The sequence below is a fragment of the Pinus tabuliformis genome, chromosome 9 (assembly GCF_031772625.1).
Source record: "Pinus tabuliformis cultivar Carrire ecotype Pingquan chromosome 9, CPIR1, whole genome shotgun sequence".
Taxonomy (NCBI): domain Eukaryota; kingdom Viridiplantae; phylum Streptophyta; class Pinopsida; order Pinales; family Pinaceae; genus Pinus; species Pinus tabuliformis.
The window spans coordinates 1,385,405,373-1,385,477,461 of record NC_142307.1 but is presented as its reverse complement, the minus strand read 5'-3'; the positions used below and the strand labels follow the sequence as shown (position 1 = coordinate 1,385,477,461).

The 72,089-nt window shown below is 37.1% G+C and overlaps 3 protein-coding genes and 1 pseudogene across 3 annotated transcripts; 3 read left to right on the top strand and 1 right to left on the bottom strand.

Annotated features, from left to right (window-relative positions):
- Window positions 1-7,965: 7,965 nt before the first annotated feature.
- Window positions 7,966-9,118, bottom strand: LOC149153662 (zeatin O-glucosyltransferase-like). Its single transcript, XM_089445129.1, has one exon. The coding sequence runs from the start codon at window positions 8,952-8,954 to the stop codon at window positions 7,998-8,000; it is 957 nt and encodes a 318-aa protein (XP_089301255.1). The 5' UTR covers window positions 8,955-9,118; the 3' UTR covers window positions 7,966-7,997.
- A 2,605-nt stretch (window positions 9,119-11,723) lies between these two features.
- On the top strand, window positions 11,724-63,979 carry LOC149153659 (putative linoleate 9S-lipoxygenase 5; annotated as a pseudogene).
- LOC149153661 (histone chaperone ASF1B-like) lies at window positions 13,561-14,380 on the top strand. Its single transcript, XM_089446091.1, has 3 exons — window positions 13,561-13,705; window positions 13,797-13,912; window positions 14,012-14,380. Exons 1-2 carry the CDS (start codon window positions 13,594-13,596, stop codon window positions 13,850-13,852), a joined length of 168 nt encoding a protein of 55 aa, XP_089302217.1. The 5' UTR covers window positions 13,561-13,593; the 3' UTR covers window positions 13,853-13,912; window positions 14,012-14,380.
- Window positions 13,930-15,680, top strand: LOC149153660 (uncharacterized). Its single transcript, XM_089439335.1, has 5 exons — window positions 13,930-13,946; window positions 14,092-14,329; window positions 14,557-14,680; window positions 15,085-15,200; window positions 15,300-15,680. The coding sequence occupies exons 1-5, from the start codon at window positions 13,930-13,932 to the stop codon at window positions 15,645-15,647; spliced, it is 843 nt and encodes a 280-aa protein (XP_089295461.1). The 3' UTR covers window positions 15,648-15,680.
- Window positions 63,980-72,089: the final 8,110 nt, after the last annotated feature.

Genomic DNA, 72,089 nt, shown 5'->3' with positions numbered 1-72,089 from the left:
ATTTATAATAAAATATTGAGTTATTCTCGAATAATGAGCAATAATAAAAAATTATTAACCCCATTCTTAGAATAACCACTTGAAATACTTTATTATATTTGGTTAGGAGGGAAAAAGTGTTTAAACTTTTATTTAGAAATAATAAATAAATAAATAATTTATTTATCATCTCGAGGAATCAGTTGAGGAATAATAAACAAATAAGGATTTATTTAATTATTCCTAAGGGTTTTAGTTAAATTTGACAAAGAATAATAATTAATTAGTGATTAATTAATTATTCTTAGAGAAAAATAAGATAATTTATGATTTATCTATTAATTTTTCATGATTGGGTCAAGTATGACAACGAATAATAATTGAAAAATGGTTTAATTAACTATTCCTAGAATAAAATCAAATAAGTAGTAATTTATTTAATTATTCTTCATTAGTTTAACTATAAATTACTTAACAAATGAGGTTTATTAAGTAATTTCTCACAGTGAAAGCAATTTTACTATGGTAAAATTGGCTTTACATGGTGTACTTCGATCCATCTAGTAAATTAGGCTAGATGATCAATTTTTTGGTGATAACACTCCATTTGTTGTGTTGATGCTAACTATGAAACAATAATTCTGATGACCTTATAGATATAGTTAATAAAAATCTTTGGCAACAAGAATAAGGGGATTATAATTGTGTATATTATATATATATTTCATATCACAATCTAAATCCACACTTTTCATGACTATTTGTGAGCGGAAATGCAAGTAGAAATCATTGAGGAAAGCCATGAATCGGATTGTTTGAGCTTTTTCAACTTGAACATTCTCTATAAGAAAATTTATCTTCTTTGTTACAACTATATTTTGCATTTATGTGGGATGGAATTACTAATCATATGATTCCTAGTATGTGCATTGAGCAATATTTACTCTTATCACCATATTAAGCATCTTCAATATAATATGATACTGAGTTATTTGTCCTCGTTACTGATGGTCATCTTAAAACCTCTTATCCATTAAAGTTAAGTGCAATTGGTCATACACAAACAAAATTTGAAAAAAGTAGGAAAAGGACCCCATATAGCATGAGCTACTCTTTTTCCCTCAAGATTTAGAGGCAAGGATCTATTAGGAGAGTGATGTATAAAAGTAAGTTTATGATTAGATATTTTGTATATCGATTCATATTTTCAACAATAATATTTATTTTTAATCATTTGATATTTCTTATAAATAAATTTTTATTACATAAGACCTCAAATAGATCATTGCCATGTTTAGTATTTTAATTAGTGTAATAAATCCTCACTACCCATTGAATCAATTTGGAGTACAAGCTACGGATTTAGTATCCCTGTTTCATCTAAATCGATAGGGTGTTCCCCTTAACTCGTATCATCCTTCTATTAGTAAAAATAAAATATAATTACACATTTAAATACCGTTTTGAACATGGATTTGTCCACTTTTTTAAGACTTTTAAGTCATTCCTACTTGTGGAGCAAGTTCTTCAAACCATTTTTTTTTTCTTTCTTATATTTTTTATTATTAGTATTTGGTGTAACGGTATTTCTCACATGTGATACACTTCTTCTTATTGGTGTTATTTAATGACAACAATGTTGGTGAAATCTAGTTGTGTCATCTACTCTCATAATCATGTTACAGTTATTAATGGTAAACAAAAATACATCCACACCTTATCATAGAATAAGTATTTGACGTAATGCATTAAAAGTATATTTTTATACATAATGGACTAAAAGTATTTTTTTTATATGGTATCATCATGATAATTTCATTGAAGTGATCCACAACTAAGATAAGATAGTCATTATCCCTATTAATGGTCAACAAACATCCAATAAATATATTAAAATTAATTCCCATGGTTTTCTCATTAATAAATCTCTAACCTGTTCAATGCAATCCGGTAATGGCAGCCAGAAAGTTCAATTTATGACTTGGAAAAACGGAGAATATTGTAAATGGAGCCATTGGAAAACAGATTATAGAGTGCAGAGTTAACGATATATTTATCGTCCTACAAAGATAGATATCCTATAGAATATTTTTATCAGACACCCTCATAAAACCAAATTCTGAAGTACAGAAGTGTAACAGTACTAGCATGCATGGTGGTAGAGCGTTACCGGTTTCCAACGGCTGCAGGGGATCACCAATCTCTGTTCGCCGCTGCTCTGCCGTGCTCTTCTTCGATGGTTGCAGGGTCTGAATCCGATAGCGTATTGCCTTCAGTCCGGTTGGTGTATGGAGTTTATGGATCCCGACAGAGTTTACGAACATTAATGCGTGGGTTGGTAAACTACGGAGGCGGGTAAACTATGGATCCCGGCAGAGTTTATGAACATTAATGCGTAGGTTGGTGAACCTCATTAAGTCCTCAAACCGGAGGCGGGCAGGGACACCGGCGCCGGACGCGGGCAGGAACATGCATTGCCGGAGCTGAGTGATGAGATGTGGATGCATGGATGCATCCCCATGATCGGCTCTCCGGGTGACGTCAATCTGGTGTCAGGTAGGTGCATTAATGATGCTATAGGGTATGAAATAGGACTTGCCCAAAGTTAAACGGTCATTGATACGTGTCCCTCCTCGAGATTGCCACCAATTGAACCTTTGTTCAAAAATTTAATAGCAACGTTTAATATATACATACATATATCCTAATAATAAAAGAGGAAATCCATAGTTTTCATGTACATACAACCTAACATTCCGTATTTTTGAAAAATTGCCTCTGCTTTCTAGTGAGCCACCTTAGAGGTTTAAATCATTGCATTAACTATAGACCTATCGATTGGTGAGTGATATGATGGAACAACTTTGAAGATGCATAGATTATGCTTCAATTTATAAAGTTGGCATCTTTAAAATGGATTATGTTTTTTTCCAAGGCTATCATTTACTTAGACGAAGCTTTCTTTAAAGTCCAAAAAGGCATTCTAACCAATGTTCAAATTAATTTTTAGATCTGCAATTATAGTTTATTTCTATGAGATGTCTCAAAATTTGAATTCTCTAAATTATACTTCATTAATATTGGACTAAAATCTTCTCAATGTGTTCAATCAGATACACTCCAAACTATCTAAATTTTGAATGTTCCGATGTGTTTTATGGAGGACCCCATGCAAATATGTTGGCTCAAATTTTGTAGAGTTGCTGCTACATATCTTAATAGGAAAGCTATATGACTAGAAGTAGAGTGTGTTGGTTTTAATAGCCTATAAAAAACATATGCAAACACATAAAAGAGGTATGAAGCAAGGGACATAAGATCAATAAAGAAACATTTATGAAATTATATTATTCCACCCATATTGCATTCATAGTACAAATGATCCATTATACAATTATAGGTGACCATAATAACTTATTTAGTTCAACCAAATCCATATCTCCATAACTTCCCTCATTTCCCACATAATTTTAGAATTGGTCTACATTATTAAAACACATTACAAATCCATCATATTGATTTATTAAACAGCACATGTAGGAGTGATCTCTTTATATTCCCCTTTAATGAGTGCTTATGATATCAATATGTATTCTTCAAGTATTTTTGAAGTGATCCTTTATTCATCTTCATATTTTATGCTCTTTTTTTCATCTTAAGTATTCTATGATATTTGGTCTTTTTCATTATTCAGCCTTGATATTCTTCAATTTTCATCTTGTACCTGCAAAAATATAAACAATTTCAGTTTACCTACATCATGACCAATTATCATCTTGGGTTTTCTTTAGATTACTAGTAACTGCATCTTGAGTTTTATTTGGCTAACCTATATCTATTACACCTATGGGATTTTGTGGATGACCCTCAACCATCACATCTCAAGGTTTTACATTGGCTTACCCTTAACTATTACAACCCTCAAGTGGTTTTTTCTTACCACAAATAATACATGACATCAAATGGATTTTTTTTTACGAAAAACATTAGTGGTTTTGGATGACCACAAACCATCAAATGGTTTCATATTACCACAAAACATTGCATTGTCATGACAAGTGGTTTTAGATTACTACAAACCTTTCCCTAAAAAATGGTTTTTAGAGCACTACAAATTTTTCAATATGGATGGACTTGCCTCATTAGATTTAGATTAACATTGACTCATGTACATTCAATTGAATTTTTTATTTAGGTCATCTATCACTTATACAAACATTGGATCAAGATAATTTTCTTTCCATGATCCAAAAACATTAGGAACCATTAAGCTTTTTAGAGATTAAATTTTCATGGATACACTTCTTTTCATGAACATACAGCTTCACTAGTTTCTTCTTCATTCACACATGTTCACCATCTTTCTTTCTTCTTTATGTCTTGATCATTCATTTTCCCATGACATTCCTTTTGTTACTACATCATTATATTTGTCATCATCTTCTTTCATCCTATCATTACTTTTTCTACTACACTTCATCATTCATTTTCTTTATTTAACTATCATCTTATTTTGTCATGTCATCTGCTTCTTCATGTCTCTTCATTAGTCTTCTTTGGCTATCATCTTCTATTTTCATGGATTCATCCATTTTTTCATCATTCTTCGTTGGATACTTCATTCATGAAGTCTTCTTCTTTCATTTACACTTGTAACAAATTTTTCATTCATTTGGAATTGCATCTTCTTCTTAATTCTTCATCTATATGTTTCACTACAATCATTACATTAAATTGATTATTACATGAGCTTTCTGCTTCTTCCCGCAAACAATTGATCATTGATGTCAATAAAAAAGAATTCAATCTACTAAGATACATGAGTGACATCTAATGTACTCACCAATTCTCTAAGAATCCTTTTCACCCACATGGCTCATCAACATGTTAAAATTTCTTAATCATAATTTGATCCCAACCTTCTCACATTATAATATTACTCCATCTGACATTCATTCCTTAGTCAAGACTCAAGTTCTTTTATTGCACATAAAGATAGCATACAAGTACACTTTCCACCTTCATAACTACTTAGTGGTTCATTCCACAACTTGATGTTGCATCCTCTCTATGCATAAGAGCATACATGCTACATAATTACATGTGCTACCACAATAATGCATGTAGGCTTGAATCAACGGTTCTTACGAAATACCTAGGGAAATCCACTTTATTATGGCTAGACTTTTACAGCTTGGACCAACTCTTTGGAATGTTGGGTATAATCAATCATGCAACCCTCTTCTTTTCTCTTTTCAATAAAATAAATCAATAACTTTAATTTTCACTTGACTTTAATTCAGTCTAAATTTGATTGGACTTGTCAACTTTAACTCTACTTTATGAGGACTCCTTATTTAAACCACTCTTAGAAAATAATTTAAAACAAATTATATATTATAAAATATCCATAAGAGGAATCCACATAAACCATGAAAAAACTCTGCATTTCACTACAAGTCTTGAAATGTATAATACATTACTCTCTTCGATATAGAGTCCCATAATTTTTTTCAACAACATTTAAAACATTACCAAATTCTAAAAATGACTTGTGAAAATTGCTTATTTCATTCTTCTTTTGTTTCTTTTTCTTTCATTCTTTCCAATTTTTCTCTCATCTAACTTCTCCATTGCTATTTTCTTTAGCGTGAAGGAGAGAGTAATGGCTCCCTTATCTGTGATTGCCTCCTCTTTTTTATGAGTTCCTTTCCATTTAATTTAAGAATAATGGCTTCTTTATTTGTGAGTGCCTCCTCTTTTTTATGAGTTCCTTCCCATTTAATTTACAAATTTGCTTTTAACAAACTAACAATTTTTTAATCAAAGAGAATGAAATAACACTCAAATACGACTATTGCTACAACTACAAAGAAATACAAAACAATAAATATGAATTGCAAAACTAATGCCAAGTCCATTGAATGGTTTTGCATTTATCATTTAAATCTTTATCAAAATCATTGTTGAATTCATACTTAAAGGTGTTGGAGAAGATCAGTTTGTTTTCAAAAAAATTTCTCACTCCTCTTTTCGAATTGTAGAGGCACCAATTGTGTTGAATGTTATCTACGTTTTGAATGCCGATGGTGAGTCTTGCATATTTCCTGGAAACAAGTATATAATTTGGGACAATTGATCATAGTTCCACATAGTGGATACTCGTCCAATATGATTGTTCCTGGTTAGGGCTATTAAGCTCATAATATTAGGATCTTCAGTATTAACTATGGTGACTACATCTCCTTAATCCACTCGCATTCATAGTTGAATGCCAAAGAAAGTTTACAACTACTTCCAAACAACTCTTGCACACTGCCCAAATGTTGGACAATGGTTTTCCATGTTCTTGCATTCACGACCTTCCTTGCGGGTAGTGATGACTTCTTATTTATTTTTTCGAAGGTTTTGTGCAAAATATGTTGTTCTCTTTCTACAAACCCTCAATCCACAACACCCTTGGTTCATAGCAATCTTTCGAGTCTTTCACCAACTTCCTCTATTACTCCTTACCAATGCTCTAATACCATTGTTGGCTTTAATAGCCCACAACAAAAACATGAAAAAGATTACACAAAAAAATATGAAGGAACAAAGGGATCAAGAAAACCCTCTAAGGGGAAAATCTATTAAATTATATCATTCCCCTAATATTAATTTAGTCTACAAATAGTCCCTTATATAACTATAGGTGATCATTTCAACCAACTCTATAAATATCTCCATAACTTCCCTCATTTAGTAGAAAATCTATTAAATTATGTCATTCCCCAATATTAATTTAGTGTACAAATAGTTCTTTATATAACTATAAGTGACCATAAAACTTATTAATTTAGTGTACCAATAGTACCTTATATAACTATAAGTGACCATAAAAACTTATTTAAATCAACTAAGTCCATAACTATTTCCACAACTTCCCTCATTTCATGTAAACTTGTAAAATTAGCAAATAGTATAGCACATTACAAATTCATCATATTAATTTATCAAACATCACACCTATAAACTGTTGCTTCAACATAAATGTTTTTTCTTTGTTTTTTTTAATAATTCAGGCAATAGCATTAGCATTACTTTACTGAAAAAATATTTACAAGATTAGCTATGCTTACCGACCTACTTCATGAGAAATCAGACCAATAACATAATAATAATACTTTCTTCCCTATAAACAATTTAAACTTTAAATAAAAACTTAAAAAATAAGAAACTTTTTTTTATGGTTTAACTGATAATCAGACCAATAACATAATAATAATACTTTCTTCCCTATAAACAATTTAAACTTAAATTAAAAACTTGAAAAATAAGAAACTTCTTTTTATGGTTTAACTGATTGCTATCATACCTATTGCTATTTTTATTTACAATTGGAGTAGAGGACAAAAACAGCTAAAGAAAACATTTATTTATATAGAAATTCAAATTGAATGGCATTAGGGAAAGCGTCTTCCTCTTCAGAAGACGTGAACACTTGAGAGGTTTAGAGAAATAATAGATAACTAAATTCAATTTAAGTGTTTTTGAGAGGTTTAGAGAAATAAATCGATTTGAATAATTCAAATCAATCCTTGTACTAGTGAAACTAATACAATTCATTTTCACCGCATATTTAATCAAAATCTATAGGATTGAATGAAACCATATTGCTGGGTACGTCGAGGAAGAGATATGCCTTCGAAAAATAGAATTGTGTAGAGGTTAAACGTCAAGAATGATGCACAATAAAATCACATCGTTCTGTAGAATAATGAAATTGAGAAACATAATATCACATTCTTCGGTCATATAATGAAATTGTAAAGCCTCTTTAAGTTGAATTCGCAACCAAAACTTCATTGCAAAATCATCTGGGCATTATGATGCAGGTCCCACATCACAACCTTTACATCAGTAAAATGGGTGAACAATATATGGCCTCCTCCCATTTCATTGTTTTCCCAATTTCTGCACCTGCACGTTGGGCATTTTATTCTAGGGCCTTCGCTCATTTCATTGTGATAACTTCAGCACTACACAATTATGTTCCTTTCAAGAACTTCAGACTGATTCGATAAAAGGTGATTAACAAACGTGTCTAATACTGCTTCAGAAGATGAGGGGCAGCTAGAGCCCAACTTGAGTTTAAGAGACGTTGCTCTTTCTCTCATTTGGACTCCATGCTCGCTATCCATCAACAACGTCACTCCATTGCCAATTTCCTTCCTGCTCATCCGTCCATCCTGGGTTGGCCGGTCGATCATGGCAGCAACCTGGAGGTGATTAACCTGCATTTTGGCATTGTAATGCTGATCTCCTCTGGTGGGCCATGCCAAGATAGGAACGCCCTGGATGATGCTTTCGACAGTGGAATTCCATCCACAGTGCGAGAGAAATCCTCCCGTGGAGGGATGAGAGAGTATGAGCAGCTGAGGCGCCCAACCACGGATTATCAAACCCAATCCCTCGATTCGACCTTCGAAGCCCTCTAGAAGCACGTACTCTCCTCCTCCGCCATTACTAACCTGATGATCATGAGGACGATGATCAGGATGAGGAGGAGGAGGACGGCGATGGTTCTGTAAAACCCAAATGAATGGCTTCTGGGCAGCTTCCAATCCAAGAGCGAGCTCTGTCATCTCTTCATCGGAGGGACAGACTATGCGGCCGAAAGAAACGTAGAGAACTGATACAAGCGCCTTGGAATTCAACCATTCCAGACATCGGTCTTCATCGATACTGCTCTTCCTGTTGCGGATGGCGCTATCATGCGTTATAGCAGTACATGGTTCTGACTGATTCCAGAAAGAGGAGAAGGGCAGAAAAGGCCCTGCTGCCCAGATGGGCTTCTCTATCTCCTTTTCTGTGTATTCGATGAACGGAAACTCCAGCTCCCAGCGTGTGTTGACCAAAATTTCCACGCAGTCCTCGACCCCGTTCATCCACGGCGGGGATTGGGACCTCAAACCAGGAGGAGGAGGCGGAGGCATTCGTTCAGAAACGTTTTGATACTTTCACCACAAACTTCATGAAACGTCAGCGCTGGGCGAATGTAACACAAAAACCATGGTGGAAACCCAACAATGGTTCTGTCATCAGTTCATTCCAAAAATTTGAGCGCGCATTGAAATTCAAATTTCAAAGTTTGGAGGGTTTTCAAAATTCAATCGTATATGTATCGTATACAAAGGTGCATCCGCCAACAAATATCCAGGCGATGTGCATTAATGGGAGTCAGAGCTACGGAGCTGCCCGGGAACAGGGGCGTCGATGGGCAGCCGGAGAGGGATGCCGGAGACGGATACAGTTAATGATGCATCGTCGATGGGCCATGGTCGATGATGCTGTATGGGGCTATCAGAGGGGTACCTCCATAGCATTAACTTTGCTATGGAGGTGGAAATAGGACTTGCCATATATCTATACACACGTGACTTAAACGAAGTTTCAGTTTCAGGAATGCACGCACCTTTGCACACTAGAAAATTAACTATGGCTTCTTCTTCTTTTCATGTATTCCGGTTGAATTTGCCTGGAGGACAGACGAAGAGTTTGCGCACCAGATTTAACGGATTTGTGGTTGGAAAAATAGATTCGGATGGTAAGAGATAAATGTTTAGTTGCTTTAAAATTGGTGAAAGTATTTGGAAGATGATAGCTTTAAAATTGGTGAAAGTATTTGGAGAAACTTTGAGTTTGGAAAATGAATAGCAACTATTGATTCTCCAAGGCAAAGACAGATTTGTGGTTGGAAAAATAGATTGGCCACAAATGATCATTTAATGGGGATGGTAAGCAATAAATGTTTAGTTGAGAAATGCAAGAAACCATTATTGATCATTTTATGTTAATAATAGGGATGGTAAGAGATAAATGTTTAATTGAGAAATAGAAGGAACCATTATTGATCCTTTAATGTCAATAGATAAAGAATTATTGATCATTTAATGCTAATAGATAAACAAGTATTGTGTTGGAAATACGGTGGGGACAAAGTAATCTTTGGCCGAGAAATACAAGCAATGGTTGTTGATCATTTAATGTTAAAAGATATAGAAAGTATTATTGTCTGGTTGGAAAGATGGTGGGGCAAAGTTATAGAAAACAATGTGGGAAAACGATAGTGGCGAAGTTATAGAAAATACTCCTGTAAAGGATATTTTATAGGCGTATGAGTTTATTTTTTAAAAGTTAAGTTTAATTTATAAATAAATGTTTTGTTTTTTATTAATTTGTTCTAAATAAATGTTTTGCTTTTTATTAGTTTGTTTATTGTAATTTTTTATAATTTAAGATGTTTTTAAATATATAAATAAATTTAGTGTCTTAAAAAATTATTGAGTTGAGAGGTTTATTTTATAATTTAATATAAGTGGAGGTGTAAGGGTGTTTATCTGGTCTGTTCTTCTTTAAAATAAAAATAGAAATTAAAAATTATGTTCTAAATTGAAAAACAATGTAAGTTATAATAAACAAATGAAAATATAGTAAAAAAATTAGAAGTAAAAAAATGTGTAAGTAAGATGTTTAAATCTTATACTTTTCAAAAATATTCAAATAAACTATTTAAAGATCTATGTTAACTAATTTATGTTCATAGAATCTTCAAATAATTTATATATATAAAAAAAAAAAAAAAATTGTTAATATATATATATATATATATATATTTTGGTAAATTAAGTTTTATTGTTAAAACATTTATTTGTTCCTCTATATACTCTATTTGGTATTCAAAAATACAATTTAAATAATGAAAAATAACATATTGTATTTTGCACTCTAAATAAATTTACAAGTGAAGAAATTTGATCCCTCTCAGGGCATGTTAGATCCATACTTAAGATGGATCTATGATGGTTATACATTTAAATTTTGTTGAATAAATAGGCTTAAATTTATTCTTAAAAATTATTACTAAATTTTGAACAAAATAAAATATAGTTTTGAGGCTTCTGCAATCAGCATTTTGTGTAGTGATGTCTTCTGGAGTCGTCACAATCATGTTTTATTGTATGGACGTTTCGAACCAATCTCTATGGTTCATCATCAGGATCAAATGTGATGAACCACAAAGGTTGGTTCGAAACGTCGATACAATAAAACATGATTGCAATGACCCCTAAAGACATCACTACACAAAATAAAATAATAAAAAAAAAACATGCACTAACAAAAAGTCAATTGTAATAAATAATGTGTAGTGTTAAACGGCAAAGTTTTTGGAAATCTAGATTACAGCCGTAAAGTTTTGAGTATCTTCAAACACTCCAAAATTTCTTAAATGAAAATCTAAATCACAATTGTAAAGCTTCAGAATTTTAACTATCCCTGGCTGAATCTATTTCTACTGCACTTAAAAAAAATAAAATATTAAATAATTCGGACACTCAAAAATTTCTTGCCAAATATTTTTTTTGCCTAAATCATGGAACCCTGCCCTTACGTGACTGATCCCAACATCTATTACTGCACTACGAGGAGTAACCCTTCGAACTTGTCACTTTTAACCCTTTGAACTTGTCATGCAGATGGCATAAAAGTCCTAAACCGTTAAACTGTCCTAAATCACATCGGAGTAGGTACTAGGTGGGTGTCCAAGATATGTCGCAGAGCGTCAGCATCCCGCGTACAATAGAGTATAAAATGGATCATATCTTTCTGTTGCATCGCTTCCTCGGCAGAAACTATCTTACATCCCCCCTTGACATTCTTCCAGTTAGGGTACTTGCTGCAATATTTCAATTCATTCATCCATCATGGATAAACTTGCAGAGGACTTTACGTCTGCACAGCAAAAGAAAATTGAAGGGTCTGTGGTGCTACAAAAGAAAAATGTTTTAGATTTTAGCGATTTCAGTGCAGACATCCTAGACGATCTTAGCGAGCTGATTCGGAAGGGAGTTTCATTCCAGCTCGTCAGCGCATCTCAAATCGATTCCAGTGGGTGCTGCTTTCCCTTCATATAGATTCAATCCTCAAGCTGCTTTTTCCTTTTGATTCACCCAATTTTCTATAATTTAATATGTAAGCTGTTCGAAAATTCATCTGGAGGCAGTGGAAATGGAAAGTTTGGCGAGAAAGCGCTTCTCCGAAACTGGAATTCTACCCCTGAAAGACTGGCCGTTACAGGCCAGACTACGTATAGTATCGATTTTGATTGGGACTCCGACTTCGGATCCCCTGGAGCTGTCCTCATCACTAATTCGAATCATGATGAGTTCTTCCTCAACTCACTCACGCTTAAAGCTCCCCATCTTGGCAACGTTCATTTCGACTGCAACTCGTGGGTGTATCCCGCCTCCGCAGAGAATACATGCCGTATCTTTTTCTCTAATCGGGCATGTAGTGTTATGTGTAGATTAGATATGTAGTGTTATGTGTAATTCCTGATTGATTGTTAGAGTGGTTTAGGTAAATTTGATGGGTGAAGTTATCAACAGTTTTAGAAGTCTAAGTGTATGTCCAGATCAAGGTGTATAAGAATTCATGGTTTTGCCAATGTCTTTCATCTAGATTGAGGTGTATAAGAATTCATGGTTTTGCCAGGTAACAGGTAACCGATTTAAAACCACTCACAAAATTAACCTGAAATCATTTTACCTACTTATAAAACATGGCATCCTTTTACCTTTAAATAAAAAACATGGCATCCTTTTACCTTTAAATAAAATACATTAGAGCCAAATAGCCTGAACAAAAGCATGAGTTGTGTAAGCAAACTACCCTTACATTGTTCACATCTCTGAGATCGAGTACAATGTTTTGAATGGAACTGACGAATTATGTGCCACTAACCGTGTTTTACTGTAATCTGCAGAGCTATCTCCCTTCGAATTGTCCTCCGGCGCTCATAAAACTGAGGAATGATGAACTGAGAAAGCTGAGAGGCGAATACGATGAAATGGCAGAGCCTGGGAGGAAGCAGAGGGACAGACTGTATGCCTACGATTTCTACAATGATCTCGAAAACCCAGACAAGAGTGTGGAGCTCAGCCGACCAGTGCTGGGAGGGTCTCAACAGTTTCCATACCCGCAGAGCGGCAGAACGTGCAGCCACTATTACACCAAGGGCAATTTTGAGACTTTTTAATTTATTTTTATTTTTATTTTTTCGAGAAAAAATCATTTTTACCAAGGGCAATTTCGAGATATTTTTTTGAGAAAAAATCATTTTTTATTTTAGTTATTTTATATTAAAAATTAATATCAATTGATTTGTGTCAAATATAAATTTTAAGACAAAAATAGGTTGAGACAAAAATATTTTAAGACAAAAGTAATTTGAGACAAAAATATTTTAAGACAAAATTTTATATTTAAAACAAAAATAATTTAAAACGAAAATATTTCGAGACAAAACTTTATATTTACGCCGTAAGGCGTTCCCTCTGAGAGGAACTCCTCTCCGTGCCGCGGTGTCTCGTTATGGACCCTTAGATCGATTGTTAGACGATGGAATAAACTCCAACCATTAGATCATCGGCCTTTTTAGAAACCAAGCGTCAGCGAAGAGAGGCCAAGCGTCTGTGGATGGATGAATTAGCGAGGCCTCTGCCAAAGTGGAGATATTATTAGCAAGATCCTTGCCAAACCAGAGAAGCAAGCAGTTGCAGCTCAGAGAGAAAGATGGCGAGCTGCGTGAGCATAACTAATGTGACCGTGCTGGACAATCCTGCCATGTTTCCCAATCCATTTCAGCTCGAGATCTCCTACGAGAGCCTTCTTCCCCTCAATTATGGTCAGTTTTTCTTCAAATTGCTGGTATGTCTATAACCATTTTTTAGGGATTTTTGTGTAAAATTTAATCCCATTGGCTTCTGCTGTTATAGATCTGGAATGGAACCTCATATATGTGGGATGCGCAGAGGACGAAAGCTATGATTAGGTCCTTCAGACTGTGCACGTCGGACCTGTGAAAGTCGGGAATTATCGATTTGTCCTGCAGGTATTGATCAATAATCAATGCAGTTTCTGATGGGGTTTGAGTTTATTTATTTGTAGTTCTGGGGTTTTGAGATTTTCTTCAATTTTAATTCTTTTCCAGGCGGATCCTCCAGAGGTTGAGTTGATTCGATCCGAGGACTTATTGGGTGTGGCGGCCATTGTTCTGAGCTGCTCTTACAGAGGGCGGGAGTTTACACGTGTGGGTTATTATGTGAGCAACCAGTACGTGCAGCAGGAGCTTATTGAGGAGCCTCCTTCAATTGTGGCCATTGACAAGGTTCAAAGATTTGTTTTGGCATCCATGCCTAGGGTTAGCAGGTTTCCCATTTCTTTTCAAACCTGTTCTACTATTCAATGTGATTCCAATTCTAGTGATGATTATGGGGATGAGGATGAGGATGATGATGATTGTGGTGATGTAGTTGATTTGCTGGAGTTATTGGGGTAGTTTTCAGTTTTTAATCCCAAAAGGGTGTTTTTGTAATTTTAAAAATGTCCCATTTGGGGAAGACTGTATAATATGCATGGGCTTTTGGTGGGTTGGGTATGGAGATACATCATATCTAGCTTAAGTTTGATTATATACCTGCGTATGCAGTTTCTGCATATGCACCCGACTTGATAATGCCCATGTGATCTGCCCAGGGCAAGAAATGGAAGGGTTGCTTTAAGAAAGGCATCGGTTTGGAGTCTGGACTACTCCATTTCTGCACAGAGGGTTGGTGTGGATTTTTAGAACAGGGGGAGGGGCAGGCGGAGGGGAATGCAGGCAGGGCAAAGTTACATTCAAGTGTCTGTTGCTTGTTCTGATCATTGGTGGTGTCAGTTATGGAATGCTTGTCATGAGAAGACACGGTTTTGAATCTCCCATATATACTTTGTTTTTGAATGTCCTATATGTTCCTTGCTGGTCATAACCAATTTATCTGAAATGAAATCACTCTACTCATGTAAAATATTGCTGTGTTCCTGCTTTGAACTCTAATTGTCTTTAATTTCTTTCTGAGTAATGAGTATGATGAACATCAGAATGGTTCAAAGAAAACTTCTAAATTAGGAGATCCTTCTTCCCCTCAATTATGGTCAGTTTTGCTTCAAATTGATGGTATGTCTATAGCCATTTTTTAGGGATTTTTGTGTAAAATTTAATCCCATTGGCTTCTACTGTTATAGATCTGGAATGGAACCTCATATATGTGGGATGCGCAGAGGACGAAAGCTATGATCAGGTCCTTCAGACTGTGCACGTCGAACCTGTGAAAGTCGGGAATTATCGATTTGTCCTGCAGGTATTGATCAATAATCAATGCAGTTTCTGATGGGATTTGAGTTTATTTATTTGTAGTTCTGGGGTTTTGAGATTTTCTTCAATTTTAATTCTTTTCCAGGCGGATTCTCCAGAGGTTGAGTTGATTCGATCCGAGGACTTATTGGGTGTGGCGGCCATTGTTCTGAGCTGCTCTTACAGAGGGCGGGAGTTTACACGTGTGGGTTATTATGTGAGCAACCAGTACGTGCAGCAGGAGCTTATTGAGGAGCCTCCTTCAATTGTGGCCATTGACAAGGTTCAGAGATTTGTTTTGGCATCCATGCCTAGGGTTAGCAGGTTTCCCATTTCTTTTCAAACCTGTTCTACTATTCAATGTGATTCCAATTCTAGTGATGATTATGGGGATGAGGATGAGGATGATGATGATTGTGGTGATGTAGTTGATTTGCTGGAGTTATTGGGGTAGTTTTCAGTTTTTAATCCCAAAAGGGTGTTTTTGTAATTTAAAAATGTCCCAGTTGGGGAAGACTGTATAATATGCATGGGCTTTTGGTGGGTTGGGTATGGAGATACATCATATCTGGCTTAAGTTTGATTATATACCTGCGTATGCAGTTTCTGCATATGCACCCGACTTGATAATGCCCATGTGATCTGCCCAGGGCAAGAAATGGAAGGGTTGCTTTAAGAAAGGCATGGGTTTGGAGTCTGGACTACTCCATTTCTGCACAAAGGGTTGGTGTGGATTTTTAGAACAGGGGGAGGGGCAGGCAGAGGGGAATGCAGGCAGGGCAAAGTTACATTCAAGTGTCTGTTGCTTGTTCTGATCATTGGTGGTGTCAGTTATGGAATGCTTGTCATGAGAAGACACGGTTTTGAATCTCCCATATATACTCTGTTTTTGAATGTCCTATATGTTGCTTGCTGGTCATAACCAATTTATCTGAAATGAAATCACTCTACTCATGTAAAATATTGTTGTGTTCCTGCTTTGAACTCTAATTGTCTTTAATTTCTTTCTGAGTAATGAGTATGATGAACATCAGAACGGTTCAAAGCAAACTTCTAAATGCAAGATTATATATGAAGTCAAATCATGCATAAAAACCTAATTTACATGAAAATCATCATATATATTCCTATATTTAAGGTTCAGAGATAATTTAAAAGCTTTAGCTGTATTGGGCGGATGTATATGAATTTTCATAATTGTAGCATAAGATTTATAACTATTCACAGAGGTCATATAGATCTTATAGACACTTATAAATTGGGTTTAGAAGTTTTGGCTTTTCATCACTGAAACATAACATTTGTAATGGTTTACAGAGGGGTCATATTGTAGATGTATTTATAAATTTTGAACTTAGTTAGCTAAAGCAATCTTGAGTTAATTGTAAAATTTTTATTTTATAATATTAAAATTTGATATTTTGTATTATTTTATTTGTGAAAAGAATTGGAATCTTATTCTGCAATGATGGTTGAGTAAGAAGTAAATGTGAAACACAGAAGTAAGATGAAAAAAAAATAATTAAAAATAATAACATTGAATTAAAAAAATGAATTAAAAATAATAACATTGAATTAAAAAATATACAGTAAAATTTTTAATTTTATAATATTAAAATTTGATATTTTGTATTATTTTATTTGTGAAAAGAATTGAAATCTTATTCTGCAATGATGGTTGAGGAATAAGTTGTAAATGTGAAACATGGAAATAAGAAGGAAAAAAAATGAATTAAAAACAATAAAATTGAATTAAAAAATATACAGTAAAATATTGAGAAAATAGAAATAATAATAATAATTTAATATTTAATTAATTATAAAACATATTTTTACGCCGTAAGGCGTTCCCTCTGAGAGGAACTCCCCTTCGTGCCGCGGTGTCTCGTTATGGGCCCTTAGATTGATTGTTAGACGATGGAATAAACTCCAATCATTAGATCATCAGCCTTTTTAGAAACCAAGCGTCAACGAAGAGAGGCCAAGCGTCTGTGGATGGATGAGAGAGGACAGCAATCTGAGGCGCCTCGATCCCCTTCGATCTGAACATCGGGGAGCTCTATGAAGCGGATCATGTCCCTTGACGAAGATGGCAGGGTGTGGTGAGGAGAGCCGTCCATCCATTCGATGGTGAAGAAGGTGACAGAAAAGCCATGGTACATAGTCAGCCGAATATTCACACCAGTTCTTCACTTGATCGCTCTACTTTGTGGTCACTCATTTCATGGCTCCTCGGCATTCTCGTTCTCTGTTGGCGAAAGCTTTCTTATTCTTTATTCTTATTCTTTCCCCCGTTGCAATTTCCACAGGGCTTTGCATTGCAATCAGCCATGCAATTCAAAGAAAAACCAAATATTCTTGCAGCAGATGTCTTCCCTGTACCTCTGGGCCCATGAAAAAGATAAAAGGGTGCAATCTTAAATTTGTTAATTGCACTGGAAAGAGCTTGAGCAATAATGCTCTGCCCAACCAGTTCCTCGAAAGACTTGGGACTGTACTTTTGACTGAAGCTTCTATTCACTAACATGTTTTCGTTAGTCCTCATCTGTAAGGATTCCTCCTCTCTCTCATATTCACTAATCCCTGACTTTCTGGTCCTGTGATGAGTTTTGATGAGAGGATGGAGATCTAGCTCACTGAAACGTCTGTTGTTTACATGGGGAGAATCACCATAATCATCCAGAGGCGAGTCCAAGGTTAAAACATTCGTGTGGGGGGGGATCTGACCAATGGGGTTTCATCCTTTGAATAGGAGCAATTCGAGGAAGAAAAATCTGTAACATATTCAAATTGAATAGGTTCTTGATAGTGCAGAGTACTAGTAGAATCATAGAGTGATTTTCTCCTATTGGCAACCAGCACACCACATGAAAACCTCTTCCCTCTGATGCCCTTCAATTTTTTACCTTTACCATTTCGCCTTCCAGACCAGGACCAAGGAAGTCTGCATCCATTTCTTGAAATTGTTTGACAACCCCCAAACTCTTCAACATTTCTTTGTATATCGATGTTGTTTTGCAGATTTTCCTCCCTTAAAGTTTTATGATCATAAGGCCCAATGTAAGGGTCTATAGTATAAGCCCCATTGTCATCTAAAACAAGTTCGAAGCTTTCTTCTTTGCAAGTATTAGCAAGAGAACTAATCAATGAAAAAGCATCTTCATCTACAGGCAGTGTAAACTCATGGAAGGAATTCAGAGCTACAGGATGGTTTTCATCGGTAAATCCCTGGTATATTTTGAATGATCTTGAAGATGTAGATTTGCTCTTTCTAGCAACAAGTTTTCTTTTCTGAAAGTACTTGGGATTTTTTCGGTTGCTTTTCCTTCTATGATATTTGAGTGCACCTTCAGCATCGAGATCCTCTACCAGAGTACTTCCACCAACAAATTCTCTTTTTGAACTCTTAATATTTTGTATGATTTTCTGTACTGTATCATGTATGCTGTTTTTATCAGAAGTTGTCAAGTTGGTATCAGACACTTTTCCTTCTTGTAAGGCCATGGAACTCATTTATATTGAAGCAGTTAAAGATAATTTTGCATAGGTTATTCACATTAAGGACTGTAGCCTTTCAATTGTTCATCGCAGACCAACATTATCAGAATTCAGTCACAAGTCTGGTGTCGAGATAAATTTGCCACGTCACCTGATTTTTCAAATACAAAAACAGATATCTTAGAATACCCAAAATAGGAAAGCTTATTTCCATTCCAAAATCTACTGTGCTTTTTGGCTTCTCTAAGCTCAGGTTTCTACTTTATGCCTGCAAGTTTCCTCATTCACTCAGTTTTATCTACATTAAGATACCCATGAGTTCATGGACTCTCATTATGATGTTTTGATCTATTAATTCATCGCAGAAATCCATCTTGTTTTATCTTACTTAGTGGTACAATTCCATCTTTACTTCGTAAAATTCCTGGATGTACCAGTTTCAGAATTCCAAGTCATATAATACGCACACCTAAACAGTTTAAAAGCATTAAAGTTTTATCGGAAATTTAAGGTTGAAAAGGCTTTCTGATGAGATTCTAGCTTTAGGAAAATCTGTGCGAAGATAGAATTTCAGTGCCATGGATGGAGAAAGTCAAAGTTATCCTCTACCGCCAGCTTAGACGCCATCAAATATTCCAAAAATTGAGGACTTCCTGTGAAAGTTCACGCTTTCCCTTCATCATTTATAGAGCAAGCAACAAGAGCTTATCATTTCCCATGCACATGTACATATTATTCATAATGATCCCTATCCATGATTAATACATAGCAGTTACGATGACTCTACCACTCAATATAACTTCCAATTGCAGGGAACAACACTAAGAAAAGAAAAGAAAAAAACCCTGCAACACAGAAATTGGACGAAAAATTCTATTATCTATAATAAACTCTTTGTGAGTTCATAATGCACAGATTATCCTTGAAATGAGAAAAAACCAATAACTTCCCTTTTTGATTCGGAAAGAGTAGGCAGGTTGCTTACTTGAATTTTGAATTTGAATGATGATATTCTCAAAATCAATGCCCAAGCTAGCACCATTGAATTATAATTGCTAATGTGACTAACTATATATATATATATATATTTATAGCACGATTTCCATCTCTACGACTTAATATAAGATTTGGAAATGGTGGCCATCAACTACTCCATCACCATTAGCAGGCTTGCATTTAATAATATTCAAATTAAATTTTGTGCAGGCCTAATGGAGTCATGCAGTTTAAATAAACAAGAGAGAACTCTTGTTAAATTAATTAATAGAAAATGCTGGTTGGTGGCAGAATGCAAGGTCACTTTAAGATCAGGAAGGTGACTTTCGTTGTATTGTGGATTTGTGTTGGTTTATTAATCACTTATTCTGATTCATATATGTTGATCTCATTATCTATATGATCCGAATATAAAAAGCAGAGGATTCCTGAGAATAGAGAATATATTCATTAGTTTATAATTTATGTTCTAGCATTATTTGGCTAGCTGACCAAGTCATTTGGACATGGCTTTGCCCTAGTTGCAGGTATTCTTCAAAGTGATCCACTAGTGCAAGTGTTTATCATAGATCTCCACAAAAACAATGAAGTGTTTATCATAGATCTCCACAAAAACAATGAAGTGTTTATCATAAATCTTCACAAAAACTATTAACAGTTAATCCATATGGATATAATTTCGAAAACAATTTGGGATACAAAATTCAATTCATTACGCCGTAAGGTGTTTCCCTTTGAAATGAATTTCCCCAGCCGATGCCGTGTCTTATTGTTGACTGAGTTTGGGATACAAAATTCAATTCATTACGCCGTAAGGCGTTTCCCTCTGAAATGAATTGCCCCAACCGATGTCGTGTCTTATTGTTGACCGTAGATTTGTGGTGTTAGACGATTGAAGGAAGTTTGGTCGTTGATCCTCACACTGTCCTTTTGTCTCCCAACCCAATGGCCTCTGTGTCTTTTGAGTTATTGTTCGGGCGGTGGCAGATTAAGCATTTCTTGCTGTCGAGCCTCGCACGGACACTGGAGGCCTTTCCTACGATGGTCATGATTTTCGCCGACTATGAACCCCATTGGCATTGCAATGGAGGGAAAAGCCCAGAGGATTTCCTTTCCGTGAAGCCAAGGTTCGAATCCTGCAGCCCGACGGGATCTATATGCTCCATGGGCCGGGCCTCATGGGACTGGGACGGAGGCCCCGGGGTTTCGACGGTTTGCGGATGGGATCTCGTCTGCGGCCAGAAATACAAAGTTGGGTTTTTTCAGTCTGCGTTCTTTATCGGGTGTTTGCTCGGTAATTGATATTTTCAGCCCCTGTGCGCTTTTATATCTGACGGCTGATCGCCATTAAGATTTTCTTTCAGTTTCTGATTTATTTTTTGATACAGGTGCAGGGATATCTGGGCATCTATCCGATTCTTCGCTAGGGCGTGACGGTGTCCTGAAGTTGGTCTGCATCTGCAATGCCATTTTTGGTTTCTTGACGGCAATGTCGCCGAATTTCTAGGTTTATTTAATTCTCCGTCTATTGACGGGAATTAGCAATGGTGGCCTGGGGTTGTCGTCGTTCGTCTTGGCGACGGAAGCCGTCGGACCGTCCAAGAGAGCACCGGTTGGCATGTCGACTTTCTACTTCTTTTCTCTCGGCATAGCAATCCTGTCGGCTCTGTCCTACTTTTCCGGCAACTGGAGATATCTGTACGTCGTGGGTTCGATTCCCTCGGCCGTGTATTGCATCTTCGTTCTTCCATTCGTTTGGGAGTCCCCGCGGTGGTACCTGGTGAAGGGCAGGCTGAAAGAAGCCATGGGCATCATGAGATAATAATCATCATCCCTCCATGATTCACATTATAGAAATAATAATTGACATTATCCACATACACAACTCTTGTGATGCCTCTTTCTCATATGCTCAGGTCATTTTTTGAAATAAGTGTACTCATCCAATGATGGAGACTCAACACGCATGAGGTACATTAGTCATTTATTCATAAGAATATTTTTCATTTAGTATATTGGGATGTAAAGATTGTGGGTTGAAGTTGGAAATGAATCATGATGCTTGGAAGTTATACTTGTTGCATTATTTCATTTTTGTGGTTATATCCTCCTTCTAGTGAAGTGTAACCATATAGGGACTTGTCCAACCTCATTAAGAATAATAAGCCTAAATAAAATAATGTAAACTTTGAAACGGGAACTATAAACTCAAAACGGGAACTCTGGCCCAAAAACCCCAAAAAAACCACAAAAACAGTGCTCAAAACGAAAAGTGTGTATACTGGAACGATGTTTTTTTTTTTTAGGTGTCAATTTTGCAGTTGTTTTAAAAATGGCAGTGACTACGAAATTTTCTACGAAATTTTCCTGCAAAATATAGCTTCAGAACGAAAGTGTTGATACTGGAATAATGATTTATTTTTTTAGGTGTCAATTTTGCGGCTGTTTTAAAAATGGCAGTGACTACGAAATTTTCTACGAAATTTTCCTGCAAAATATAGCTTCAGAACGAAAGTGTTGATACTGGAATCGACCCGCCGTCGGTCCGGTGGGGCGGGGCGGCCCGGGGGTGCCACCGCGTGGAATTGGTAATGTGGATCGTCATTTGATGCGTGGAATTGGTAAAACCCAAGCTGCCCGTCAATGGAGAATGTCTGCGTCTTTTCACTTTGCCGAGTCTCTCTGTCGCGTACTGTCTCTCTGTCCGTTGTATCGCACATACAAGCTGACGTCCATCCTCGAAACCTGTAGTCGGGGATGCGAAGGCAACCTAACGTCACCTTAAAATTTTCATCAAAACTATAATGCTAACTATATATAATTGGAGTACAGACAAAATAATAGAGCTCGACCAAATATAGATATCGTTGCTCAAACATTCACATAATAAATAACAAATTTAATATATACAATTAATTTTTCAAAAACATGCTACTTGGACCATTGCTGACCTAAGAGGCATCCTTCATAGTATCATATAATACAATACAATATATTACAATAGTCTTTAAGAGTCCATGAAGTGTAATATGGTCTTGAAATACACTATACATGTGAGGACTTCCAACCAAAGGGCGTATGCATCACTAAAGAACTTATCCAATCCTAATATTTGTATTGTTCCAAAGCATAAGGGTTCAATGAATATGCACGGTTGTTTTTTAACTAAGCGCAATCATATCTATGAGAATCCTCCTATTTGAATTCTCTCATGCATCCCCCTAGCAACTTCCCCTGAATCCTTCTTCTTATTCTAAGAATGGAGGTGAGACACCTCTTTAGTCTTCCTAGTCAGAATTTGCCTCCAAAATTTCTTAGGAGCTAGCTTAGAGAGGTGTTAGAGATTCCCTTGTCTTTGACGAATGTATTGCCTCTTTTTCCTTTTAGTTAGAGCTTTATATATTTTTATCTTGTCCATTTTAAGAGATTCATCAACAGCTTCCTTAATTGCTCTCCTCGCACTTTTACACTCTTTGTCATACCATGGATTGGTTTTGCTATTTCTTTTATTATTTGATATAGGAAAAATTAGGGTAGATCGAATGGCCACAAGACAAGGGTAGATCGAGTAGTTTATAATCGTTTCCACGTTTTTATTGTTACGGCCAGAGAATGGCTGCAATTTAATAGCTTAATGCTATTAATATTGATTTTCCACTTCTCCTTTCGAAAATTGTCCGTGGGAGCGCTTCCTAAACCTTCTATATCAATACTAAACCTTCTATATCAATACATAAGGTTCTGTAACTCTAGATTGATAAATAAGTTTTGATTGTTATTGTCAGAGGATGGCTGCAATTTATTAAAAATAGACACAAAGATTTGTTAAAAATAGCAATCCATATTCACACAAAGATTTGTTAAAAATAGACTCCAAACTCCAAAGACCAAAACTCGAAAAACCAAAATTAATGATAAAACTTACTTTCATATAAACTTACATCTACATTGTGATTAAAAGAAAATAAGCCAGTCAATAAAATAAAATGATTAGTGAAAATATTTCTAAATTTATAATTATAAATGAAACGAAATTTAAATTAGTATTTAGTATTTTTTCTGTTATAAATAATTAGTAGTTTTGAAGGAGGACCTCCGTCATTTTTGCTGCTGTCGTTGCTTGTGTGTTCTTGGGTTGCTTACTGTGTGGAAAGATCAAAGAGGCTAAAGTTTCCCACCTGGCTTACTTACTTATTTTGAATTGTCACTGCATTTATATGATTTTAAAAGGAAACCCACTACTTATCAAAAGAAACAAAGAGCTATAGTTTTAAAATTGTTGAAGGGAAGTAAAGATAAAAAATATTGAGCATTAACGAAAATTCCACAGGGTAGTTGTGATTTCGATATAACAACTATGCAATCATAACGTGGACATTTTATCTTTTTGAATAATGTGTGGGTTGTACACTTAATATAGAAAGATCGCATAATAGAATAGTCAACTATAGTTTCCACTAGCTTCGCTAATCAGTTGTTAAGAATTATCTTTAAATTAAATAGATATTATCTTTTCTTCATGATGACTGTCCAAAAGCATATACGAGAAGCAATTACCTTTAGATGTACCTGAAGCAATTACCTTCGGTTGTATCATTATATATTTGTAGATTTTTACTATCCTAATAAGAAGGAATTCGGAGGCAGAGCCATTACGAATAAGAAGCAATACCATTGCCTTGAATGGTTTCGTTAGCCATTGCTTCCGAGACTAATCTGGTCTCTAATTCCAAAGAGATTACGAGTAATCCATTTTATAAAAATTTAATCTGTAGGTTGAAGGGCTGAGATAGAATTTGCAGAAATTTATTTTGGTTGTCATCTGCGCAAGGACTAGGTCAAGGAAAGCCTTAATTTTGAATGCAAGAACCCTATGTTTACTAATCCAATACTGTGTTGCTATCACCAAAATTATACAACACTATCGAACCTGGAAAACCGATAAAATAGTAATAATACAAACAGATCCCACCTTCCACCCTTACCAAGAAGTTCATAAAAATTGCTATATTTGGCTATGTTACTACCAAAACCACGCAGTATTTATATTTAGTAGTAGCGTGTGCCGGCATACGCGCACCCTGCCTTCTAATCAAACCATTTCGATTACTCACAGTGATGGGCGATCATGGCGAGGCTGTTGGACGTGATGTCTATAATCGTTTTCGACAACTTACATCTACATTGTGTTAAATCTGGTTCTGTAAGTAGATTTCAATTTCCTTCCAAATTTGTTGAGGCCTATGATTCAAGAACATACAAGTTGTACTCTTAATGCGATAAAAATTTCAGTACCGGCGGCGGGTCGATTCCGGGAATCGACCCGTACCGGCATACGTGATGTACCAGCAATGGCTAGAGTCTTCTGCATCTCCGACACTGAGTTACTGGCATCGCAAGTTGCCAACGACGCCAATATCAAAATGTGTTTACTCATTCTCTCTGCCTCTTTGTAAATCTTTTCAATATCTACCAGCGATCTGAGCAATTGATAGGTTACATGGAGTGGTAGGTTCTATGTGGAGCTGCCGACCTCTACACAGAATTTTGTATCTCCGAAATTATAGTTTTTAAGATATTTTCACTTTTTTTGAGTGACAGAACGATTTTCTTCAATTAAAATCTGTAACAATGGTATCGGATTATAGTGTTTTCCGTTACACTTCTTTCTGTTATTAGCTAAATTTTGCACATTTCATACTCGCAGACTTGCAGTTGAGTTTGTTTCCACAATTTTTTCTTTGGACTCTTCGCGGGGCTGCAGATCTCATTAGCGCGAATAAATGTATCATATTTCAGTTAAAAAGTAACTGTTTTATTAGTTAAGATTTGAGTTTCTGTAGATTGCTAATTCCAACATTTAATTGAAAAGTTTATATGGTAATCGAGTGTTACATCATTTGTGTGTAAACGATTAAACCTAGAAATAATATTTACTTTACATTTTTATGATGTTCTAAATGAATTCCCCTCACAAGCTTATTCCCTTTCAAAATTTACTACACAACATCACCTATGATGTCAAAATCATTATTTCCATCTCCGTAACCGATTGATGCCAAAATCACAATCCTTCATAGAGATGGTTAAGTTGAATGTAAATTAATCGATGATTTTGAGGTATTCTCTAAAAATTCAGAATCTACAATTAAATTAAAAATGACCAGATGGCTGACGAATAAAGAGTCCATGACTCAATATTCAAAACCCTAAGGAAACCTGATAAATTTCGAGAAGATGAGAATTGTCAACCGCCATATCCACAAAACAAACACACGTGGTAGCACTGGCATACCCAAATGAATAACCTATTTGACAGCGAGTCTACTTCAAGATCAATATCCTATTCAACGGTGCACCGAATTATTAAAAGTAACAATCTAGAAACACGGTGCACCGAATTATTAAAAGTAACAATCTAGAAACAAATGTACATTCGAAATCAACAGCTATCCAAACGGGAAACAAATTCAAAGCAACAATCTAGTAGCAATTCTAACCCCTTATGTAAGGAGGGCCATTTAGTGCGTTAGTTACAAGTCCAGCGAATCCTTGGATTATTCATCCATTCAAAGCAACAATCTAGAAGCATTCTACCCATTGAATGCAAGGAGGACCCATTAGTGTGTTGATTGCAATCGCAGTGATCAACATGATGATTCACCTAACAATATATTGACCAGTGCACGTGACTGAAGCTCTCCTTTCTTATTTAATATCGGCCCATCAAATTAGTGGTAGAAGAATGAGTATTCATTTCGGGTTGTTTCTGCATTTAAGATTTCTCTCCGTGGTTGTTAATGACGTATATACAGGGTCGTTCGGAGGGTTTAATGATAACGGGTTCCAGTCTCAGACAGGATTATATTGAATAATCTTCATATAAGATAATGTTGAATAATTTTGATAAAAAATTCTGTTGAATAATTTTGATAAAAAAATTCTATGTAAGGTTATGCGGTGCTTCTTCAATATTGAAAAAAGATTTCTCAGTTGTTACAGAATTCTCTAACTTTCTGCGTGAACATCTAGCTATGTTAACGGTGGTATTGACAGGGTAGGTAAGACTACCCGAGAAATAAGGACTCGGGAGCCTTGCTGGTAATCATGGGTGTAGCAGTGCCTTAGAGCATCAGGAATGGGTGTTGTTGGCAACTTGCGATGCCAGTAACTCAGTGTCGGAGATGCAGAAGACTCTAGCCATTGCTGGTACGTCACGTATGCCGGTACGGGTCGATTCCGGGAATCGACCCAATCTGCCGGTACTGAAATTTTCATCGCATTAAGAGTACAGCTTGTATGTTCTTGAATCATAGGCCTCAACAAATTTGAAAGGAAATTGAAATCTACTTACAGAACCAGATTTAACACAATGTAGATGTAAGTTGTCGAAAGCGATTATAGACATCACGTCCAACAGCCTCGCCATGATCGCCCATCACTGTGAGTAATCGAAATGGTTTGATTAGAAGGCAGGGTGCGCGTATGCCGGCACACGCTACTACTAAATATAAATACTACGTGGTTTTGGTAGTAACATAGCCAAATATAGCAATTTTTATGAACTTCTTGGTAAGGGTGGAAGGTGGGAGCTGTTTGTATTATTACTATTTTATCGGTTTTCCAGGTTCGATAGTGTTGTATAATTTTGGTGATAGCAACACAGTATTGGATTAGTAAACATAGGGTTCTTGCATTCAAAATTAAGGCTTTCCTTGACCTAGTCCTTGCGTAGATGACAACCAAAATAAATTTCTGCAAATTCTATCTCAGCCCTTCAACCTACAGATTAAATTTTTATAAAATGGATTACTCGTAATCTCTTTGGAATTAGAGACCAGATTAGTCTCGGAAGCAATGGCTAACGAAACCATTCAAGGCAATGGTATTGCTTCTTATTCGTAATGGCTCTGCCTCCGAATTCCTTCTTATTAGGATAGTAAAAATCTACAAATATATAATGATACAACCGAAGGTAATTTCTTCAGGTACATCTAAAGGTAATTGCTTCTCGTATATGCTTTTGGACAGTCATCATGAAGAAAAGATAATATCTATTTAATTTAAAGATAATTCTTAACAACTGATTAGCGAAGCTAGTGGAAACTATAGTTGACTATTCTATTATGCGATCTTTCTATATTAAGTGTACAACCCACACATTATTCAAAAAGATAAAATGTCCACGTTATGATTGCATAGTTGTTATATCGAAATCACAACTACCCTGTGGAATTTTCGTTAATGCTCAATATTTTTTATCTTTACTTCCCTTCAGCAATTTTAAAACTATAGCTCTTTGTTTCTTTTGATAAGTAGTGGGTTTCCTTTTAAAATCATATAAATGCAGTGACAATTCAAAATAAGTAAGTAAGCCAGGTGGGCAACTTTAGCCTCTTTGATCTTTCCACACAGTAAGCAACCCAAGAACACACAAGCAACGACAGCAGCAAAAATGACGGAGGTCCTCCTTCAAAACTACTAATTATTTATAACAGGAAAAAATACTAAATACTAATTTAAATTTCGTTTCATTTATAATTATAAATTTAGAAATATTTTCACTAATCATTTTATTTTATTGACTGGCCTATTTTATTTTAATCACAATGTAGATGTAAGTTTATATGAAAGTAAGTTTTATCAATAATTTTGGTTTTTCGAGTTTTGGTCTTTGGAGTCTGGAGTCTATTTTTAACAAATCTTTGTGTGAATATGGATTGCTATTTTTAACAAATCTTTGTGTCTATTTTTAATAAATTGCAGCCATCCTCTGACAATAACAATCAAAACTTATTTATCAATCTAGAGTTACAGAACCTTATGTATTGATATAGAAGGTTTAGTATTGATATAGAAGGTTTAGGAAGCGCTCCCACGGCCAATTTTCGAAAGGAGAAGTGGAAAATCAATATTAATAGCATTAAGCTATTAAATTGCAGCCATTCTCTGGCAGTAATAATAAAAACGTGGAAACGATTATAAACTACTCGATCTACCCTTGTCTTGTGGCCATTCGATCTACCCTAATTTTTCCTATATCAAATAATAAAAGAAATAGCAAAACCAATCCATGGTATGACAAAGAGTGTAAAAGTGCGAGGAGAGCAATTAAGGAAGCTGTTGATGAATCTCTTAAAATGGACAAGATAAAAATATATAAAGCCCTAACTAAAAGGAAAAAGAGGCAATACATTCGTCAAAGACAAGGGAATCTCTAACACCTCTCTAAGCTAGCTCCTAAGAAATTTTGGAGGCAAATTCTGACTAGGAAGACTAAAGAGGTGTCTCACCTCCATTCTTAGAATAAGAAGAAGGATTCAGGGGAAGTTGCTAGGGGGATGCATGAGAGAATTCAAATAGGAGTAAACAAACTAGAAAAAAAGGAATGAAAAGAGAAGTTTAAGAGAAGAGAATGGGATAAAATGAAGTGCGACGAGTATATAGACTAGATCAACTCTTAAAAAAGGTGGATCCATTTTCAACATTGTCCCTCCTAACGTGTGTCTAGAAATAAAACAATTGCATGTGAAGGTGGGAGAATAAAGTATTCATTGTTTGATTCGAAATTACTTGAAGATTTGGGTAGATGTGTTCTAGATCCGCGCAGCGCCACCCCTGGGCCGCCCCGCCGCCGGTCGGGCGGGGCGAGGCGGCCCGGGGGAGCTGCTGCCGCGGAGGGGGCGGGGGAGGGGGAGAGGGAGGGGTGGCCGAGGAGGGGGCGGTGGCGGTGGAGGGGTGGGCAGGGGGGCCGGGAGGGGGCGGTGGTGGGCGGGGGGGGCGGGGAGGGTGCGGTGACGGGGGATGGGTGGGCGAGCAGGGGGCGGTGGCGGTGGGCGGGGTGGGCGGGGGGACCGGGGAGGGGGCGGTGGCGGGGGAGGGGTGGGCGGTGGCGGTGGAGGGGGGGCGGGGAGGGTGTGGGCAGGGTGGGCAGGGGGGCAGTGTTGGTGGCGGTGGCGGGGGATGGGTGGGCGGGGTGGGCGGGGAGGGGGCGGTGGCGGTGGAGGGGTGGGCGGGGGAGAGCACAACTGTGATTTTCGCATTGATTTTTAAGTTAATTATTATTTTTTGAAAAAAAAAGTTGTTATTATTATTTTTTTGACATGAAATTCATAAAAAAAACTATTATTTGACCATTTTTAGTTAGTATTTTTGTATAAAAATTGTGATTTTGACATGTTAATTCTAGCAAAAAATTATCAAAACGTTTAGTTTTTTTGTTATATTTATGTTAAAAATGGTTATTTTTATGTCCATTGTTAAAAAATGTTGTTTTTTAGAAACAATTATTTCATGTGGATTGAAAAATTAATTAAGGATGTATAAATATGTAGATTATCTAAAATTCAAACTATCGACTTTCTAATTTAAAAACGCAAAACAATAAAAACCCCACTAAAAAAAAAAAAATTAAGATAGAGAACAAGAAAATATGAATAAAATGACGACTTCAAAAACTATCAAATTTAGAAAATAATTTTTTACATTTCACACACTAGAAAATTTAAAGTCAAAAAATAGGTCTTTTAAAAAAAGGGTGTGATGCAGAATACTCACTTTTTAAAATCAGGATGAAAATCACTACCATTCACCGAGCCTCACCCACTTAATGCACATGAAAAAAATTAAAGTTCCAAAAACCATGTTCTTAAAAAAACATGTGTATTCTGCATCAACACTTTTGAAAATCGGGTCATTTTTTTGCCACCTCTACAAAACGGGTAACAGTATCAGTTCCCGTTTCAAAGTTTACATTGTTATAAATTAAAATAGAGTGGCTATATCATTTCATACTCAACACCTACCATGCATCCCTTTTTTCCATTCTCCTGTCTTTTAACTTACTTAGTGTCATTAGTTTGCAAGTTTCTTACTTGTCTCATTAAACCGATCGAGTATGATGTGTAAGGGTGTCCCTCCATCATCAAAGTTGAAATTTTGCTCATATCCACCAAAATAAAATAAAAAATAAAACTTTACAAAAACAAAAATAAAAAAAATAACCACACAAAACATTAAAATAATATTTGTTAAATAAATTAAATCCCTCTAAACTCATGTTAGATTTATATTTAAAATAAATCTAAATTAATTCTATTGGAAAAAATGGTGTCCATTTTCCCTGTCGTTCAACCTCGCACTTTATTTCATTTCATAAAAAATGAACACCACTCCATTCAAGTACAGCCTTTGACATGTTACAAAAATTGAAAGATCCATATAACCAGCATCCATATGCTCTTAATCCGTGCTGCTATGAAGCCTTCACATGGGTCCCCTCGACCTAAAATTATTTAATGAGAAAGTTCAAAGGGGAGGTGCATTTTTGAACGGGCTCGCCTTTTAACAACCTGCGGATCCTCACTTGGTTGTCCGTGCTGCACTAATTTGTTTATCCTGTCGCACAAAAATTCTGTTTTCAATGACAAATTTTACAAGTAATAATAATTTTTTAAGATACAGTGAGCACTTACAATGATTCAGTGCATGGTTTAACGACGTTTTAGGAGCTAGCCATGGGAGATTTCAGAAGACTATGCTGCTGCTGATGCCTAGAGAGGTTTGTCTATTTTGTTCATGTGTGAAGTCTCGAGGAGACTGCATTTGTAGTTGGGACACTGTTGCCTGCACCTTAAAGGCCTGCTTAGACCTTCATAAACAAATTTACATTCAAATGAAGCATGCCAACCGAGCCAACATACTAAATAAGTAGCTTCCACTAGGTATTTAGTCATATATTCTCTGTTTGATATGTGCTTATTTATTTTTTTATTTTCAACTTGAAAGGGTGTACCTAATGTCTGTGCATATCCTTCTTACTTCCAGAACACCTAGAATAGGTTACATCATTTGCATTATCAAAAGTAGAATCACAACACACGCAAACAAATACATACGCCCACCAAGCAGAAGAAAATAGTGTGATGGCAACTTTACATACGCCCACCAAGCACAAGAAAATAGTGTGATGGCTATCAACTTTTTTAAATCAAACTTGTAATAATCTCAATAATAAATCTAATGTTCTTTAGAGAAGACCTGCTACTCTAGTTTTTGTTGGGTTTCGTACAATTATAGTGTATCATAAGGAAATACATTTTCTTGAAGGGATTGCATCAGAAGGCTCAACGGACCTTTGAGCATTTTTGTAGGGGTTTATGTTATCCAATCATTAAAATTTTTGATAAAATTAGTCTGGACTATCCACATGCCTATTTTTTTCAATAAATTTGAAGAAGTGCATGTTTTTGCTTTAATAATATGTATACTCCTAAATTTTCTGAACTGTAGTTTTGTGGGCCAATTGTTTTATGTATTGTACGGTATCCACATTTGAATTTAGATTCTATCTTGATAACTATCATTTCTTAGTATGTTTTTATGAATATATTGCATTGTAAGTGTTCTCTCTTCTTACATTGGACAAGAGAATACGACTGTCTTTGACAATGTGAAGTTGTGGAAGATGCAAAACTTCCCTTGCTTTACATGAGCCAACTTGACCTTCAATAGAAATGTTGCTGAACACAATGAGAAGTTTCATGCTTCTTTAGAGAGCATCCCGAAAGGCTTGTGTAATTCCTGCTTTGTTTTGGTTGATGCCTTGCTGAAGAATCATTGAGACTCATCATGGTTTTGTGGTCCAATCAGAACCTATTCAATACTCACCTTCATTGACTATATTAGTCGAACACAAACCTTGTCAAAACTCTCAAGCCAGTAGGGCTCCGGCACAATGTTAGTTCCTCAATATGGTGATCAAAGTCTGTCTTCAACATTACAATTGTCTTCACGCATCCTTTTTCTAAATGAATCTATATTACATGCGCTTGAAGAACTAGCTTTGAAGTCTCTATTCTCAGGCAATGTTCAGGTCTAAGTTCATGTAGGCAATTCTATTTTGAAATTATACTTGCATACCAGAATCTTATATTGGCGGAAGACCGTTACTCAAATGTCTGCCAAAAAGAGAACCCATTTTGACACACCACCTATGCAGAGGAAGAAGCTTCACAAGTGTTTGGGCTCCTTTTCTCTATCATGGCTGGGGAAGTAGCCAAGAGTAAATATCTCTACAGGCATGAAGTCCAATAAAAATAATGTATAAGACATATTTGACAACCAACAATTGCATCTAAAATTAAAAATATGTTCCCGGCCTTTCAGAAAATGTGGAGTCTAGCAGAATGTGAGGTCGTCATTATCATGGAAATTCCAACCAGATATGAATCTTTCAGTCTTATGGTATTATGGGACAATAACATCACTGATATATGAACTATATATCAAGCTTTTAATCCTAAAATATAAGTGATGGATGCTTCATTACAAAGCCTAGAAGTCTTCTTTCAAATGTAACAATTGGATGATGCACAGAAGTTGATGCTAATAGAAGTCCGTATGGAGTGACCAACCCATAACATGGTGGTGGGCTCTTGTACGAGAAGCCTTCTTTCAAATTTAACAACTGAATGATGCACAGAAGTTGATGCTAAAAGAAGTCAGTATGGAGCGACCAACCCTTAACATGGCGGTGGGCTCTTGTACGAGACTTAGTCAACTCAAATTCACCTCCTACACAAACTTTGATATGCTTCAAGCAAGAAATGCAAGATAGGTTATACCTGAAGGGGAAAGCAGAGGAAATCATGAAGCAATGGATTCATGTAAGGCAAGTACCTAGTCAAAGGCATCAAACAATATTTTTGATGGCTTCAAGTCCATGGTGATGAATTGGAAGTTCCTTGACTCACTTCTCAAAGGACTCTCAACCAAAATATCCAAAGAAAAATGGACCTGCTTAGTATAAATGCTTTGGAGAATGCTTTACAAGTAGCTTTCGAGTTTGAGGCCAAAGCTTCAGAAGAAAATGTACTAAGCCTCCACCAACTAAAGTAAGGTTCTCGAAGCCTTATCTTTTAGAACCGTCTCTATTAGTAACTCAGAGCAGCCTTTAAATCAGGGAAATGATTACACAATAGATAAAATTGGCCAGCGCTTATCAAAAAATCCATCCAGCCAGATAGTCGATGCTCAATCCTACTTTATATTTTCTAAGTGCAACCAATAACTCCACGAGGATAACATGATCCCTATTTAGCAAATACACCCCCTGCCTGCTCAAATGGTTGGTACCTATAATCATAGCCTTGTATGGATAAAAATGATGACTACGAGTTACATTGGCTCTATACATTGATGGCAGTTTCTTTAGCTTTGCCAACAATCATTGTACTCTAGTATAGACTAAATGGATACTTGAATTCCGTTATCCAGAAGATCGAATCTTACCCAAGGAATTCACAAAAGTTGTTGCCAACCCACAACTGGTTGAAAATAATCTCCATCATCATAACCAACTTTATGCCCATAATATGCACAAATGGTAACACATGATACATCTCCCAAACCAACGGAGTCCAACTAAAGTCTAATCCGAGATCCTCCATTCTCAACACTTTATACATAAAAAAACTTGTTTGTAATCGACCTCTCTTTGCACTTTTTGGGGCAATTGTTTGTAATCGGTCTCCTACAATGTATTTTAGGTATTAGAGGAGGGAAATGGTTATTTCCATTAATTGAGGAATCATTTAGGCAATTTCAGTCTTGTAGAAAAGATTTGTGTTGGTTCAACCTGGGCGCGAAACTTTTTTGTTGTCATCTAATTAATGAATGCATTAGGTTGACCATAACAAAATATCCATTTTCAGAATACACATTATCGTCCATCCTTGCTTTCAACAATGCCCATTCACATGTCGCTATTCTTCCCCACTCTATGCCTTACCACTCTATGCCTTACGGCGTTTCCTTTGCAACATAAGGTGCAAATGCTAGTTAAGACAAAAGTAGTTTGAGACAAAAATTTAAAGACAAAACTTTATATTTAAGACAAAAATAGTTTAAGACAAAAACAATTTAAGACAAAATTAGTTTAAGACAAAACTTTATATTTAAGACAAAAGCATTTTGAGACAAAAATATTTTAAGACAAAACTTTATATTTAATACAATGACCACTTTAGATCAAACCTATGTTTAATACGATATTTCACTTCGAATGAAAATGGAGAGCGGAGCGCTTAGGGTTTGACGCTGCTCTGCAACTGGCAGACCTTCACAGACTGCGTCGTTCTGCCATTAACCTTCAGCCATAAGGCAGCTACAGCACAATAAGGAACAACTATCGGGCAATGGAACCCCCTCAGGGGGAGGACATGATGCCTCCCCCCGCTGATACGGAAAACGGCCTGCAACAGACTGAAAATGTCAGGATGGACCATCCAGAAGATATAGCAACAGAGAATGAAAATATGCCGACGAATAACAACACAAATGAAGAACCACGAGTGACGTCAAACACCTGCAAGCCGGTAGCAGTTGACAGACCCAAAATTGAGCTCCCAAGTCAGCGCATCAACACTTAGATCTAGTTTATGAGGGATCATGCTTTGATAGGAAAGTTCATAGGCTTTTGGCCAATGGAGAAAGCTTTGCACAACTGGATCGCAGCGAAATGGAAGCCAAAAGGGCACATAACACTGCAGTTAGGGCCTAAGGGCTTCTTTACTACCATTTTCAATTGTCTGGAGGACCAAAATAGGGTATTGGATGGAGGACCATATTTCTTCAACGCAGTAGGGCTATACCTAAGAGGATGGATCGAGCGCTTTAACCCGGACAAAGAAGATCTGAGCTGGGCCCCGGTGTGGTTGCGCCTTTATTCTCTCCCTTTGGAGTATTGGGACGAAGACTCTTTGCGAGACATTGGGAATGGTTTAGGCGAATTCATCAAAGTGGCAGAGGAGACAAAGCTGAAGTGATACACCTCCTATGCGTGGATCTGTGTATACATGCACCTCAGCAAAGCTCTCCCAGATGTGGTAAGCCTCTACCATGATGATTATGAATGGTTACAAACAATAGATTACGAGCATGTACCATTCCGCTGTCGAAAATGCCACGCCCTGGGCCATTTATTCCAAGACTGTCCCTCCAATATGAAATCCATGACCACCCCTTCAATGGACAAATCTGACTCGGATGGGTTCACAAAAGTTCCAAATCGCAAAAAGACCCATAAAAATCCCTCTACCTTGGTCAAAAAACTTGTCACCAGCACCTCCTTGCCTTCAACAAGCAACAGCTTTGAAATCCTACTCCAGCCAGAGGTTCATATTTTAGATAATCAGAAACAACCTGAAGCCATTCCTAAGACTTCCGCCCATTCTGCTCCATCAAGCTCAAAGAAAGCCCTCACTTCTAAGCAACCCGCGGACACCAAAACGCCCTCTCCCAGTAACATGCAGAAAAGGACTGCTCAAGGTATGGAGGTAGATAGCACTCAGATGCAGCTCATGATTGTAGATGATACAGAGGTAGAGTAGGAAATAGTACAACACATGGAAGAGGAACCGAAGATCTTCAACATTGGAGATGTAGATATACTAGGACTTGAACATGCTTGTAAGAAAAAGGAATATGACAAAATTCCTGAGCGACAGCTAGAGAACTTAGAAGTAATTCTCTCAAGAGCACAGAAGCAAAGATCATTAGGCGTCCAAATTGGTAGTCAGTCAGATGGAAGAAATATCTTCAAAGACAACAAGAAACGAGGACAGAAAACCGATCTTCAGATAACCATCCGCATAGGGGAGATGCTGGTGGAATCTGGAAGATGCTCCAAGCTCACCGAATACTATAATCCCCTTCCCAATCGTGAATCATGAAGCTTATCTCATGGAACATCAGAGGGCTCAACAGCTTAGGGAAGGGATGATTAATAAGGAACATGCTACAACAGGAAAAGCCTCAAATTCTCTTCTTGTAGGAGACCAAGTGTAATTCCACAATGTTGGATCAGATCCTTGCCAAAGCGTGTCCAGGAAGCAAAGAAGTGGCAGTGGAAGCCATGGGAGCCTCGGGAGGGCTAGCCATCATTTGGGATGATAGAGCTATAACACTTACCAACGTACATGTCAGTAAGCACTTTATTTAGGCCAAGTTTCATTTAACAGGGAAAAATGTTCATGGACACTTAACTACTGTCTACTTCACCCAGGAGGCAACAAACAAAGTAGACACATTGAACACCCTAACTCAAATCAACTCAGAAAGATCCCACCCACTTTGGATCACAGGAGGGGACTTCAACATGGTTACAAGATTTGAGGAAAAAAGAGGAGGACGGATCAATCTGGACTGTGAAAGCACGCACTTCAAAAACTACATTCATAACAACAGGCTTATAGATATGGAATTCAACAATGGCGTTTATACTTGGAACAACAAGCGTGCAGATGCCCACCAAATTGCATCTCGGTTAGACAGATTCCTGATCTCTGATAATGCAATACATCTTGGCAGGGATCTCTTGGCCTCTATATTGCCACTCTCTAGCTCGGACCATTAGCCTATTAGGCTTCACTGGCAAAGACTGGGAGACAATGTTCACAGGCCCTTTCACTTTGAAGCCTTTTGGTTGAATCACCCCGATTTTCATAACCTGATAACAGAGACATGGAGAAATTTCACACCACCAGAAGGCGCAAAAATGTACAAGCTCCAACAAAAGCTAAAACATATCAAGGAAAAAATAAAACAGTGGAATCGCTTTACCTTCGGCAATATCTTTCAGGCGCAAAACACTCTTGAACAAGAAATGCAAAAATTACAGTAGAGAATCATAGCTAAAGGCAGATCCGAAACCATAGCAGAACAAGAACGTCAACTACAAACACAGATCTCAGAAAGAGCAAGACAAGCAGAGATTCTTTGGAGACAAAAATCGAGGATCTGATGGCTTAAAGAGGGCGAACGCAATACAAAGTTCTTCCACCATACCACTATCCAATGGAGAATGCACAACAACATTACTCTCCTCCAAAATCGACAAGGGGAACATCTAGAGAAGCATGAAGATATAGAACAGGAACTCCTCACCCACTTTCGGAGGGTGCATCAAGAAACAGAGACTGATCGGCTGCCAGTTATAGAGAAGATCATCAAGATTATTCCTAAGATTGTAACTGAGGAACACAATCAAATACTCCTCAGGCCTATTTCTTTACAGGAAGTGGAGACAGCTATGCGACAGCTCAAAGTTGGGAAAGCACCCGGACCAGATGGCTTCACTTCGGACTTCTTTCACAACTTCTGGGATCTAATCAAGGAGGAAGTCTGGCAAGTAGTCGAGGAGTCCAGAGCTAACAGATGGATGCTTCCATCCTTGAATGCCACCTTCATCGCCCTCATCCCTAAGGAGGAGAACAGCCATACTCCGGACAAATTCCAACCTATTACACTATGCAATGTATTGTATAAAATTGTCTCCAAAGTGATCGCCACATGCCTCAAGTCCCTGCTTCCTCTTCTTATATCACCGGAGCAATCAAGTTACGTGGAAGGAAGGCAGATCACCGATGGCATAATTCTCACTCATGAAATCATTCACTCCCTAAAGCAAACCAAAAAGGCAGGTATGCTCCTAAAAATCAACCTCTCAAAAGCTTTCGATACTTTAAGCTGGAAATATATTCAAAAAATACTGCTAGCCTTTGGCTTTACCCCCCCTTGGGTAAGATGGATTATGAGTCTCATCACTTCTACCCTTTTCTTAATTCTTGTCAACGGGACCCCCTCCACCCCCTTCCACTTGTCTAGAGGTATCCGACAAGGGGACCGTCTCTCACCCTTTCTATTTGTTATTATGGCGGAAGGTCTTGGACATTACATAAAATATGCCCTTCAAAACCAGAAATTACGTGGCCTTTCTTTCCAGAATACCCCTATTTTCACCCACCAGCGATTTGTGGATGACAATATGTTATTTGGTCATCCTTCGGTCCAGGAAGCCCGTAAGTTGAAATCAATTTTATCTGACTTTTCGGATGCCTCTGGCGCCTGCATTAACAAATCAAATTTGCAAGTCTTCTTCTTTCACACACCTCCCATCACTCAAGCCTCCATAGCCAAAATTCTGGGCTTCTTGATTGCATCTCTGCCCTCCAAATACCTGGGAGCTCCAATGACAGCCTCTGCCTTAAAGCACTCATCCTAGAAAATTCTCCTAGAAAAATTGGAAGCCCGTATCTCTTCATGGACCTTCAAAGCTCTCAATATGGCGAGTCGCCTAGTTCTAATCAAGGCAGTGCTACAATCTATGCTGCTCTACCTCTTCACGGTCCTGGCAACACCCAAATGGGTTCTTAAAGCAATCAAAAATATTCAACGGGATTTTTTATGGGGGAATACGAAATAAAAAAGAAAATGGGCTCTGGTAAAGTGGGAAACAGTTTGTCACCTAAAATCCTCTGGAGGCACTGGATTACGGGATCCTCAGCATAGCAACGAGGTCATGGGAGCACACATCTGGTGGAGATGGTTCTCGAACCCATATACTCCTTGGGTTATCCTCTGGACAGCTAAGTATGCTCATAATAGACTAGTGGATGATTTAATTTGGCTCAAAGAAGTTGGCACAGGCTCTCTAATTTGGAATGATGCCAAACAACATAAAGATCTAATCCAACAACATAGTTTTTGGGAAATCAGGAATGGAGATAATGTGAGGTTTTGGGAGGACTGCTGGCAGCAAAGACCAAAATTGAAGGACCTACTCACGCCCCACCAGCTTCAGGATTGAGTAGAGCAACCGATGATCAAAGTAAATCAACTTTGGGAGGAAGTTCACAACCAAGGTTATAGGCAATGGTTATGCTCAAACCTCATTCTTGGGCAAGCCACGCAATCCATCAAAGATAGCCTGGATACGGAACTCTCAAACAGGAAAATTCGCCAATCAGATAAGAAAGACATCATCAGATGGGGTTATGAAACGAGAGGTACCGTCACTTCCCAGGAAGCATATCATATAATACTAAGGGACCATACTATCAAGGATAGCCTCTGGCACAAAGTTTGGGAACCACCAATTTGGCCAAAAATCTCCACCTTTCTCTGGTTGCTGTGCCAAAATAGAATCCTTACTTGGGATAATCTAAGGAAACAGAGTTTTCACAGACCTTCCATCTGTCCAAATTGTAAACAGGCGGAAGAAACTAAGGAACATCTCCTAAACTCATGTCTGTTAGCAACCTAACTTTGGGAGAAGGTTAGCTTCAGATGTCAAAGAGATGGACGAAATAAGGAGAATTCAGCCAACACTATTCATTCTTGGGCACCTCACCCTTATAAAAGCAAAATCTTAAATGCCTTATGGAAGCTAATACCAGGTTTCATCATGTGGACAATCTGGAAAGAGAGAAATAGCCGCATCTTCAAAGACCATTCCTATCTCATAGAAGTTCTATGGATCAATATATGTCGAAACATACGAGAAACCTTGATGCTCCAAACGAGGCTTGATGATGATTTCCCATCCACACCACAGGAACAAAATATATGGCTGAACTGGAACCTTCAGTGGAACCATGAGCAGGTACACCTAAGGAAAATCCCTCCCTCTGGAGATACACCTGACAAATGGACTCCACCCCCACCACACATGGTACTGCTCAACTTTGATGGAGCATCAAAGGGAAATCCAGGTAAAGCAGGATTTGGGGGAATATTTAGAAATCACAAGGGCAATGTTCTCCAAACATTCATGGGGTCAATAGGTTGGGATACAAACAACTCAGCCGAATTAGAAGGAATTTGGCAAGGACTTCTCTTGGCTCAGAACAATAGATTCTTCGCACTCATAATTGAAGGGGACTCTCAGATCTTAATTAACATGATCAACCAGATCTTACAGGGAACTCTAGCACATAAAGTGGGTAGCAGTTGGAGATTGGCGTAAAGGCTGGAACAGATGGAACAATGGCTACTCATTCATAGAGCAGTTACCATCAGGCACACTCGTCGGAATGGTAACAAAGTAGCAAACCTCCTAGCAAACATTGGCATCGAAAGTGGTAAGACTCTTCATGTAGGAGCTCTTAGCACTATAGCCAATACTCATCAATTGTAGGATTTCAATGATCTAGTGCAAAAGGAAAGGGAAAATGGAGAGGAAACACACTTGGATGCGGGTGTCAACAATGGCATTTAAATGACAAGACGGATCACTGGCAGGTTGGGAAGCCATCTGGCTAAGTGCTTTGTCCTAAGAGCTCACCGCAGATGGATTAAAAACACCTTGTAGGTGACATTTATTGACTCCGAAAGCTGTGACGAGCTCACCTCCTTCAACACCATGGCCCCTGTAAACCGTTTTGTTACTCCTCCCCTTGTCCATGGTGTTTGTCCTCCGCAAGCGGCTGAACCATGTTTCAGAACTGCTACAGGCAGTCGTTGCCTAATTCTCCCTTATCAAGATTTTGGTAATGGTTTTCATTTTTCGCATTCCTGTCATTGTCTTCTTGATTGTGGTTTGCCCACCCCTGCTACCGCTCATCGTCGCCTTCATTCCAATTCTTATGTTGTCAATTCAGCCATGGCTCGCCTCAGGCACCGCATGCATAGTAGGCATGGAGGTTCACGTGGAGGTTTTAACCGCTCGCGAGCTTCTACCAGTTCCGCCTCTGACTCCCCGGACTCAACTACTAAATTTCCCAACTCACTCATTAACCCCACTCATAGCTACTCGAATACCAGAAGTGGGAGAGGTTGGAGGGACAATGCTATCCACACTGTGGATCTCCCACTCCCTCCTCTTTCTGGCCCTCACAACACACAATTTCGTTTCTGCAGTTCACTAAACATGCCTACAATCACTGCTACCATCACAATTTCTTTCAAGGAAGAGTCTGCGACGCAAGCTACTCTATCCAGTTGTGGGAACAAGCAGAACAGGGAAGAGACAGGTAGTCATGGGATCAACAACAAGCAACAAGGTGAAAGCAGTAAGGCTTTGCATGACAAAGATAAAGCTGGGGATGCTGGTAAGCGACAGATGGATGCTGAAGGCACTGTAGATTCTCCAACTGTTCAAGGTCGCGACGCATCTGAAGAGGATGACGATTGGTATCAGTTTGCCTGCCAGATTGAGGAAGAGCTAGCTCTGGAGGAACCACCAGCCTAACACGTGGCCTCATGCAAAGGTATCCGGCTCCCAGGTGGATTCGTCTCACTTTTTGTGGTTTTTGGTCTCTTGCAAAGGTGTCCGGCTTCCAGGCAGATATGTTTCTATGATTCGTGGTTTTGTGGTCTGGATGTGTTTTGTCTTCACGCCAATTGTCTTGAATTCTCTAGTTGACTCTCTGCTAGGTGGAAATGGCATACTGTTACTTGGTTATGTCCCTGTCTTTTTGGTTCAGGTTTGCATTCCTCTTTGTTCATTTTGGAAAACCAAGGTCTACTTTGAAATAGTTATTCTGGTTCAATGGCTGGTTTCCCCCATAAAAGGGGCAGTCTTCAAAGCTTCTTGGATTGGTTTCCCCTCTGTTGGGGCAGTCCAATACCAACAGTTGCATTTTGTGATGATGTCTGATGCTTAACATCTCTGAGATCAGGTTTCTCTGTAACTTTTTTTGTATTATATTAATAGATCAGTACTACTTAGAAAAAAAAAACCTATGTTTAATACAATTAACAATTAAGACACAAACATATCAATTTAAGATGATATTATCTAATTACAACTGAAAAATTGACTGTGACAGTGCACCCTAAGTCAGCCAGCTTGTAGACAACTATTGTCTTGCGCCTATATTGAGGTTGTTATTTTACTTACCATTCACATTATCTTATATAAAGACAACGATTTGTTGGGCTCTTTGTTTTGTGGGGGTAGTCGACTAAGAAGAACGTGACAAGTTTTACTGACAATATTTCTCGGACATCAATTCCTCTTCTATCCCTTTCATATATGCTGATACGATTAGAGACAACTTGTCTATTGTTACATTCGACACTACTACACGGAGGGGGACTTTAAGACAATTTTTTAAGAGAAAAGAAATATTTTGTCTTCAAAATTTCAATATGAGGCGATAGTAAAAAAAGGTAAAGGTAAAGGATTAGGGGTTTGTCTACTGGCATTCACTGAGTGGTTGGTTTACCATGGTTGTGAAGTGATATTCAACAAAGGAAAAGCATTCCTAAGACACATAGCCACGAGGCAGGTGAAGCAAATCGGGGTTCATGTGAAGAACCTGTATAAGCTAGATGTGGAAGAATGTGCTACATTAAGCACTAAGGCGGAGAAAGTGAAGGTCGCGATGTCGATGAACTTTGGCACAAAATACTTGGTCATTTGTATCATGGTACCTCGAATATTATAGAACAAATAACCACTCACCTCTCTAAAGGAGCAATTAAGCAATAGGATATATGCAAAGGATGTACATTATAAAAGTACATAAAATCCACATTCCATGATCAGGACAACAAAGCACATGCAGTCCTAGAAAGGATCCACTATGATGTTTATGGACCTGTCTTGACAACCTATATTGTCAGACACAAATATTTTGTCACTTTTATTGATGACTTCTCACGGAAGTGTTGGATCTTCTTCACATGGAGTAAAGATGAGACATTCTCTAAGTTCGTAGAATTCAAGACACTAGTTGAAAACGAAGCTAGCAAGAAGGTGAAGGCTCTATTGTAGAGGCTGCAACACCCTCCAAAATTTTGGCCTGCACTTAAATTTCAGAGCCTACTATGGATATTGTGATCAGTCGTTCCTTAGTCACTTATTGGTAAGTTGATGATCTCAAGCTCCCCTTTTCGATCTTAAGAGTCGTTTATGCTTTTATCTTTACATAGAATATGTCATCTTTGGGCATGGGGGTAATTGCTTATCATGCAAAGGGAGGTTTGTTTTGCTTCAAGGGGAAATATTTATGAGAATGATACGTGTTTAACACTCATTTCACACACTCTTACACAAGTGTCGCCTTTATCCTCCCGAAGTCTATAATCGAAGCCGCACTTGTCGTAAGCTGCCACAAAGGTTGTTGCATTAAGTGAAGTATGTGTTATATATTCTAGATGGTCTATTTTGTATCGATAAGTTTTCAAGTGTGTGATCGTAGTGAAGTTTTATCACTATTCACATAAGTTCCACTGATCCCACACTTAGCTAAATTTTGGAGTTTCCTTAGCAACCAAGCCTCATCCAACTTTCCTGAACTACATACTTCACATATGTAACCCTCAAGCTTTTCCATTGCTTGTTCGAACTATGCAATGCGCAGAAATCCCAACCTCCCTTACCATTCAAAAATGCGCAGTGGTTTCCTCCAGTGTCCTTCCCTCAGCCAGAACCCACTGTCTCCAAAAACTGTGCAGTTTTGTCCCTTGACTACCCAGTCTGCCTTGCATCCTGAAATTGCATAGATTTTTCCCCCCAGGGCCTTGTCCCAAGTAGTGCCTTACATCCTAAAACTGTGTAAATGTCTCCTCCCAAGGCCTCATCCCACAACAGTCACTGCTCATTGAAACTACACAATTATGTCTCTCACGGGCCACGAAGAAAGATGACATGATAGATGACTCTCAAGGAGCTGAGGAGAAAAATAAGCAGACCAAGAAACCCAAGGTATGATAGAATATTAGGACCGCATGAAGACTCCATCTGGTGCATAACCCTTTGGAGGCTAGGTATGGAAAACAAAGCACGTCTTTTGAAATACACCTCTTAATGTAGCTTAAAAGTTTGCTTATCATTGTCGTATCATTCCGTCTTCAATGACATTCATGGTTGCAAGAACTGAAAGTCATTCCATGTGTTTGATCTACGTGTCTTGCTTCCTTTCACTTGTTTATTACATAGCTTATAAGATGAAGAGTATTACCACTTGTTTATTTAAGCTACTGAGGTTGTGACCAACATGATCTTATGACTAACCAGGCACGATGCAAGGCATCCTAAGTGGGATGAAAGATGTTTGATGATATGTATGTAGTCAGTACACTCCTCTGTAAAACTATGAAAGATGTTTGGCTTGCATCCTAAAACTATGTAAATGTGTCCCCCCAGGGCCTCATCCCGCAACAGTCATTGCCCGCTGAAACTACACAATTATGTCTCTTAGGGGCCATGAAGAATGATGACATGATAGATGACTCTCAAGGAGCTAAGGAGAAAAATAAGAAGACCGAGAAACCGAAGGTATGAGAGAATATCATACCGCATGAAGAATCCATCTGATGCATAACCCTTTAGAGGCTAGGTATGGAAAACAAAGCACATCTTTTGAAATACACCTCTTAGTGTAGCTTAAAATGTTTCTTATCATTGTTGAATCATTCTGTCTTCAATGACATGCATGGTTGAAAGAACTGAAAGTCATTCCATGTGTTTCCTCTTCATGTCTTGCTCCCTTTCACTTGTTTATTACATAACTTAGAAGATGAAGAGTATTACCATTTGCTTATTTAAGCTACAGAGGTTGCGACCAACATGATCTTATGACTAACTAGGCATGATGCAAGGAATCCTAAGTGGGATGAAATATGTTTGATGATATGTATATAGTCAGTACACTCCTTTGCATTAATCCTTGCTTTGTATCTTACATGTACCCTCACTATTTGTCAGATTTGGCTACCTACTGCCAGCAGTCTCTTAGATCTTTCCTGACAAAGCAGGGGAAGGAATTTCCTTCAACCTGATTTATTCAAGGCTCTTCATAGAAAGTATAGAGCTAAGAGAAGGAGATGTAGAATCTCACTATAAAACTCTTGAAAATACTTTGCATGTTCAAATATATCCAAACAATTACGTTGCCACTCAACAACATTGTCAATCTTGGAAGACTCAAGAAAGATCATATCTCTAGATATTATAAACTTCTTATTCACTTTATCATAGAGATGGTATTCTTTGGAGGTATGAGTATCCAAAGAAGATACATTTGTGACTCCTTGCACTAAGTTTTTTTATCTGTTCTTTAGGTATCAAGGCATAACAGGAGTTTGATTGTTAGGTTAGATTCTGAACTCGTTGTATTATAGCTTAACAGGGTTTATGCCATTAGAAATCCAAGATATTTAAATACATTAGCAGATGCAGCTGCTTCTCGAATGTTAAATAGACATTTGCAATAATCAAGACAGTAAATTTAAAAACATTCCATAACATGTTATCCAAGATAGACAGTAATAGTGATATATCATAGCATAGAAGTGTGTCAAATATACATCATCTTCGATCATAGGTCTTCCTATGAGTAATAAAAGCTAATTTCTCTTACTTTTGCACTATTTTATATGTGGATTTCATGGTTTTCATATCTATGATATTTATATGGTTTTATGTTGGTTATAAGCATGGTTAAATGATTGGTTCATGTCATTGGTTATTTCATGTATTTATTTGTAATTGCTAAATGGATGGATGCAAGACCTAATTGATGATATAATAGTTCAATGGAGAAGGAGGTGATCCTTCTTGTTATGTTCCCTAAGTTTTTTCAGTCATTTATGCTTTGTCTTGTATCCTAGACCTGTAGGTTGTATTGATGCCAACTGTTTAACAGAATGTCAGTCCCAGTTGGGGATGCTTAGGCATAGCCCTGAGGTTGATTTTTTATTTTTTTATTTTTTCATCATGTCTTTGATGGATTCTGAAGGTTGTAGCAAGTTCTGGGTAGAGGCTAGGATTCGGCGCTAGAAAAGTGGCTCAAATCTCGGGGTCGCTGGCACAAGTCTACTAAGAAAAGTCCACAATCGCTAGCACATAGGCCTATGAGACCGACTTTGGGTTGTTGGTTGTTTTCTTTCCTATAACATGAGATTGAATTTGAGTTAAAATGCTCAAAACATCAGTGGGACCCAGGGGAAGAATGTCTAAGTGGATGAAATGTCTCCTGGGGGTGTTGTTGTTGATGTCGATGGGTTCGTTTGATTTGTTCCATCGATTCCATTTCCTTAAGGTCACTAAGGATATTGAATCCCTTATAGTAACCTCTCTCATCACAAGCGTACTCGGATGGTTGGTTTCTTGGGTGGACCTGCAAGGAGGGGGTGTTACAACGCCCAATCTGCATCTGTGAAGCCACACAACTTGACTCCCTCTGTCCATCTCTACAATAGTCCAAAATGGGTAGTGCCTCTGAGGTACCGTAAAATATGCTTAGCTTCCTTTGAAAATAATTCGGTTGGCCTAACCATAGCTTGGCTCAGCTCATTGACTGCATATCACATATTTGGTCGTGGGTTCATAAGATACATGAGTGAACCCACTAGCTACCAATAAATTATATCATTCACTTCTTCACCCAAACTGGCATCCTCCTTCCTCTAGTTGGTCGATATAGGTGTCTCCATGGGTTTACAACTCTCCATGCAGATTCTTTACAGTATCTCATTTTCATACTTTCCTTGAAATACAAACAATTCCCCATCAACTTACCATACTTCCAACCCAAGGAAGTAGTGCATGAGACCCATGTCCTTCATTTCAAATTCCCTTGGAAGGTCCTTCTTGCAAGATCTGATCAGCTGGTCATCACTAGTTAAAATCAAATCATAAACATATAAGAAAATAATAAGCAATTTACTTTCTACCAAAATGTGATAGGTGTTTACATCCAATTCACTTTTGGTGAAACCCAAACCGATGAGATAGTTATCGATCCTAGTTTACTAAGCACATGGTGGTCGGTTGAGACGTGCATGCTTAAGTTTGCACACATTAGACTCCTGATCAAATGCCTCAAAACCTTCTGGTTGTTGGACGTACACCTCCTCCTCAATAACCCAATTGAGGAATGTTGTTTTTACATCTATCTGGTGGATCTTCCACCCCATCTACACAACCAGGGCAAGAACTGATATAATCGATGAGTACCTTGCTATGGGATGAAAGGTCTCGTCATAGTGAATTCCCTCAACTTGAGAGTACCTCTTGGCCACAAATATGGCCTTATACTTCTCTATGCTTTCGTGTATTGCCTGCTTCATGGTGAAGATCCACCTCGATCCCACTACTTATTTGTATGTCGGTCTTGGGACCACTTCCCAAACATTATTGTTTACAATGGATTCATATTCCTTCACCATTGCATCAACCCATACTTTTTGCTCTACTTATTCCATAAAAAGGATGGCTTAGTCTCTACAAGCTCAGTCATTAGAGCCATGTAACCAGTGTACCTCTTAGGTGACCTCCTTTGCCTACACAAATTTGAATGATCTCCCACATTCTCCTTCGCATCCTACACAAGTCTATCAACTTCCTTGGTTATTTTTCTAGCTTCTTTGGATGGTTTTGCTTGAGTGGATGTCCCCACTATTTTCTCTGCAATTAGTTTCTGCTCCGAAACTTTTCGAGGCTCCTCCTTTGGAACTAAAAGCTCCTCTTATGGTGGGATCTGAAGCTCCTGCTCAAGAGAGCACCACATCGCTTTCTCCTCATCAAAATTTACATCCCTTTGCAGAATTGTCATTTTGAGGGATGGCAAGCACACATGCTAGTTGTGGGAAGTTTTTTTGTAACCCAAAACTACTTGCAATTTTGCGGCCGGCTCAAGCTTCTTCCTTGATTATTTGGAGACACGATAGTAAACGGAGGCTCCAAAAATCTTGAAGTGCGACACGTCGACTTTCTCCCCGAGAAATCATCCTCCGGTGTAATCATGCCAAGAATCTGATGAGGACTCTGGTTCTGCAAATATATTTATGTGTTACATTCATCAACCTACAAATGCAGAGGTAGGATTGGGTCATGGAACATCACCCTCGCTTCTCCCACAATGCTACGGTTATTTCTCCCAGCCACCGCATTTTGCTATGGGTTGTGGGGTGTTTTCAACTTTTGTTGAATACCTTCTTTCACACAAAATTTTTAAAATTCATTAGACACGTACTCACCTTCATTATCACTCTTGAGAGCCTTCACCTTCTTGTCAGTTTCTTTCTCAAGCAGTGCCTTCAATTCTACGAACTTGGAGAATGTCTCATCTTTCTTCTGCATGAAGAAGATCCAACACTTATGTGGGAAGTCATCAACAAAAATGAAAAAGTATTTGTGTTTGGTAGTGGAGGCTATCAAGAAAGATCCACATACATCAGAGTGGATCCTTTCTAGGACTACATGTGCTTTGTTGTCCCGATCATGGAATGTGGATTTTATGTACTTCCCCAAGTTAGTTCCTTTTCATACATCTTGTTGCTCAAGTGATCCTTTAGGGAGGCCAGTGGTTATTTGCTACATCTTCAAGGATCCATGATGTGAATGGCCAAGTCTTATGTGCCAAAGTTCACTGACATCACGACATTGTAATTTCTCTCCATTAGAGCTTAATGAAGCACAATCTTCCACATCTATCTTATACAGGTTCTTCACACAAACCATGATCTGCTTCACTTGTCCCATGGCTATGTATCTTAGGAATTCGTTTCCTTTGCTGAAGATCATATCATAAACATGGTCTTCCAAAACTAAACAAAGATGATATTTTTCTTTAGGCTAGGAATAAATGACATCCTTGAGCCCGAGAGGGTAGCCTCACTCCCTTTGAAAGGTGACTGTACTGATCCAGGTAGTGTGTACCTCTCAGTGCTTGGTATATATATAAAGATTGATCTGGTATAACATATATGTATTTAACATTGAAATATTTTGTTTATAATTCATGTTGTTCACATTAAAATTGTTATATAGGCCCCTTCCTATTTTTTTCTTGTATATCTACATTTAATTATTTTTATTATTAATGTTTTCTAAAATATTAGATATCAAATCCCTATTAAATATTGAAAGAATTACAAATATCACCCACACATTAAATTCAAAAACAACTAATAATGCCATAAGAATTCTCTCAATCTTTCTCTCTGTCTATTTTTCATGTTAACATCAATTCCATATTAGAAATAAAATAATTACACACCGCCTTATCTAACACGCTTTTACACTTAACTATAATAACCATACAAAAAAAAATTATTGTTACCATCTCATTTATGCACTTTACCACGTTACTATGGTTAGTTGGCGGAAAAAGGCTGGGAGACCCATTTACATAGTCATCCCTACCACATTTACTGATCCTTGCTGGCATGCATACGGTGGCATGAGTCTCCATTACTACAGAGAGCATCCTGAGGCTCCTCGCTGACACGAAGGGAGTCCTGTAATAAATGTGAAGAGACTATCGAAAGCTCTAGACCACACCTGGCCTAGCCTGCATCGTCGGATCAGATGAGATCTACGGTGCACCCAACCTAGGGTTTGATCCAGTGGATTAATGTGTAGGTTGGCTAAGGACTAGGTCATTCGGTCACACAACTGCTTGCGGCTTGGCTCTGCTACAACGGGTAACCTGGAAGGTGAAGACGGAATGGAATGGCTTGTCTGAAGGAGCCATCTCCACCCGTTGTCAGGTATATCAAGGGGCATTGTAAATATATCTACTGGTACATTAATTCATTCGTTATTTCACATATGTTTTTCCCGATTCACTTGCTCAACTCTTGCACAGGAAAAATCACTGATAGCCAACATCTTCACTCCAGCAAGATGCGTTTGGAACCCTATGATGATGAAGGGGTAATAGACACATCTATGAGAGTGTATTTATGCAAATTCATACCCCGAGGAACTCCTGACGACAATGCTATGCTCTTACAAGCATGCTCCGTCTTCCATCTCTCGGATACCCTGTCTCAGGTAAGCTCTTTTCCACAGAAATACTTCTTCGTTAATTACTCGTTTACTCATGATTTCAGGGTTTGAACCTTGGCATTCTAATTTCTGCAATTATATTCTGGCTACCATATGCAGATGTTCGAAGGGGGGGTTCAGAACAAGGTCGTTCTCTCACCACAGATGTTAATTCCCTTTTCAGGTTGGTCTTTCTTCTGGCTTGATATGGTGAATGTTATTCAGGCGGCCTACCTTATTTAGCTGAGGGTTGGTTTATTTATTTGATGAAAATCTTTGGGTTCTTTCTTTCGCCGACAGAGATGCTACGACACTCGTAAATAATGGGGAAATAGTTTGAATTAATTCAACAGTGCGATACCATTTTGCGGTATGGTCAAGAGGGTTTTACTTATAGTTCATATGTATAACATTTCATCGATGGTTTTATATATAAATACATTACAATTGTTTATTCAGACCAAGACCTTTCTCTGTCTTAGATCAGAACTCACGAACAGGGTTTTCGTTTAATGTCTGAGTTGATTTTGGCTATGCCGGGTTGAATATAAACAATACAAAGTACTCTTATTTTGTTTAATTCTCTGCTACGACGAGACAGGCGGGGATGCCGCTTGGAGCGCAGTTCGGGCGTGGGCAGCATACAACCAGGCGGCCAAAACAGGGCAGCAGCGGCTCCTGTCAAGAAGCCCCTTTCCATCGCCGCAGGCCTCCTTCACACCTCCGAAGAGCTCGTCCGAGAGATCGAGGTGGCACGTCTCCTTCCCCTGTTGAACAGGGAACGCAGGTACAGTGTTCGAATCCTCGTTTTCAGACTTTTGGTTTTGGTTATGAAATTGCAGTCTTGTTGCCAAGAATGCGCTTGTGTTAAGTTATGCTTCTATTTTTCTTATATACGAGATCTCCTTCCTATTTATTGAGCATATTTGCTCTCAGAAGAGGGTATCTGGAGCGTTATACATGTTTTCAGTAGGATTCCACTACTTTTTATTTTTCTAGAAGACCAGTTCCTTATTTTATTTACTTACCCTATGATTTGTATATGCTTACATACTCCTTTCTGTATATATATGCATCACTATGTCTTACACATTTCATTTTATGGGTTCCAGTTCTAGTCTACTCTAGGTTTCTTGACTTTGCCAACTATTCAGCTCATCTCTAGGATTTCAGACTAGCTTTCGCTCCTTTGTGATTTCTAGGTATAACTACTCACTGTGTCAGACTTTGATTTAGGTTTTGATGTACTATAATGGTTATTTCAAAAGGGTTGATGATAAAATTCATGCTACATTAGGGTGGCATCCTCTTTCACGCTGGTATAATGAATTTTTACCAGAGTATTGGGTATTTGTTTATACATCAAATTGAATTTTCATTATCTATATTTAGTCAAATGATCCCTAACTTTAGTGTGCCTAGTCTATCTCGCTTCAAGTGGGATTCAATGTTAAATTTTTGGTTATGGAAGTAACAATACTCTTTTATTTTTGAGTTACACCAGTAACAATTCCTTATTAACAATTTTCTATTGTTTTTGGTACAGAGCACGAGAGATAATGATGGATTTAACTAATAGGTATAATACTGTTAAGAAACTAGCTCAAGAAAAAGATAGAAAAGATAGATCAACGCCTTAGAATTCAGCCTCTTCGAGGGGGAAACCTCCTTTACATTACATAAATGAACAATTTTTGGATGATACAAATGAAAAGGCCTCCTTTCTATATATAGGAGTCTAAGGGGTCATAACATAATCAGAGCCGACATAACAATAATAATGTAAGGGCACAATAATAATAATAATGGGCTTTTATGTGGCACAATATCAACAATATGGGCACTACATGGGTAAATCATATAATAAGTGGGTTGTACTAATAACAATAAGGGGTTACACTAGTAGTATAGGGGCCTAACATGCCCCTCTCCTTCAAAAAGCGTTGTCCTCAACGCTTGAGTAGTTCTTGATGCTTCTGTATAAAATTCTTGTCCTCCCATGTGGAAGCTTCAGCTGGTAAGTTCTTCCACTTGATGAGATAATCTGAAATTGATCGATTTCGTAGCTGTCGGGTTCTTATTTCTGTGACTGCTCCAGGTTCGAATATGATTTTTCCTTCCTCTTCAGTTTCTGGCAATATTGTTTGAATTGGGATCTTTTGCAACTTTTGAATAAATGGCCATACTTCTTCGTCCTTCTTCCATTCATCCCTTGCTTCATTTATCCAATCTGGTTGGATAATAGAAATAACACAAAACAATGCTTCCACATCCTCATCCTTGAAGAGTCTTCCCATTTGGTAAAGTCGCCATTTTTTAAGTGCATGTAGTATTGCCAACATTTCCTTCTCATAACTAGCTTGCTTGAGATGTAGCAGTAAAAATACCCAATCACCTACATCAAAACATTTTTCACTACGATGTTGATCTACCTGTTGTTTCATTTGATTTTGCACTGAAGTGGCGTTACCCTTTAAAAGTTGGAGAACTTGTTGTTGATGCTCGATTTGATCTTTCTCTGCTTGAACCTTTTTCTTCTTGATATATCCTTCTATCTCTAGAGTTTGAGTGGTAATTTCTTCCAATTCTTTACAAGATATGGTCGGATTCATTTCTTGATGCTCGATGTGATCTTTCACTTTTTGAACATTTTTCTTCTTGATATGTCCTTCTATCTTGATAGTTTGAGGAGTGGTAATTCTTGCCAATGCTTTACAAGATATGGTCTGATTCATTTCTTCTTTCTCTGGGGTGGGGTCTTGGCGTATATCCTCTTCTTTTGATGTTTCTTCATCCTTTTCTTCCTCCTCTTCATATTCTATGTAAAATAATTTCTTCTCAACACACTTATGACCTTTAGTGCATTTGCTATCACAATTGTAACAAAGCCCTTTTTCTCTTTTTTCTTCCAATTGTTGTGGTGTAACCCTTGTAGGTTGTGGAAGGCTGGGAGAAACAACACTTCCATATTTATAGTTGTGAGGGGTATGATTCCTGGTTTCCATAATTTTGCTTTCCAGTATGTCACAAAGCTCTTTTACTCTTTCCAATTGTTGTGGTGTTGCTCTAAAGAAGGTGTTTCTCTTTGTATTCTCATAATGTGCTATCATTTCCTCCGTGAAAATTGACCACGTAACAAGTTGTTTACGAGAACAAAGCCCTTCATACCATAAAAATTGATCCGGTTCTAAATATGAAGATGCAATACATAGCTTTTGTAACAGTGGTACACCATGTAGATCAAAATATTGCTCCATCTGAAGTATCCAATTTACCAGATCCTTGCCATCAAACTTCCTCATCTTGCTTTTTCTTGATTTTAGGAGCTCGATCTTGAAACGACTGTAACTCTGTACTTTCAGATCTTTAAGTTCTGAAATTGCGACCTATAGTAGCCCTCTACGTCCTCTTTCCAATGCCACCAGTCTGATCCAAATTGGATTCTCCAAGAAAGAGTTATGCACAATCTCCCAAGATGACCTGACTATAGACCTTTCTAAAAGAGAAAACTTTTATGAAGTGCCACGTGTCAGTGTTTCGACCTTTGGATCTGAAAAATGCATACAGGAAACTACAGTCCGTCCTCTTTCTGTAACTTCTTACGAATTTTCAATCCGATCCCCAGAGAGAAAGTTATGACGATTTTCCCCAGGTCACCTGTTTGGAATGTAATTCAGGAGTCTGCAAAAATACCAAATTCCTCAGATCATATCTCTGCAAATATAGCGCAAAAAGCTCTGAAATTCGGACTCGAGGTTCAGCGCGATTTCTTCTCAAATGGGTTTTTTTTGCGACTTCTGAAATGGCGCAGAAAAAACGTTATAGCAAAAATACCACGATGACCTATTTGGAGCAGCGAAACCCTAGAATCCAAAACTCTGATACCAAATGTTATGAAACCAGCTCAAGAAAAAGATAGAAAAGATAGATCAACGCCTTAGAATTTAGACTCTTCGAGGGGGCAACCTCCTTTACATTACATAAATGAACAATTTTTTGATGATACAAATGAAAAGGCCTCCTTTCTATATATAGGAGTCTAAGGGGTCATAACATAATCAGAGCCGACATAACAATAATAATGTAAGGGCACAATAATAATACTAGTGGGCTTCTATGTGGCACAATAGCAACAATATGGGCACTACATGGGTACATCAATATAATAAGTGGGTTGTACTAATAACAATAACGGGTTACACTAGTAGTATAGGGGCCTAACAAATACCCTATGTTACTCTATTGTCCTTTGTTCGATGAAGTTATGGATTTCATTTCATTTTCGGCATATTTATTTTCTCGCGTTCTTTCCTGCAGGTATGTGTAGAAGCTCAATTCCATTTACGCCTTCCACGCCTAAGGATCTCCTAAAATTTTGACTCGTGCTTGCAACTCAACAGGTTAGTTTTCATGACATTCTTCATACTCTGGTTACCCCGTTCATATCGGATTGAGTCATGAGCATCATATTTTCCCTTTGTTATTTGGTATTTATTTAAGGGGTTAAGACCCTCTGTTCAAATGTTTCCCCTTACCAGGGAATTTGAACAGGATTTAACTTTACAATGGTTTTATGCCGTTAATTTATTTTCTAAAAACAATATATTCAGCTAGCTCTGAAAAGACGATGAGTCTTTGTACTTAATTGTCTTCTTAACAAATATATTTATCAAAAGGGATTAATGCCTTCATTGTTTTTTTTGTAGAGATATTTAGTTGTATGGGACAATTATAGCTAGTGTGTATTCTTGTACATGATTTGAATTATGAGTTCTTCCTCTATCAAATTTCATATGTAAATTTGAATTTCCAGTAATGTATATGATTATTAGATAATGAATTTGATTTGTATTTTCTATATTACCATGAATTCCTCTTAATGATGAATTTTGTTTTTCCATTTACTGTTAATGTAAAAGTGTCTGTGTGTTTCTAAAACTCGCTAAGGGAAAAATGTCTTTCTTATATAATTTTGAGTTTCAAATCGGTCTTTCAATCCCAACCAACAGAATTTGTTTATTGTTAACTATTGTCTCTCCCTAAGTACGTTGATCTTGTTGCGTAAATGTTTTAGAATGAAAAAGGAAGGATTGATATAAACCCCATGACTTCCAAGTTCATAAGATATCCATTATATTTTGCGAAAATGTGAAACAGTGATCTTAGATAAATTCTTTCTACTTGATAGACATAATTTCAACTCCAGTTGTAATTTTGATTCTCGGTGCTTTATATAATAGTTCTATGAGTCAAATTCTAATCTCCTTCGATATGGCACCGAGTATTCAGGAAAATCCGAACTGTTTTCTTTTCTTTTATTATATACATGCATAATGTTCCTCATTCATTGCTCCTATCCAATGCTAGTGTTAAATAAGTTTATGAAAATCTTACTGTAAATGTTTATCTTGGCTTCTAAAGATGTAACCGAGTTCATTAGACACTAGTTGGTGTACAAAACATAGTAATGTAAGGAAATCAACTGGCTAGTACTTACACTGTAACCCCCCTCTACACACTCCTTGGTGATGTAAAAATGCTTCTCCATATGAACAATAATTTAACTAATTAAATATTCCACGCCTTCTATCTCAACTAATAACCACACTATCCTTAATGGATACACCCATTTACTCTCCTCATAACCCTCTTCTTTCGATAATTGTATTAGCTCTAACTATCCCTAGTCAAAGAGTTAGGTAAGGTTTACAAACCAAAAATAACACATATAGTTAGATAATACGCCAAGGAATTTACATCTAGCTGCTCCTTTTAGCACTAACATATTATGAAAAAACATATTGGTTTTTGATTTAAATATGATGAATAATGCTACAATTCCTCACAAATATCATTGTCTATAGTACAGACATAAGTATTATAATTGAACAAAATTTATCACACTTATCATTGCTTATTACAAATACATTGGAATTAACAATCAACATAATTCATCGCCCTCTGATTATTTTGTTTCTTCTCATCATATTGATGCCATTTCATACATTCACTTAATTCAACAGAATATTCATATATAAAACCTGTAAATAAAACACTAATTAGAAATTCTAACCATGTAACAACTGGAAATACACATGGGAAATACAAGTTCCTCCCAGCCATGAATAGAATCCTCTAGTTCCCCCCGAGCTAATATATGCTTGCCCCTTGAAATATACAAAGAAACAACAACCTCTCCCCTTGATTCTAAAGTAAAGTATTTCTATAAATTTTCTTCCTTAGAAGATTTTTCCTTAGTGGCATCCCGCATTTTTTTCATCTGCCAACCCACTCGCCTAGCTTATCTTTCCTTTTTTTTCAGAAAAAGGTGTTTCTTCCTTTTTCTTAAAAGTTGTATGTCTCTCCTGCGACACTTTATTCTAGCCATACTTAGTATATTTCTTGAGCTAAGTGATTTAATGAAATGTTTTTCTCCTATTTGATTAAATCTTATTTATTATCTCCTCGGAATTTTTAGGTTTCCTTTCTAGCGAAGATTTATTTTACTCTCATCTATCAAGGATGATTTCCCAAATTTGGAAAGAATCTCTTTACTCTAGTGGTCTTTAAGCCCTGCCAAGTTATCTGCTAAAGACAATTGCAGTTCCAATTAGAACGGTTGTAAATGTCGATAAATATGTAATGTTGCAGACATAGATGGACTTGAAGGTATGAGGCTCATCTGTGGGACAATAGTTGCAGGAGAGAGGGACAGACTCGTAAGGGTAGACAAGGTGAGCTTTGTAATATGTTAAAAATATCTTCTCACATTTTGGTTTCATGGCTATTTGTGTTACGCTGCATTTTAGTTCGCCATAGTTTGCATTTTATGATGTCCAAGAATACAAAATCATACAAAACTAAGTAATAAGCTTTTGTGTGGCTGTGTCACGTGCATGGACAATGCTGATCTGTTTGAACATTCTTCAGTCTATTTAGGTAAGAGCAGTGCTCTTTCATGGTTTATTAAAAGCTCAGTTTGATTAATTTCCTTATACAGAAGATATACTTGTATGCTCATCAAGATCTACGAGATTCAGTGCTTTTAAATGATAACTTGTTTTAGATTCTGACTAAATACATATTTTCACTTGTGTTAGAATTTGGCATTGTACCTTATAAAATTCAATCATTTTAGCTGGCTTACTTCCAGTTTAGATCATTTTGGTTAGACCAGCCGAGAACAATGCCATTACTATTCTCTAGCTGAAAGTATTCATGTCTTATATGATATCCCAAGCGAGTGGACAAGTGTGGACTGAATATGTGCTTGTCTGACGTGCAAGAGAAGTTAGTTTGCTGTATGAAAGTGCAAAAAAAAATGTAACCAGCTATCTGATGGGAACATGATTTTAAATATTACAGGTGGATATGACAAAGAAGAGAAGGCAGCTAGGGCTTATGATCTTGCGGCTCTGAAATACTGGGGTCCAACAACTACCACAAATTTTCCGGTGTGAATCAATATATTTTCTTCATTTCATTTTGTACATGGAAATTGTATAAATCTAAAGAACCTCTTAATGTCTTAGTCCCTCACTTAAAACTCAATGCATACATTCTTTGTTCCTTGCAATATATCTTTTAGGATACCAGCCTGAAATAAAAGGCTTACGTTCTTTTGACAGATTAGCAATTATGAAAAAGAGCTAGAGGAAATGAAACATATGACAAGGCAGGAATACGTTGCATCTCTCAGAAGGTATAATAGCTTTATTACTAGTTAAGGTATTGTAATTCTGTTGTATATTTGAAAATAATAGCATATTGAGTCACCTTACTCTTGGATATTTGTACAGGAAAAGCAGCGGATTCTCTAGAGGAGCATCAATTTACCGTGGAGTAACAAGCTTAGGCTTCCCATGTTTCTGAATGTCTGTCAAATTTGTTTTGGTAGATTAAGATCTGCAGTAAATCACTACAAGGTTTACAAGGATAAAGGAACTAAAAGCGAAGCATAAATCTGGGACTAACAACCAAGTGAGATTGATCAAGAGGATCTACTACTCATGAATAAGTTGCCATTTTATGTTTTTCTACCCATCATTTGTGGAATTTAGAAATCTAGAGCAGAGTATAGAATAATAACTTCAATCAGAAAACATAGAACATTATCAGGGTTCAACATAAACTAGCTTTTGAAACCCTTCTTACCCAAAACTTATAAAAGCTCCACATACTAATATTCTCTTATCGTCCTTCAAAAGTCGTGTTAGGTTAATTGAATCTTAAATTAATAAATATTATATTTATCATGTGAAGAACCTGGAGGGTAGGAATCCAGTGACAATTCAAGGCTTTCATTCCACTGGAGCTAGAAAACCAACAGTGGCTATTCAAACTGTTGTGATGACTTTGTAGTTTCTGCAAGTGGTTGAAAATTGAACTGGGTGAATTGACATGTTTTATAATACTTGGAAACACGTTAAAAACAATGAAGTGGATAAGGTTGCTTTTCGACCCTTCAGTCCTTGGGTCAGAGGAAAAAATTGGAGCACATTTCATGGTCTCTTTCATAATGGTAATAGGAATTCCAGAGCCAGGTTACTGACTTTACGGCAATAGGAAAGTTAATAAATGTGTCCATATAAGCACATCTAAGTAGAGGACGGCCCGTAGATAGAAGAAACAGAACTCTCAGAAGTAGTTTTGGATACTTCTTCCATAATATCACCACAGGAATGGAATTAGAATTTAGAAATAGATTGTTGTAAAGTTGTTGAGAAAGCAGTGAAGAGGTTTGCCGTTAATTCAGGCTAAGAAAATTATTCGGATCGATAGACATAATGGAAGGCATGACCAGCAGACATTCAAAATGATTTTATTTATTTATTTTTAAATAATTTCTTATATTGTCTCTAAAGAGACAATAGTTTGCATTATGGACATTTATTTATTTTTAAATAATTTTTTATATTGTCTCTCCAATAGTTTGAATTATGGAATTGTCTCCAAAAAGACAAAAATGTAATTGTCTCTAAAAAGACACAAATGAAATTGTCTCGACATTGTCTCTAGAGAGACAAATCAAATTGTCTTTATAGAGACAATAATAATCTGTGTTCTATATTGTCTAGAGACAAATTTTTGAGACATTATATTTTGAGACACCCGCTTAGAGACAATATTTAAGACAATACACAAGTTTCATTTTGTGTTAAGTTAAAACAATTGACTCAAATATTGTCTTAAAACCCCCTACATGTAGTAATCAGCCCTCATAAAAAACAGATTAGTTCATTTGTAATGCCGATCTATAAAACAACACAATCCCTATGTCCCCTCTCAATTGCTTAATTGTGCGGCATTCGTTGATTTTGTGGCATTACAGACCCCGCTACCCCGCTACCGAAAGCAGATTGCCATTGTACACGAGCCTTGACATCTACGTTCCCAGAGATGAACGTTTTGGGCATCTGAAAATGTCTGATTTCTTGGCGTCTGCCCTCAAGTCAGTCGTCCATACCAGAGCTCCAATCTCTGTTGGATCCAACACCCAACGAATTCGATTCCTTTGAAGACATTGTGAAGCTCTACTCCGATGGGATAAAGATGCCCGACAGCCCAATTCTGGACGCTATCACGAGTCTCATTCCTCTTGAGCTCATCAAGTTCCTCACAACAGACGGCCAACAATTTCTCAAGCAGTTTCTCACAACAGACGGCGAAAAGTTGCTCAAGTATCCGCGTCCTCAAGTTATTGCCAGTTAGTACTTTTCTTCTAAACTGATCCGCTCATGTTCTTATTCTGCATTAAATTTAATCGACATGATTTTAATTGAAATTGATACAAATTATGGAATGAATGGACACAGCTGACGAATTTGCATGGAGGACAGACGAAGAGTTTGCGCGCCAGATGCTGGCCGGTGTCGATCCTGTTGTTATACAGAGACTTCAAGTAATTAGCAAAGAGCTGGCCCCTCCCTGCCATTATCAATATATGGAACCTCGTTTGATATTTTAGTTATGCTAACTTCACATTGTTTTCATGTTATGAGTTATTGAATTGACAGAGTTTTCCTCCGAGAAGTAAACTGGACCCAGAGATATATGGTCCTCAGATCAGTTCTATTACGGATTCACATATACAAAAGAATCTCGATGGGCTAACAGTAGAGCAGGTATCACCCAACCGTATACTTGTTTCTTAATCTGATTCTACATCTGTAATTCTGTAAATGAAATTCATTGCATCCAGAATCGTAACAAATATTTACAGTACAGTAGAATAAAGATGCCATATTTCAATGGATTAACTATTGTCGATTTGAAAAGAAATATAATATTTATAAGAAACATAAATGAAATTCATCGCAAGCAGAATGAAATATAATATTTATAAGAAACATAAATGAAATTCATCGCAAGCAGAATGGTAACAAATATTTACAGCACCGCCGAATGAATATGCCATATTTCAATTGAGTAACTATTTACGATTAAAAAAATATAATATTTACATCAAATGATACTTTGACAAGTCAGTGAAACATCCATATAAATTAAAAATATTAATATATAAATTAATCTGGTTTTTTTCACTCAAACAGATTCCTAGCCACTTCACCTATCAATTGATAAATCAATAGGAAGCTTTTCCACAAATAAAACCTTTTATATATCATCACTTTTGTATTTAGATTAATAATAAATTTAAAATTGTTATGCGAAACAAAAATATTAAAATATATATATATATATATATATATTTATTTATTTATTTTATAGATACATATAAAATTAAGAAAAAGAGAAATATTAAAATATATTAATTTTACAAATATATAGGAAATTATGAAAAATTGATATAAAACAATTTAAGTGATTTACTTAATTTTTTTTCTTCTTTAATCACTTTTAGAATATATTTTATTTTTTACCATGTTTTTATAATGACCTGAGTAACAATTTACGATGAATTTATCATGCCTTTAAATAGACTACATAATGTGAAAATATCATAGACAAAACCATAAGTTACCAAAATGCATGAGTTGAGTTTACCCTAAAAATCCCCCCTTTAAACATTATTTATATACATTAACTTAGTCCTATGTTCTTTAGGATTAAAAAAAAAAAAAAATTCAGATAAAAATAGTTTATACCAATCTTCCTCATGAATGCCACCATCCAGAGCTATAATGGGTGATGATAAGGAACAAGCTATCCTTACTGGTTCTACATAAAAATGTTTTTCCAATCTTAAATTTGAAATGCTTCTCACCATGTCCATGATAATGCAATTCATCTTTTCTAGATCTGCTCAGGAGTATCATCTTCTCATGCTTTATCCAGAACCTATTACAATACTGCTTAAAGTCATTGGATGAAACAATACTCTCTACCATTATTTTTCCTCAAACAATTCAGCAATATGTTAGTATCAATACTATCCACCATTATTTGTCCTCAAACAATTCAACAACATGTTTTTTTTAGAAATATTTCAAACACCTCACTTTTGCTTTTCATGAGGTGGGGCCCAAACCTTCCCAATTGCATCATTTATGAATATTACAAAATATTAGGCTCCTTTGACTTAGACCAAATACAACCAAATCTAACAATTCTAATATATTTGTTTTTCTTTCTTGGCCACTTCTCATAAATGAAACTTTTTATACAATTGTGTAGGCCTAATGATTAAGGCCCTCTATATTATAAAATATCACTAGTTTAGATCTAAAATAAAATAAAATATGTACACCTCTATAAAGTTTAGCAATTAACCTTGTTCAATGGTCTTTTCTTATATCATAATATTCCAATGAAAATGATAAATCAATATCCCCTAACCCATAAATAAATGAACATTATAATTAAATAAAATATGATTTAATAAAAATTCAATTATTAATAATAAATAAGAACTAAAATTAAATTATGAATAAGTAATAATAAATAAAAATTATTTAAAGCAAACTTCAATTAAAAAAAATATAAATCAATGATCGATAACCACCATGAATATATTAACTTCATGACTAGATAAAAACTATTTAGGTCAAACTTCAATTAAAAAAATATTTCTCTTACCGAGCGAAAGATATAAATATTATTTAAGTCAAACTTCAATTAAAAAAATATATCTCTTATCGTTGTAAATGTGTATATTAAATTATTAAAAATCTTATATTCCTAAGTTTTTGATCCCTTTTGTATTTATAAATTAATATGATATGTCTCTTATCTTTGTCTTTATAAATTAATATGATATATCTCTTATCTATGGGCGGATGTATATGAAACTATTATTTTGTATTTATAAATTTATATGATATGACGTATGTTCTAAGTATGGAGGACAACAGGCTGTTCATTCCGGACCACCATGATGTCTTCATGCCTTATATGAACCGAATAAACGCTCTGCCTACCACTAAGATATATGCTTCTCGCACAATTCTGTTCCTTAAAAAGGATGGCACATTAAGACCAGTCGCAATCGAGCTGAGCCTACCCCCTTCAGATCAACGTCCGGAAAGTGTTCGTAAGGTGTTTACTCCAGCAGAGGAAGGCGCAGAAGGAGCTTTATGGCAGCTCGCCAAGGCCTACGTAGCCGTTAATGATTCTGGTTACCATCAGCTTATCAGTAACTGGTAAAACCTAATTAGGGACCACTAGTTAGGGGAATATACATGCAGAATCTGTTTAGTATTTACAATATCATTATATAATATAGGGTCCCGACTGAGTCATGGTGGGATTTTTTCAGGCTTAAGACTCACGCAGTCACGGAGCCATTTGTCATCGCTACCAACCGACATGTGAGTGTGATGCATCCCGTGTATAAGCTACTGAGTCCCCATTTCCGGGACACCATGAACATCAACGATCTGGCTCGCCAAATTCTTATAAATGACAGAGGCATTCTTGAAAGAACAGTGTTTCCTGGAAAGTATGCCATGGAGATGTCCGCGGTAGCATACAAGGACTGGAGATTTGACGAACAAGGGTTGCCTGCAGATCTCCTAAAGAGGTAATCATAATCAATACTGCCTAAAATCTAATCTCGATCTGTGTCATCCATTTGAATTTTGATTAATACGTGCTCAAAATTTGACAGGGGTATGGCGGTGATGGACTCATCATTGCCCTACGGGCTGAAGCTGATGATCGAAGACTACCCTTATGCTGTGGATGGATGGGAGATATGGTTCGCAATAGATTCATGGGTTAAGGAGTACCTGTCCTTGTACTACCAGAGTGACGATGCAGTGAAATCTGATACAGAGCTTCAAGCGTGGTGGGATGAAATCAGAAATGGTGGTCACGGAGCATGAACAACGTGAAAGATGTTGAAAAAGCAATAACAACAATCATATGGGTGGCCTCTGCTCTTCACGCTGCAGTTAATTTCGGGCAATACCCATACGCAGGATACATGCCAAATCGGCCCACCATCAGCAGAAGGTTAATCCCGGAAGAAGGGTCCCAAGAATTCTCAGAGCTGGTGGAGAATCCGGACTTGGCTATCCTTAGAACTCTAAGCAACCCATTTCAAACCACCCTTGATATAGCCCTCATAGAAATCCTGTCGAGGCATTCAACAGACGAGGTTTATTTGGGGCAGAGAGCCACGAGTGAATGGAGTGATGATAAACGTGTGACAGAGGTCTGGTCCGGCCAAGGTTACCTATACTTTGCTTTATCCAAACACCTCGGATTTGACTCCCAAAGGAGGAATTACTGGCATGGGAATTCCCAGCAGCACTGCTATTTAATTTACTCTATGCGCCGTTAAAATAAAAATGGGTCATTAGTAATTACAATGTGATTTGTTAAACAATATTAGTTTTATTCTAAGGCATTAATTCATAATGCCATATGTATGTTAAATAACAGATGGTGCGTTGAAATCCATCAATTAATAAATAAAGATATTAGTTATTCATGACTGTTTATATGTGTGTTAGCCATCCATGATTATTAATATCTATATTTGATATATAGGAATTCGAAACTTTCGGATATTGTGGAGGTATTCCCATTGAATCCTATATATTTATTTTCATTTTATTTCGTAATTCAATCTGCAATTTGGTCACAATTTTGACGTTTTGAAGTCCAACCCGCTTTCCCCAACAGGGCTGACACCCTGACCAACTGTCCTTTACGTCTTATTCCACTTGCAACACTTCATGTAATGCACCATTACTCTGTTATTGAAATTGCAACATTGCACATGGTTCTAAACCTTGCACCTGCTCCTTGATGCATAAAATTCTCACATCTTGCACCTACTTTTTGATATATCATATGTTTCACCTTATAGAGCAGCTCGGAACCAACAACTGACTTGTTCTCAGGTTTGGGCACCACTTACCAAACATTGTTATTCAAGATGGAGTTATACTCCTCCACCATGGAATATACCCACACCTGCTGCGAAACAAACGCTTCAAAAGAAAATGGTTCAGAATCTATCAAGTCTATCACGAGTGCCATATATCCTATATATCTGGTGATCTCCTATGTCTGCACAAGGAGCTAGGAGTTCCAACCTACTCCCGAGCTTCCTGCACCAACTTGTCAACCATCCTAGACCTCTTCCTCCCTTCTCTGGAAGGCTCTTTGTGAGTGGGTGCCTCTACTCAGTCTAATCTCTGCTCCTCCACATGTGGCTGCTCCACATCATCCTCCTGGAATGTCCTCTTGACTTTGAGTAAGATATCACTCTGTGGCTCTGACTGAGGCTCCTCCTTTGGAGCTAGAAGCTCCTCCTCTCGTGGTATGCTCATCTCTTGCTCTAGAGAACTGCTCATGTATTTCTCCTCATCAAATATCTCAAACCTCCTCATAATAGTCATCTTGAGTGAGGGCGTGTATAGGCAGTAAATATGAGGTGTCCCAGAATAGCCCATAAATATCCCCTTTTCTGTAGTGGGATCCAACATTTTCCTGCTATTTTTGGAGACATGACAATAGACTATGGATCCAAAATACGAAAGTGGGAGACATCTAGCTTCCTCCCAGTGAAAGTTGCTTCAGGTGAAACCATTCCAAGAATTTTGTGAGGACTCTTGTTCTGCAAGTAAACAACTGTATTTCAAGCTTCAACCCATAGGGATAGTGGCAACCCTTGGTCATGTAACATTTCTCTAGTGGCTCCTACAATAATTTTATTTTTCCTCTCTGCAACCCCATTTTGCTATGAGTTGTGGGGTGCAATCAACTCCCTTCTAATACCCTCCTTGGCACATAATTCTTTGAAGGCATTAGACACATACTCTTCTCCATTATCACTTCTCAGAGATTTAATTTTGTTTCCAGTCTCATTTTAAACTAAGGCTTTAAATTCAACAAACTTTGAATAAACCTCATCTTTCTTCTTCATAAAATAGATCCAACATTTGTGGTAAAAATCATCTATGAATATCACATAATACATGTGCTTTGCAGTTGAGACTATGGAAAACGGTCCACCTACATATGAGTGAACTCACTCCAATATGGCTCCAGCTTTTCTATCTTGTTCCTGGAAGGAGGATTTAACATATTTTCCAAGATTTCATCTCTTGCAAACATCATGTTGATCAAGGGTGCATTTTGGAAGTCTAGTGGTGATCTGCTACATTATTTTCAAAGCTCCATGGTGTAGGTGTCACATGTGCCTATGCCAGAGCTCTCTAACATCTCAACCATGAACATGTTCTTCCTTGCTACTCAATGCAACACATCCATCCACCTCTAGCTTGTAGATATTTTTAACTCTAACACCAATTTGTTTTACTTGTCCAGTAGCAACATGCTTCAAATAAACCTTCCCTTTACTGAACACCACATCATATCCTCTGTCTTCAAGTATAACTATAGAAACTAGAATTTTATTCAGACCAGGCACATACATTACATTCTTTAGGTGAATATGGGAGCCTGACTCCCTCTTAAAAGTGACAATGCTAATCCCTTTAGTAATATAACTTCCATCATCTTCAAGATCTATGTGTAATTTTAGGTCCTTCTCATCTAAGCTACTGAATAAATCCTTAATTCATGTTGTATAAAATGAAGCACTAGAGTCTAAGTACCATACACTACCTAGTACAATACTTTATATGTAAGTAATGAGGGTGAAATTCAACTCAAATTGTGATGCGAGAGCATCTTTTCTTGATGTTGTTGTAGGCTTCTTATTGGATTTATTATGCGGACACTTAGTTGCATAATGTCCATACTCATGATAGTGAAAGAATTTAATTTGGCTGGATTCTGCATTGACTTGGGCTTGCTTTCCTTTAACTTTCTTTCCTTTTCTTGCTAAAGAAAAGTTTTCTTCATCATTAGTTATGGATCTAACTCCATCTCTAGTGTTTCTTCTAATCTCCTACACCAAGTTGGACCAAAGTATCTCCAAATTTTGGAGCTTGTCTCTTCCATTACATAAGACCAAGGAGTGCTAAGCCCACAAGTTTAGATGGTGGCACAGTCTCTCTAACTCCAAGTTCATCTCTCACCTAAGTGAATCTGGATAGGTATTAAATAATAGTTTCATTTTTATTCATTCGAATGTTCTTGTGCTTATCTTTCAATGCCAGCTTCCTAGCATCGCGGCTACTTTCAAATAGGTCTATGAGAGTTTTCCACATTGCAAAAGTAATCTCCTTTCCATTTTGAATTCAAAACCACATGGTATTTGACTCCCTCCAAGATAATCCTCCTGGATTTTTCATTATCTTTCTTCCACTGAGCCAAGTGATGTGCATATGATGCTGTTGGTTTTGGAATATATGTTTTTGTGTACTCTAATACTCCATTGTCATCCAACACAACTTACATTCTTTCATTCAAAGAACAGAAATTCGAAGTTACCTCCAATGCATACTCAAGCCTCAATCCATTGAAACATTGTTCTTGCACTAAAGAAATACATGCACCACAACTCCGCTATTCGAAATTAATTTGAGAGATGATCAGGAACCTATTTTATATGCAGTTTTCAATAGCTTTGATACAATGTATAAATAACTTGAAATTTGTCGCTGCAAATTTCTTCTACTAAATTCCACGGAAGGAAAACCGGAAATAGAAACACATGCAATCATTCAATCATAATGCACAAAGTTTTTTTACTGGGGAACCCAACTGGGAAAACCCCTCCTCTATTTTTATTATATCATATGAAAACAACGATCTATTACAATGTCTGCTTCAATGCTTGAAGCTCAATCTGCAGTGTAATATTGATCTCCTCCTAAGTCTGCTCTCGTAAACACTTAGCCAAAATAGGTCTCCTGCTTCCTCGTATTTCCTTGGGAAATACCCAAGGAAATTAGTTCATTTGCTACATGAAAACACTGTACACTCACTAGTATACAATAATGATTACATTATTCCTTTTCTTTTGAACTTCACCATGCAATTCAAATTGCATGGATGACTAGGGCTATTTTCAATAAATTGACTAGTTAACTAAGAGTTAGTTGAGTTTACAATAGTTACAACTACTCAACTGAACTCATACTAACTCTATTCTAGAATAGAGCTCAGATAACTGAATTTCATTAAAGATAACACCTCTAGATAGCTATATCTTACCCACCAACTTGCACACAACTCTATTTCTAGCCCACAAACTCGAATTGACTGACTCAATTGAGTGATTTGGCCATTTCACTCCTACTAATTGCCTGAAAACTCATCCCGCTAAAGTGGAAATTCAAATTTCTTCATTTGACTAAGGCACAAGTCAATTGAAGCCTTTTCTTGCTACAGTTTAACAATTACACCTTGGGACAATTTCATGGGTAGTTGGTACAACTAAGTTAGAAGTTATAAATTGTTGTTTCAAATGATATCAATAGTCCATCATGCATGAGAGGATCATCATGTCAGCAATTTCCCATTAGTGGCAACACACTGGCTTTGATCATTGTTCTTTCCAAAGGTATGTATGTTCCATGACCTATGCAGGAATCCCATTTGAAACAAGTTAGATATTTCTTTAATGATTTTTTTTTTTTTTTTTTTTTTTTTTTATGGTGATTAATTAGATTTGTTTTTGCTCCTTCTCCCTTTTCCTTCTCTTAATTAGAGTGAATCAAATAACTAACAATTATGTTACTTCTCTCAAGTGATGCTTGTAAAGAGAATACTTATGATCACATCCTTTACTCTGTGAAATACTTAGCTAGGCCTCTTTCCTCCCCTACAACTAATAACTTGAACATAAATGTAGTGTCCATGAATAGAATGTAATAAGGTACTACATCACAAGTAACATCATCATTCATTGGTTTGATGCCACATATTAAACTTTTAAGTTACTCAAACATCCTTTCTTTTTCCATACCAATAAAGGGAGTATAGTCATAATTGCTTGATAGCATCCAAAAGAAGAGATTTTGGATGATTTATTTTCATGTCTTCTAATTTCCACTATTGATGATAGGGGTGGCAGGAGGGGGAGGAATATTACTCAATCCTGAAGGAATAATAGAGATCAAATTTGCATGGGGTCTGGGAAGGAAAACTAACAATCAAGTTGAAATTTATTGTCTTCTACAAGGTTTAATCATTGCTAAAGACAAAGGCATCAAATATATTATTATATTTGGAGACTCACTGATTACAATGATCCATTATCTCATTAAGGAAGGAAATACAAAGGATAATTCCCTTGTCCTGGCGCTTCATTAATCTGTAATTTAAAACTTGAAGATTTGGACAAATTGCAAGTGAAATATTTATATGTGTTTTGGGTAATGGATCAAGTTACTAAACACATAAAAACGTTATTTTTAAACTTAATTAATAGCCAAAACAAAGACAAAATACCATATCGAAAAACACATAACAAAAAACATGATAAATGAGTTCACCCCTCTCTTGGGCTACATCTCTTGGTCCAGCTTCCAATGCATGGCCTTTTTCATTAAGTTCTCAAATATGTGTTTTCATGGCTTTCGAATGCTCAAAATGAAAAACAAATGTCTCCAATGGATCCAAAACTGTAAAAAACCCTCATTTGGGTTCTTTTTGCACCTCATTTGGCCAAAAATTGAGAAAGTTATGCTCGTTACAAGTTTTTCCCAATTTCCCATAGCTAACCATCCCCCAATTCGACCCAAACCTAGCTTGAGTGCCCCAAACCCGGAACTGGTGTGCAAACTTGGCCTAAAATCCCACTCAAAGGGTGAAATTATCGGATATTTAAATTGTCCACTAACGCTTAGTTTCCAACATTTGAGGTCATATGGCAACAGGTGCCCGGGGGTTGGGGCTAACCGCTCGCTCCTATCGGTTGAACCCCAACGAATTACCACGTGGGCATGTGAACCCCACGGAACCCGGGGTTGGTGCCAAAATCCACGTTGAGGTATTTATTTAGGGTGTGCTCCTTTTTGCTAGAAGCGAGGTCGTGTGAGGCCACATATGGCCCGAGGCTGGCCCCTTTGTCCTTTGTGCTCTCGGTTGCATGAAGGGTCATGTGACCCGGGATGGCCCCTATACTTTACCCTGTCGACAGTTCTGCTCTGGTGCACTTTTTCTAGGCTGTGACCATAGGGATAGGGCTAAGCCCTGACCCATAGTCCCACCCCATAGTTATGTGGGCGCGAGGACTATGGTTGGGGATTAGCCTCGACCCAATTCCAAAATAAAAAATGCACCAATATTAAATCAAACTTGAAGCCTTAAATAGTTAAGTAACACATGTGTGGTGCATTGGTTGAGACTCTTAGTGCTTGGGCAAAGTTATTGATTTCGATTCTTGTTAGGCCCGATCTGGCCCAAACAAATTTTTATATGCCAATAGGAAGCCACATGGTAGTTGCGATTGGCCCATGTGGCTCTCCACCATTGGACTGCTTCAATGAACCCACAACCAAAAAAATTGCACCATTCACGAGACAATAAAAAAATGACACTTGTCAATCAATGATTGGCCTGAATTGTATAGTCAAATTCCCAGTCACCTACCTAGTCAGCATACAGACTGCTGACTGCGCATACCTACAACTCAATTAAAAAAAATTTAGTTGTTTGGAAATTTGATTAGAACATGATATTAGGAGCATACTATATCAGTTTTGAGTGAAACAAGTTGTGTTGGATTTAGGTCGTCGAGGTCTACGCACTAGTATAGGTTTTGAGATTTTTTTAGCACTAAACTGATCCCTTGGATCACTTCTCCCCATTGGGAGCTTTTGGACGTCCAGAAGACTACTTTCAGTCATCAAATAGATGAGGGTATAGTTCCATAACCCTTCCAACTTCAATCCATTTAGTTTTTCTTGGATTTGTGCCTTTGATACCAACACAAAGGTACTCCACATTCCCTCATTTTGAAGTTCTTGTTCTTCTATCAAGGATAGTATCCTATTGCAATTATTCAAGTAATTCTAGTGAGAAATATTCTATTGAAAGAATCTGAAAATTTTCTCCTTGATCATCAATGAAAGGAGGCTCATATAATATGAAATTATCAACATTAACAACTGGATACATTTGCATATAAGGAGGCAAATCCAAATGGAAGGCATTGTTACCAATATTTTCTATAATCTTAAAAGGTCCATACCTTATTGGTTTTAGTTTTTTACCTTTTCCTTTAAGACTCTCCTTGCTAATGTAAATCCAAACTCCATCTCCAACTTGAAAATTGTGGTAAACATGGTGCTTATCATGCCTTGTCTTATACTTGGCTTAGCTTTTTTCCAACTGTTCTTGAACCATTTGATGCACCAACTGAACTTGTTCAATGAATCTCTTGGCCTTATCAATGTCACTATGACCATCAATACCAACATCATTCCCAAAGCTAAAATCTAAAGGAGATTTTGGTAAGTAACCAAAGCATGCCTCAAATGGATATGTTTGAGTCGATGAATGTTTTGCCTGATTATAAGCATGACGAATGTAGTGTAAGTGTTCATCCCAAAGCTTAGGATGTTTGCTGCAATAACCATGAAGAAGATGTACTACTTATCTGTTCACCACTTTTGTCTGACCATCGGTTTGTGAATGGAATGTTGTACTCCTTTTCAACTTGGTGTCGATGAGTCCCCATAATCTTGACCAAAATCTCCCGAAAAATCGAGAATATTGATAAGAAATAATGGATTTGGGCACCCAAAATGTACCCATACATGTTAAAAGAAAATTTGTGTAGTATGTTCAGCTGTAACCTTCTTCTTACAAGGCATCAAAATACACATATTGCTAAAACGATCCACCACAACATAAAGATAATCATGATTCTTTTTAGACACAGGCATTCCTCCTACAAACTCCATGGAAACACTTTCCCAAGGATGGGAAGGGATTGGAAGTGGAGTATACAATCCTCACTTTCTATTGCTAGGCTTACTTGTAGCACATAAATAACACCCTCTTACATATCGTGACACACTTTCATTCATTCTAGGCTAATAGCAATACCTTTTTAATTGTGCCACTGTCTTACCTACACCAAAATGACCCAAAATAAGAGAAGTATGTGCTTCTGTTGAATCATTCACCTTGTGGGATGCATAGCTTTCCAAGGTGATACAAAATTTTCTCATGCACATTGTTGCCTTGACCCAAGGTTGTATATACATATTTGAAATCATCATCTAAAGCATATTGTTCAACATAAATCTCATGCATAATAAAATTATGTTTAAGAATAACTGAAGTACTAACAATTGGTCTAGAAAGCATATCAGCAACGTTGCTATAGATACCTTTCTTACTCCCTATCACCAAGTTGAATTGCTACATGAAGCCCATCCATCTGAAGTGCCTCACTTGTTGTAGCTTAGTTTTTGATTACAAGTATTGTAATGGTTGATGATCAATGTGAATGATAGTTTCCTTTCCCATCAAATAGTGTTTCCACTTTTTGACATT

Coding starts and splice junctions, on each gene's coding strand:
- LOC149153662 (XM_089445129.1), bottom strand. CDS start 8,954: ATGCCTCCGCCTCCTCCTCCTGGTTTGAGGTCCCAATCCCCGCCGTGG.
- LOC149153661 (XM_089446091.1), top strand. CDS start 13,594: ATGGCGAGCTGCGTGAGCATAACTAATGTGACCGTGCTGGACAATCCT. Junction 13,706..13,796: donor CCTTCTTCCCCTCAATTATG/GTCAGTTTTTCT, acceptor CTGCTGTTATAG/ATCTGGAATGGAACCTCATA.
- LOC149153660 (XM_089439335.1), top strand. Junction 14,330..14,556: donor ATGATGATGATTGTGGTGAT/GTAGTTGATTTG, acceptor TGATCTGCCCAG/GGCAAGAAATGGAAGGGTTG. Junction 15,201..15,299: donor ATTATCGATTTGTCCTGCAG/GTATTGATCAAT, acceptor ATTCTTTTCCAG/GCGGATTCTCCAGAGGTTGA.